We start from the raw sequence: 63,027 nt of genomic DNA, 5'->3' as shown, positions 1-63,027 counted from the left end.
CGCTATATAAAATCCACAAAATGTGCTGCTACACTCCTGTAAATTTCCAAAACAGACTTTCCATTCTGCCAGTGAATTCTCCATAAACTATACACTTGACTTTATTTGCCTGTTTAACTGTAAATTGTTCACATTGTTGGTCAATGCAAAATCTTGCTCTAAATTGGTCATTTAAATTGAATGAGAATAATGTGAGAAAGTATTTTTCAACTTCAAAATTTCTTCTTGTCTGACACACTTAAATGTGTTCCCAGAAACACATTTCAATAATCAGACAAATACAACCTGAGTAAAAACACAAAAAAACAGTTGTCAAACCAAGTTTCAATCAACCTGTATTCCAGTGCCACCACGTGGTCACAGTCTGAATAACAATTTAGTTTGTGATCTTGCCAAGACTGAAGGCAGAATTTCTATCCATCCATTTTCGTGAGCCCTTTGGGGTAAGGAGGGATGCTGGTGCCTATCTCCAGCTGTCAACGGGCAGGAGCAGGGTACACCCTGGACAGGTCGCCAGTCCATCGCAGGGCAGAATTCCCCAATTATAGAAATTATTATTATAATATTAGTCCTGGTGAGTATTTTTGATTTCAATTTACAAATAATATAACCACCAGTTTTATTACTGGTGGGTGATACCAATAACCACCAATAACTGGTTTATATGTGCAACAGAAACGTATGATGTGTCTGGCTGTGACACATATAATGGAATTATTATTTGCAGAAACATTTACGGTACGAAACAGCAGTGCTTTGGTGCTATCTTAATATAAAAGTGGCCAAAAGTGGTTGTTTTTTGTGCTTTAGGATTTTGATCTTACAAACATTTTAAACCTTAATTTGTTTTCTTTTTGTGTAATTTTCACTGAAACAGTCATGGTAAACTTGAAACTACCCCCTGTTCCAGATCAAGTGATTTTATGTAGAATAATCTCATCTACAACAGGTTTCCACATCTATTTAAATACAGTCTCAAGTAATCAAAATTACATAATTTCTTCCACACTATTAATTTTTGATAAAATAAGATTAGCTCAAAATGGAAAAAATCTGAACAACAACCCAAACCCTTATACATTCAAAATACATCCAACTCTAGAATTTAAAAGTCATAATATACGATTGTTTGAACTTTCTGGAGTTTCTGTTTATTTTGTTTATTAGATCTTGTCATTTTATTTTATTCCTTTGCAATAGTTTATTTATTAATCTGTCTTTCCCCTTTGTACTCCATCCTGTGTTCTCTTAGTTTAGTATTTATTATTTTTCCAGTTACTTTTGTTTCCTGTCTCTCTCTCCTATGTTAATCTTTCATCATCATCATTGTTTATTTATTAAGCTCTTAAAAAAACATAGTGCTGGACAGGTACATCAAAACTAAAAGTATAAAAGAATAATGGAAATAATAATATAACAATGTGCAAAATACAAGGTTAAGAGAATAAGCAATGAAGTCAGAAAACAAAGGTTGGCCTAATAATTGCGTTCCCTGGAATAATAGATCTGTTTAAAACAATGAGTTTTTTAAAAAAGCTTAAAATCATATAGGGATTCAGCAGACTTCACATACAATAAGGATTGTTCCAGAGCCTAACTGCAATTGAAAAAGTCACAACCCGAATCCTGAGAACAAGTAAAAGCTTTTGATATTGTGTAGATCTACTCCGGATATGTGACTATATAAGCTCAGTAAGGTGAGGAAATGCCAGAAAATTTAGACATTTAAAAACAAAATCTTTCAATTCTAAAAAAAAAACAAGAAAAAACAAAATCAGGATGATGTATTCATATTGTCTGGTCCCAGCAGACAGGCAGATGAATTCTGAACCAACTGCAGACAACAAACCAAAGACTGGTCTTTCACCTAGATGAACTGGTTATTTGATTTTTGATAAACCTGTTGGTGATTATCAATTTTACATTTACAGAACAGCTTCTTAATCAGGTTATTGAGACTTTTTTGTCCCTGGTCCTGATGCTGCTGCCCCAAGAGAAGAGAAGAGATGACAGTCTCAACAATACACTTCTTGAAGATATGCAGCATCTTACTGCAAACCTTGAAACAGCTATGCTTCCTCAATAAGCTCTAGCTTATTGAGGAAGCTTATCTTGGTGGTATATGACCACCAAGATATTTATTCCACAACTATCTCTGACTGTTAAGTGTCATATTGGATTTCAATGATCATAGCAAAATTAAAAACAACACAAAAAAAAACCCTTTCCAGTGTATCATAAATGGAGCATCCCATCATTAACCTGTTTATATAAGGCTTTAAAAGTGGTTTCAGATACTGCCTTGAAAAAAAAGGCCTGAAGGTTATAAGGTAAACCTTCAAATTAACATCAAGTAACTTCTGTATCAAACAATTCGAATAATTGACATGACTCCACCTGTCAATCATTCTAGGAACTTTGTCAGCAACTCGCCGATCGGCGGTCGCTATTTGTCCCGAAGTACACGCCCCTTTTCTGAAAGAACTAAACCTCACACCACGTTGTTCTTTCTGCTGAGGAAGTAGTTTGTGAGGTAACATCGGTATGCATGTGCGCAGCGGTAATGCGGATTGTCGGGTAGCACAGGTTGCTAACGTGCTGCAGTCAAAGATTTCGAAATTATGGTCCAACTTTGTCAGTGGGGAACATGCAATCCCGACACTCATTACCCAGAGCGTGTAGAGGGCGGAATACAATTTTCTACACTTCCAAACCCAAACGGAGTCTAGAATAACGCAAGAAATGGATCAAGGCCTGCAGCCGACCTCATGTCCTGATGAATGAAATTGTGATCAACGGCAACTACTACATGTACAAAGGTAACTGGTTGTAAACATCCCATGTTTTGTCATGATGACACAATATAATAGTCAAATCAAAGATTAATACGATAAGGTAGTTATGCTTTACTTTATGTGTAAATTCAGGTAGCTCTGCTAACATCTGCTGCAATAACATTTAAGTACTTTTTATGCTAAAGTATTTTTATGAACGCATAATTTTACAAGCTTGCATTATTTAAGGTATTACTCACCTGCTTTTGCACTGCAAAGTACATCCGACACATCTTTCACACAAGCATCCAATGAGACTTTGTGCCCAAAGTTTTTCCTGTGGGGGAGAAAGACTTGGGCTTTAATGGTGATTTCTCCATTGTTTTCCGCAAATAACCTTACAGACCTGATGTATGACTTGGAGAATTTTCTTGCGTGTTGTCTTTGCCAGAAAGGACAAAAATGTCATGGGTAATGCATTGAGTTTGACTTCCTTTGCCATTATTACTCTCCTTGTCAGAGGTTTGTTCCACTTCTGCATGGGGCGGAGCTGGTGTCATATCAGATGCATTCATAGTGGAATAAATCACAAAAGAAGCAACACATATTTGTAAGATGGGTAGATATAAAAAACTTAAAAGGAACTGGTTGTTTATGTGCAACACAGTTATCGCTTCTGGCTAACATCTGTTTTGACAATGAAATATGTACTTTAGCACCACTTTATCTTGATTTTTATTGCGTTGAACAACAATCATCACCAAATTCAACGGCAATGACAGTTTGAATGCATGGCACTTTAATAATGCCACATAAATAATGTTTTGCTTAATCAGTGATGATTTCCTCTGCTGATGAGCTTTATTGAAATGATTTTGATGCAGCAGTATTTAGTACCTACCCACAATCCCAAAAACATCAGTACTTGATGTAATAGGTATTGTCTAGAGCAGGGGTCTCATAATAATAAATAATAATAATAAATAAGTATAGCCATATATTGTGCATATTGCTTTGTCTGTCAGCATAATTTGACCAGACCCATTCTGCTAATTAGAAGTATGGATACTAATTTGACTTTGCAGATACAGAAGGAAAGTAAACTCCTACTACAGACAAAAAAATCTAGACTTTGTCCACTAGATGTCAGGAAGCTCTCACATTTCTACAACGATCCTACTAACATCATGACCCTCAATAAAACTATACAGTAGAATACAAACAGGATAAATATGAAGAAATCCTAAAGTATTTCAGTATTAAAATTCTCCTGTGATGAAAGTTACTTTGAAATATTTAAACTTACTCTTTTCACTAGACATTATTTAAGTCTTTGTTACAAAATAGTTTTATAACTTTTGTTAAAAATATGGACATTTATACCAGTCATGTTAATTTTTGCATTTAAAATGGATTTTGAACATGTCTTTCAGATTACCATGGCACCCACCGTAAGAGGGAGACATCCCATTAAGGTAAAACAAGTGGAGGCATCCTCATGAATAAAATCCTTAGTACTTCTGTTTTTTAAAACTTCAAATGCCATTTAGTTGAACAATCGGAATAATCTCTTCATGTTTTTATAATTCTTTTGTAAGTTGCAGTTAATTTTTGTCTCCCATAGTATTTAGTATTCTCATTTTCTCATCTCGGCATTAAATGCACACTACAGAGTTGTGTGTGAATGCAGTCAGAAGATGGCAATGGTGTCAGGTTATTGCGTGGCTGTCAGCGTTGGTGGGCTTGGACAGGCATCGGCTCCACACCAAGCAGGGTTCCTTTCTGCCTGCTGGAGATCTTGTACTTGCTTCTTTAGTCAGCCCTAAGCCGCTGTCCCCACGCAGGGCTGCCTTCACCAGCGTTCACCTAAATCTGTCACACAGATTTGACACTGTGTCACTTGGAGTGCACTCTGAAATGACATGTATATAATGTGGAATATTGTGCACATTTACAGCCCGGACTTCCCTTAGAGCATGACCGGTTTTCTTGTGTGCATGTGGGTGTGTGAAAAAAAAAAAAACATAATAAATGAATGTCTGCGCTTGATATTAAAAATAAAGAAATAAATAACAACACAATATTACTTTATAAACATAAATGATGCTTTCATATTCAGACAAAATAATTTTTATCAGTCCTACAATCAAACAGAGTTTTTGGGCACATTAGAAATCTAAGACTATAGAAAATGTGTTTGCAAAAACATTTAAATGAAAAAAGAAACAGATGTGGGCTTATTGTTCTGAAGCAGATATAGTGGGCAGTTAAGTGACTTTTAACGATAGCGTTGTCCTTACATGTCACTACCCTGTCAAAAATGTTACTGTCAAACGTTTGCCGTGTTTAGGCCACAAACAACACAAATCAGCTCAGATTAGGCTCACAGCTATTTAGGCATGAGAAATTACACTAAATGCTCTTTTGTATCCTTCCTCCTGTGCGAAAACAATTTATACCATGATGCTTATTTTTAGACCAAAATGCATTCAGGCTCCTATTTTTCAGAATAACACTGCTGAAAGGAATAATAATATAAAGAATTTAAATGAAAAAATTTTGGATTTTGTGCATCTCAGGTAAGCACGGTGCTTAACATGTATGTAGTGTGTTTAATGTATGTGTATTTTCTTTTAATTGTATTTGTTAATTTTCACAGTTTTAATATAATCATTTGTGCACTGTTTTTTTTGTTGTTTTTTTTACTTTTTTCCCCTAGCTTCACTTCATTTAGTATATTTACATTATTTAACCCAATAATTGTTTAGTATTTACAGCAGCAGTTGGCAAGGCAAATATCCCATTATTAGGAGTAAAGTGAACAGTGCACAGAAAATTGGAATCTTTCTATTTAATTGTATTGATTTGATTTTGATCGTGCTTCTTTTTATTCTTAGATATGAACTGGTCTTGTTTTTCTTTTAAATTGCATTGGAGGGACATTTGTTGTGAATTGGTGCTATATAAATAATCTGAAGTGAACTCAATTATTCTTGTTCTAGCTTTTACAACCAACTCAAGAGGAAGCATCTTCCTGCACAGAAAGTTCTCAATTTGGAACAAAGAGAAGGCAGTGGGACTGAGTGCCCATTTCTTCCTCTCACATGGCTTTCACTCTGTCGCTTTCTTCTGCAGTATTTACTGAACAAAATTGTCACAACTCGGCCTTGTTGGCCAGTAAGAAGGATTTCTCACTCCCCAGTCACTGTGGCTTTGCCAGATGTATTGCACAAAAAGGCTTGAAACTGGGTTGCGGTTTTTAGGGTTCTTGTGGCATAAAGTTTTAGAACAATTTAAATTATTCTCAAAGCAGATGTGTGTGGTATCATGCAGATTCATTAAAAAGAAATTTGGGAGGGTAGTGAGATACAAAAATTCTAATCTGGCATAAGGCAGTCTTCAATTTTTACTAAATTCTAATAACATTAGCTGCTATTTTTGAGGCAAATCTATATTTGATTAGTATTTAACAAGATGTTGGCTCAGTCAATCATTACTCATACTTAAAATGATAGTAAATTAAGGATTATTATAACATTTCTGGCTTTGAGTGTTGGAGCAAAAATGTAAGTTTATAACCAGCTTAACTAATTTAGCAACAGCATTAATGCTAAAGTCAAACTTGCTAGCAAGCTGGGCTTTTTAACCCTTTGAAAGCTGACCCCAATGAAGTGCAAATTTGAACTTGTTAGAACAAATTCTAAAGTCTAGCATTATTTCAGTAACATTCTGTGCCTTGAATTGTTTAGCAACAACACTAATGCCAAAGTACAACTTGCAAGCAGCTGAGTTGCCTTTGGATTGTCATTGTCAACATTGTGAAATATTAGCTGAAATTGCAAGGGAGAAAGTTTACACACCACCTTGTTTGAATGGATTTAAAAAGTTGAGAATACCATTTTATTCTTTTACTTAGTTTTCTGACAGCCCTGATGCTATATTTCAACATTCTAGCCTTTCATTAGTATTGAAAGTTGATGTCAGTGAATACCACCGATTACTGGTTAAGTAAGTAGTTTAAATGCATATTTTAGAATCAATTTTTATCCAAGTCTATTTCAGTAATATTTTTGTCATAACCAGCTTAGCAGCAGCACTAATGCTCAAATCAAACTTGATATCAAGAAGCAATCATTAATAAATGATTATTTATTGTTCCTTTACAAGATGGAAGAGAAAAACATTGAGCAAAAATAATGTTTGCTTAGAAATATTGATTCAAATCTTTCAAAATAAACTGGATATATATTGTGACACCAACTTTATTGGCCTACTCTAAAACTTTGTTCTGTCTGTGTAAATGTATCAATTTGATTCCTATATTTTTTAAACAGTGACCTGTTGTATTTCCACCAACAGGTCTAGAAGTATGATTAAGCAAATAATCTTCAGCAAAACATAAGTTTTCATTTGAAATGTAGTAAATTTGATAAGCCATTTTCACAAGTTATTCATCTGAATTTTCCCTCTGAATGTCAGGGTTTTTTTTATTGATTGATTTATCATTTGCTGAAAAAAATTGAAATGGGTACAATTTTTACATCTGTCAAACAGGAAATCAAAAGGAAAAGTTATCCACACAGACATTAAATCACAACATGTTGTAGACCGCTCATTTTTTAAATACTAGGCTTTACTTTTAGTCAGATGAGACTAAAAAAAACTTTTTTGCCTATACATTATAATGCAGGGGATACTTCTTTTCTCACACAGGTGTTTAAGAGATCCCCTCTCTGATAAATCATGATTTGTAAACTTTCTCATAGACAGCACTGACAGGTTTCCCTTTGATAATGTAGAAAAATGGAGAAAGCGAGAGCTGGGCTTAAGTAGAGCTGTGATTTAGAGCGCAGAGATGCAGCATCTCTCCCTTCCAGTGGAGGCCCTCCTGGGTTTGATTTAATTCTCTCCCCGCACTATTAAAAAGGCCTTCCACTACCTTCAGCGCGTGCACCTTGCTGTCATAACTGGCACAAAATCATTAATCAATGCCGCTTGTAGCCAGTGCGACTAAGGCCCTTCGCAGTGTATATTTTTCCATTATTGATTGTGTGTGTAATGCATGAAGAAGTACAAAGATAGGTGTCCTCCTGTGTTGGAATGACCATATTAGGCCATGAGATGAGGGAACTATCTGGGCTTCATGTAGCACTTATCATTCCTGTCAAGAGGAAAACTTTCTTCTCAAAGTGTTTCTTAATTTAACTGTTGCGTCCTTTTCCCCCCCTTTTGCTTTTTGCTTCCTGAACTCAACAATGATCCTGTGCTGGATGTATGATGAGCAGTTATTTGGTGCGATAAACTGAAAGGCGCTGAATGTCAGTGTGTCCCCCCTTTGTTGTTTAATTTATTTTCTTTTCAAAGTGAAGGGAGGTGTCCTTGCTGTGAGTGTTAGTCATTGATGTGGCTATAGTTAGTCTGTCCCCTGCTGCGTCTGTCTGTTGGAGACGCTACTTCCTCTTTCCTGCTCGTTTGCCCAGAGACGCTCACCTCAGTTTGTTTGACTGCGGTTAGAACGATGTAGGGTGGGCTTCATGAAGAACAAAAGATTATAGACTGTGGACAAATCTCTGCAAAACAAAGCACACTTGACAGACACTGTTAGAAGGTAAATGCAGTTTGACCTGTCCTTTTTGAAGGTATTACCTGGATCGTTTTTTGTAGTGTTGAAAGTTCTTTAGTTCTTTCACTTTTAAAACATTAGAGATGAACAACACTAAAAGGACACTGGCAATTTTTATGTTCTATTTAGTTATTTCAGTAATCTTCTGTTTCGCCGTGTCTAAACTCTAGTGTTGGCACTGCAATATTACAGAGTGAAATGAACCGCATGCGGTGTTATCCAATTCTGTGTACGCTTTAAACGTTCTGATTGTCTTTAAAATATCTTCCACATTCATTGTGGTAAAATGTTGGCAAAAGCCTTAAAGAAAACTTATATATATATATATATATATATATATATATATATATAGCTGTAATTTTACTGTCAAATCTGGTGATGGTTTTACTTCTCTAATATTTCTCCTATGTTCCTTTAGGTTTAAAATAAAGTTGGACCATTTATGTCTTGGCTTCAGGTATTTAACTCTTTTAATCATGCCTCTGTCTCCTTTTTTTGTTCAACAAATAAATAACAGCATCAGAAGGAACATTCCTAATAATGGTCATATTTGAAGTTGAACATATCAACACATTTTAGTTTTAAAATCCCAGGAACCAGTCTTTTTATTGAGTTAAAAACAGTGCTTATTTGTGTACAAACTCGAATGTCAAATGTGAAACCAGTGAAATAAATAAATAACTAAATAATTTAAACAAGAGGTTATTTTTGCCCCTCTAAAACAGACAGAATTAAAAGGTCAGTTTTTTTTGTGTTTTTCATTGTGAGATTATGCAACTACAATAAAGATGAATTTATGTTAAGCCATTTTACTCATGATGCTAATACTTGTGGAGGTTGCTGTATATGACATAGGAGGGAATTCAGCAAAAATAAATAAGCAGTAGCGATGCTTTATGTTAATATTATCTTTTAATAACGTTCATTTGTTACATTTAGACAAATAATGACTCTAAATTGTTTTATCAACAACTAACTAATGGGTTTATTTGCAATAGATAAGCCCTCTGGTCAATAAGCGTAAAATAAATGGAAATAACATATTATGGGATGAAAGCCCTTTACCACGCCCATCTTAAATATCGATGCTTACAGTAATTTGTCCCCATTTCTATTGACTTTGTGCTTAGCTGTCAGTAAATGTCGCTATGAGAGCAAACGCTGACAGATTTTAGGGGGGCTTTCTGCAGAGATGATCCAGATCAAGTCAGCGCACCCATCAGCTTAAGTTTTTTGGGGAGTGGCCGCAGCTTTCAGTTCAGCTTGCAGACGAGGGTCAGGTCACAGATCAAACGTGTTGTTGATCCTATGGGAAGTCCAGCAGAACCTGAAGATGCTGATCAGAGCTGGCATGGGGTGTTTTGGCATGCTAATTGTGATTCATAAGTCAGATAAAAAGAGGAGTGGCTTTTCACAGCAGTTTGAGTGGAGAGTAACCAACCTTGACCTGGTAGAATTTTGCAAAAGCAGTATGTGAACCTGGAACTAAGGTTACTAGATAATAACACAATTGAATATGCTTCTTTAAAAAAAAGTTCTTCTTATATCTCATCATCTACAGAACAATTCAAACTTCTTGATTATTTTTTAAATGTTTTGTCATCTTACAATCTCACACTTTAATGTATTTTATTGAGATTGCATGTGGTGGCCCAATACAAATGGGGCATAATTGTGATGTTAAAGAAAACAATACATGCATCTTTTCAAACTTTATATGATTTTAAAATCTACAGTGCATGATACTTGCACCAAAATGTTTCTCAGTGGGGATGATGTGTTTAGGGTGATGAAAAGTGTTTATTAGATAAAGCTTTACAGGGAGAATACAAAGGTAGTTATTTAAAAAAGTCTCTTTCTGTTTTCAACAGAAAAACCTTCTTTCTTTAGGAGTATGAGGGCTTAATGTAAATGCATAACACACTTATAAGGTTGTTTGTAAAAAAACCCAAAACATCTATTAAACAACATGTCAAATGAAATAACAATTATACTCTTTTTTGTTATATGCCAATCTGGCAAAAATACGTTGAAGTTTGTGGTTGTAACATAAGAAAATGTCTAAAGTCTAGGACATTTAGTACCTTTCCAAGGCACTAAAGAGCTTAAATGCATGCATATCTCATACCCTGAAAGAATTACCTTGCTGTGAAATAGCAAAGACTTCTACTTCCCTATTTATTTGTGAAGATCTATGTGAAAATGGTGTGATGTCTTTCCTGGATTTTATCACCTCTAAATCGCTGGCTGGAATGCATTGCTAAGCCCGGCCTCCGAGGGCTAGCATATAGCTCTCTCTGCAGGCTTTGTACAGGATGAAGAAGTCATAATCCTCAAACAGACTTAAATTCCTCCAGAAAGGCTCTTGATCCTGGATCCACTCATTTTCTTCAAACAACTTAGCCCAAAAGAGAAGGGATATTTGAGCACGGCTGAAATCCTTGATTGAAATCTGCGACAAGTGGTCACAGACAAGCTCGCATCAATACACACGCACGCACAGACACAAATAAACCCCAGCACACACAAATACATGGGCGCCTCCCTGACGGTCGCCAGCTGCCGGTGGAGAGCCTGCACCAGGTTGTCGAGTGGGCCTCTCTGAGCTCTCATTAAAAGGTAAACTTCTCCAAGGCCAGGGAATCATGTCAATCACAGGCTGCGTTCCTACACCAGGCCCGAAGCCTGTGCTCTCCACCCTGTCAGATGCTGTTATCACCTTCAAAGCCACATCAGAATGCTGTTTGTTCTGCGCTTTAGTTTCACCCACACAGCAGATTTAAAAAGGTACAGGTCTATTTGATAGTGTATATTTCATTGCCGGAGAGAGAGACTGTGTTTGTCTTGCTGTGTTTGTCAGCTCATATTTGAGCTGAGGGCTCCTATTAAAACTAAACACCCAACCAAAAGAATATTGCCACCACTGGGTTCTTTTAAATCGAATATTGAGCCCACGGAGAGTGAAAGCAATTTAGTGGTAGTTTTTATGAAAAGAAAAAAGAGAAAATCTCTGCTGTTTCTATTTACCCTCGATTCTCACTTATTTACGCAAAGCACACTCCCTTAACATATTTCATATATTATAATAATTACATTACTTACCCTTTTCACTTTTTTCCAAAATATTGCCTTTTAAGTGAATTCACTTATTAAATAAATAAATGTTTTTGAAAGTAGGAGTAGTGTTATGGAGTGGAAATAATAAAGCGCAGTCAGTGCAGACTTAAAAGTATAAGGTTGTGTATACTGTTTCAAATGAATGAAAAGTTACTGCAAAGGAAAAGCATCAGCTAGTTGTTTTTTTGTGTGGTTAACTGTGAAAGTCATAAAAAATGTATTCAAAGCAAGTTATAGCACTTCACCAGGGGTGTCAGTATTTTTTTTCTCAGTCTTGTTTTGCCTTTAAAAAATGGCAGTATATTTTCAGTACTTTTATCTTAGTCTTTAATAACCTTCATTTGTTACCTTTAGACTAACAATGGAATTAAATTGTTTTATCTAACAACTAACTAATGGGCTTATCAGTAACCAATGAGCTTCTGGTCATTAAAGTTAAAATAAATGGAAAGAAACAGTTACATGTTGAAAGCCCTTTATAACACCCATTGTAAACATTGATGCTATTGATTTTGTGTTTTTCTGTCAGTAAAAGCCGTAATGAGAGCAAACTATGACCGATTTTAGAAGAGCTATGTTTCCATTTTTGTCACAACTCCAGTTTTCATGTTTTTAATTATTACTCTAGTATAAGACATAGGTAAGTAGCAATTTCCTGGCTAATAGGGATAAACAGACATTTCCATTATTTAAATTGTGTGTTCTCTTTTCTGTGATAAAATAATTGACCTCTGTGTCACATCATGTTAACAACGCAGGGGAAGAGAAAATCATGGATTATTTATGTTTTAAAATTCTTACATCTGAAGTGTATTTTATAAGTATTACACAGCCCCTTAAAGTAGGTTTGTGTAGATCTTTATTAGTAACAGTTACCCCCTTTTCTTACTTCTAATTGTTCCTGTTTGGGTTTGTTTGATAATGTTTCTGTAACTCTTCTGATACATTTGTGCGACTGGTGTTTGTTACTTGCATATATATTTGTCCTTTAATCACAGAAATAATAATCCAATTTTATAAGTGCCTTAGTGTTTTAATATATTTCATAGGAATTACATTATCCATATAAGATCACAAATCATTTATGTCATCAATGACAAATGCTCACTAAAGCATATTGGTCTGACCTATTTGTCCACCTATGGAAAAAAAAAAATGAAACGGAGAGACTACATCAGCCATTAGTTAGTTTGCTGGACAAACTGCAGAATCTAACTCTATAGAAGGCTGGGGAAATAAAGAGGTACTTATGTTCTTATTGACCTTGTAGCTGAAACCATTGCTGTTTTGCTCTTTGGCCAACCTTAAACAACAGATGCACACTCACCCACCCACGCATAGATACATCTGAAGATTTTGCTTGCATGTCGGACAGAAATACATCAAGTGATTGAGTGACTAATATTTTTTGTACTATCAGGAAGTTTTGGCAGGAGATGTCCTTTTTTAGCAACAGTATTATTAAGAACCTGTCAGACTTAACAAACTAATTATAACTGCTTGAACAAACTCTGTTATTTATTTATTTTTTATAACTGGTTTCTCAATTTGCATCATAAATGTGTTTTTAGTTGTTTCTTTGATGCTAAAAAACAAACCTTAGAAAACAAAGCCCCAAAGTGTGTTAATTAGTATTCGAAACGGCAGCGAGTCGCTTTCTGTTCCCCAATCTATATCTATATAACAGTCTGAGAGGATTTGTGATAGAACACCATGTAAACAGCCCATTACTGCAACTTGGACTGATTAACATATGATTGTAATTCATCATATCGTGTGCAGCTGGTGACATCTTGCAGCAGCATTTATTCTGTGTTGATACATGACTTTGGTTTCTTTTTGACAACTCAAAAACAAACAGATTGCAAGCTGTCGCTACATTTGTTCACCATGAATGGAGAAAATGAATCGGGAAATCAGGTGCGCCAGGTGATTAGCACCATCATGCCTGAGATCCTCATGGAATCAGCTGAACACCGTGTGTTTTTTCATAAACAGAGCAACTCTGTGGCAACTGCCGGAGCGATTTTATTCAAACACATCTAACAACTGCTCTGGTTATGTTCAGTTTCTTGTGCATGTCCATGTATTTTGCTTAAGCTATTCACACAACATATGGATATTAAATTTACTGTGTGTGACTAATAGTAAATAAAACAGTTGCCTGGTCAGCCTGCTATAACTTTTAAACCAGTTAATTTAATCATCTTTTGGAGTAAAAGTCAAACATCTGGGGTATTTGCTGATTTTACATGTCTGCCCACCTAACAAATACTGTATAAGACTTTGTACAGCCTTTTGCAATTAAAACTAATTACACAAATTTGTTCATTACACAAAATCTTCTACAAAAAATCTGTTTTATTCCAGATTGTGATCTTGGTGTTATTTTTTGCATAGGTGGAGCTTAGGATGAGATTGGGCTTCAGATAAGGTGTGATTTAATCAAGGGGTATTGGGTAGGTTTGTATAATGTTTAGTAACAGGTTGATTTGAATAAATTGTCATGAAAACAGCAGTACTTTTTTTTTTAGATAATATTTAGCTGTTATCTGTAGGTCTGTCAAAAGGTTTTGACACAGTCGACCACTCTGTTTTGCCTCAAAAGTTGGTGGATATTAGAAGTTTTGGAAACTGTTTGATTGACAGAGCACAAAATGTCCTAGTCAGTGGCTTTTTTTTGTAACTCATAAATGTTGAATAGTGCATTTATGTGTCAGAATTTAATTGATGCCACTTTATGCACTATTATAATAGTGCACTATTATAAAGGACTATATGGAACCTTTTCTCCTAGAAGAAAAGAATCCATATAGTGCCTCATTTTTGTTACAATTTATGTAGATAACCATGTGTCAGAATTTAATTGATGCCACTTAATTTTATGCTGATGTCACATCTTCAGTAAGATACAACCCATCAGAACTACAAATGGTATGGACTGATTTATTCTGCACTAATTACATATTCTTTAAAATTGAGTTTGTGACTTAAGAAATTTTAAGTTCTTAGTTTTTCCAAAGGTCTTGTCTCATCATGTCCTTATGCATGCAAAATTTTATACCTTATGCTGTAAGATGGATGTATTGTCACAGCTCTGCGACTTCTATCAAAACAACAGCAGAAAGATTAAATTGAGGCTGCACTGGCTAAAGTAAAAGTGTTTCTATAGTTCTTTCTGCTGTTGTAAATCTAAATCACATTTCTCCCTCGACGGCTACAGTAGATCTAACCCTCTAAGTGGAGCTGTTTATGGTGTTGTGCGGTGTAGAGTTAAAGAATAAGGGTGTCCAAAGGTTTGTTGTTTAGAGATTAGATTGAACCAAGTGGCTCTTGCTCCTGCTCATGCTTGAGGAAAGCCAGTGCTCCCTCTTATAGACCACAACCTCTGAGCTCCGATTTGCAGCAGTGCGTTCACCTTCATTTCCTTCTGTAGAATAACATTGTTGCTGTTATTTTCTTGATGTTTTCTGGGAGTTTTCTTGCTCATACGTATATTTATTTATTACTTCAGCACTCCTAGAAGGAAATGGGTTATCTGACACAGAAGGAAAAAATAGCTCATATTTATGTTTTCACTTGTTTGATAATTTGCACTAATATCCTACTTCACTAATCCTTTCTCATAATCCTAAAAGTGGCATGCTTCATATTATAAGTTTCTTGCCTTTAGATTGTACTTAACTAAACCGCACTTTTAGAAATCTTTTTTGGCTGTAATTATTAGTTTGATAGATGCTTGTCAGTTCTGTGAGGGAAGAGGTTAGCTGTCCCCGTTAGTTTTGAGCAGAAGGTTTAGGAGGGAATCCACTGAAGGCATCTGTCAGTGAGGTAAAGAGCACTGACAACCATACATCATCTCTGCCTGGTGCAAGGCCCCTGTATTTAAAAGAGTACTGCAGTCAAAAGCCCATAAAGTGAGTGACTCCTCTGGAGCATCTGCCACTGCATGCAGAGAGAAGATTCAATGTGAAAAAGGGGAGATAATGTGCTCACTCACTAATGGGCACCCAACTAGACACAGGCTCATTTTTCACATCATGTCATCTGTAGGGTTTGAATAAAAGTAATGGTCACAATGAGCCTGGATCTCTCCCAGTCATTATGGCTTTTGCTTCCTCATTTTTATTTGTGTTGACTTGTACAGTCAGAGAGGATGACAGTCTCTGGGCCTGTGGATCAGTCAGATTGATGATTCTTGCTGCTCCCCGCCGCTGCTGACAGGTCCCTTCTTTCTGCCAGGCATGTGAGGCCAGAATGCCGCACTACGTCATATCAAATGCTGTAATCTGACAGAATAAAAGGATTTGCACACTAGGGACATCCCAATCTCTGTCTTTTATAATTTTTTGACAAAGACAGAAGGGGGGTGAAAGGGCTCCTACAGTTTCATGTAGCAAGAATTAGTGTCAGTCAAAGTTAAGTGGTTATTTTAAGATAAATAGGAGAAGGGTTTTGTGGCATGTTTTAGCGCTGGGCTTTATGATGCTATGCTAATGAGAATAGATACTGATTGGTCATTGGATGTATTCATTTCCTAAACATTCAGAGTCTAAGGACACGGCACATCTAAATCTGATTATTCTGAAAAGGTTAGTATGTAATTAACACAAAGATTCACTGCTGCTGTCAACTGTGCCCAGTTTAAGATGGCAATAAATGCCCAAATGATGTTTTCATCTTTAAGACACATTCACTTATCTACTCGTCATGATTTAATAAAAATGTGCTTAACTGATTTATTATTATACACTGCCTTATAAAAATATTCATACTTCTGGAACTTCTACAGATTTTTTCACATCATACTAACTTTGGTTTATTTAATTAGTTTTTATCTGTAACTTAAAATCCTATTTAGTGTACAATTGTGAAGCAGGAGGGAAAAAGGAATGGTATTCAAATGAAATATGACTTGCAATTATATTTAGCACCTTTACATTGTTACCTCAATATAGAGTCAAGTGGAAAAAAATATGACTTCAGAAGTCACTCAATTATTAAAGAGTCTGACTTTGAATAACATCATCAAAATTGTTAATAAATCTAGCTGTTCTGTGAAGACTTCAGAGGATTGACAGAGAACATTAGTAAACAAACAACATCAGACCGAGAAACACAGCAGACAGTTCAAAATTAAAGTTATGGAGCACTTCAAAGCAGGGGTGGGTTGTGAAACAATATCCCAAACATTATTCGATAATTCTACAGAGCACTCTTGATGCCGTCATTTGAAAGTATAAAGAATATGGCACAACTGCAGCCTACCAAGACATGGGCATCCAGTAACAGCCTAAGAAGGAGAACATTAATCAGAAAAACAGCCAGGAGGTAACAGCAGCCTGCTGTGGTAACTTTGGGGCAGCTATAGATATACACAGCTCTGGTGGGAGAATCTTTTATGGAAGAGTGGTAAGAAGAAAGCCTTAAGAAGTTCCATTTGCCACAAGACATGTTGGAGATGAAATATTGCTGAACATTGGATTTTACTATATGGTGGAAAAAACCCCCACTGCACCTCACCTTGAACACACAGTTTCAATGTTAAAGGTGGGGTGTGTTTCCTCAGCAGAAAATCTGACCAGAGTTAAAGAGATGGCAAATAGAGCTTAATACAGGACAATCCTGGGAGAAAATGTTTGAGGCTATAGTAGACTTGAGACCGGACAATGTCCCAGAAGGAAAATGATCATAAACAAACAGCCATTGCTACATTGGAATGGTTTAAATCAAAGCATGTCCACGTGTTCAAATGGCCCAGTCAAAGTCGAGAACCAAATCCAGTTTAGAATCTTTGGCAACTAAAATTTTAAACTTTAGATTTTTCATTAATGTTTTTCTTTCCACAATTATATATTACTTTGTTTTGGTCTGTCACCTAAAAGTTCAGCAAATAAACAAAGTTTGAAGTTTTAAGGAGATAAAAAGTGACAAAAGGTAAAATGTTTAAATATTTCTGCATGGGACTGTTTATAAAGTCTTTTTTTCCTGCAGTGTTACGCATTATCTTCGAGGCTTTCAAAACCCTCAGTGTTATATAATCTATATTTTCTGATTCATCAAATACTCTTAGGAGAAAAGAACTGTTTTGTGTCAACCCTGATAAGAGTACGGATGTGAAAACAAGTGATTTCCTTATTAGGTTCAGGAGTCAAAGGCCTTCTTCCAGGGATGTGGGCTTCAAGAGCCCAGAAGATTAAGACATATATTGGATTCATGATGGAGGCCACAAAGTTCATTTTGAAAATAAAACAGAATATTATTCACAGTCCTTTTAAAATTCAGATTGCCAGCTGACCCATGACTTGGAAGTAGTGCATTACATTTTCAATGAGCTGATGCTCTGTCACTAGCAGGAAGAATCCCATTTCCTGCCCGTTTGCCAGGGGAATTATGGGATTAAATCAGGAGTAGTTTAAGGAACTATGAGAGGAACAGAGATACTGTAGGATAAAAATTTTGACATTTCAGAATGTGCATTTCTTTTCTTTTATGTCTTGCAGTTTTAGTGCAGTGTGCTAATTTTTTGAAGTGATTTTCTTCTATTTTCCTTTTTTGCCTTTTTTCAGTGTCAACAACATGGAAGGAGGTGAAAATCATGCTGCTTTGTAGGGAGCAGAAAAAAATCCCACCGGTAATATTATAAAAGACACATGCACACAGTTCTGCCTGATTTTCATATATATTAAAATCACTACCTTCAGTGGCATATGAAATTCTACAAACCACTAACGCCTAAGCTTACTGTTGAAATGTCTGTTTCCCTTTGATTCAGGTTTTCCTCTCTGTTTTCTGACCCTGAAAAGAGGTGACCAGTAATCTTATTCACATACTGCTTCCATCACAGACCTCTCCATATGCCTTACATAAGCCAGTAGAGGTAATATTGACATTGCTCAGCTGCATAAAAAGTTGCATGTCATACACAAATATTATGAAAAGTTAACACTTTCTTCCAAGCTGCACCCTCTAAGCTGCCTGCATAATAAAAAGCTTCATTTAAACCCTCCTCCAAAACAATGAGAGTCTGTGTTTATATAGACTACTTGCAGAAATCTCAATATATCTATCCGAATTTTAATTTTACTCATACAATATTGAGAGCTTAAATAGATATTGAGTAGCTACTATACATCACAATATCAGAGTTAATTTATTTCAGTAATTCAATTAAAAAAGGCAGACTTATTATTTACTATATAGATTCTTATTTACTTAAAGCTTCTAATTTTGATGACTATGGCTAACAGATAATAAAACTCACCATTTAGTTTCTCACCAAATTAAAATACTACTTAAGACAAAAAAATATATATATTTTTAAGACAGAAATATTAGTCTTATATAACAATACTGAAAGACAGGAAGGGCTACTGGTTGACCTATGATGACCTCACACACCAGCACTAGTAGCACAACAATTTTAGATATATCTTTTGTTCAATTTGGTAAACATGGCTGTTGGCTGGATAGGACTGCACAGCACACAATGAATTTAATGTCATTGCATGATCAATGACAGAAGACTGTTTAGAATCTCAGTATTGTTCTCTAGTATTTCCCAAGAATCATAAATTCGCACTTTGCATGCCAATGAGATATCCAGCCTGATGGATGGAGTCTCACCGTAGTTGATGCCCAAAGATTAAAGTGGCCAGTAAAAGGCTGAAAAAAAGAGAAGATTGAGGAAAGTGTGGATTCGTCTCAATAATTTCCATCACCCTACTGCTTTAAAACTGTCAGGTCAGCATTCTTCTCCATAATGGTGTGCAACAAAACATATTTATACAACTGCATTTTTTTCATGTAAAAGCCCTCTTTTTATTTGTCCTATGCTGTATTCTAATATAAAAATATATTTTGTTTTTCATGAGTTGTAAACCATATTTGAAAAATTAATAACAATAAATAGTTTATTTTGCAATAAAATGAGTTTTTGATACTATTCTAATTTACTGAGATGCACCTGTACACCAAGTATAACTGGTCTGTAGACATGGAGGAGGGCTGCATTTACACTGCATTAAAGTCACAACTTAAGCATGGTGCTGAGCTCATTCTCATAGCACTGCCATCCAACCCCCATCTCTTTGCACCGATGCCTGCCTCATCACTCCACACAAAATATCCCACCCTTAATTGGTCTGTGCTCCTCCAACATGTTTGTAATGAAAAAAAGCAGCACATAATTCTTAGTTTGTTGGCTGGCAGAGCCCAATTTACAAAAGTGGAGGTTGGTGATAAGCAGAGACAGTATGGCTGTGGAGTGCTCAGAACAATGAATCACCCTGCTGCCAGGGTTGAGCAGAATATAATTGAGTCCAACATCTCTGAGCACTTTCACCATAATTAATGATAATCTGTAACAGAGGAATCTGAGATTCCAGTTCACAGAACTGTTTAATTAGGCCCAGTAATGAAAGCACAGGCACTACAAGAATATGGCCGGCCTCATGATTAATGATTTGTGCTACTGAACACAAAAGTGCTGCACCGTTAACTCCAATGGATGCTGCTATGTCTCCCTGGCATTTACAGAACACCAAAATACATACGGAGCTGTTTGCCTCCCCTATATGAAACACTATATAAATACTTTGGGGGGGGTTCTGTGCAGATATACTTGTTTGATAATTAACATGTTCTGGATATCAAAAATACTTCTTCAGATAAAATTTATCCTAAATACTATAGATGAAGCATATCTTTTTTTCTACATATTTATTTTTTTTGGATCTGATTTTCTTTATTTTTTATGTTTTTTGTTTTTATGTCTGCTACTAATGTTGATTTTGGAAGTCAACTTATCTTTCAAGATTTCTCCTATTTAGATGATTAGGCAACAATTACTTTGATTAATCTATGCTCCTCTCTTCTCACAACCAGTACATGTTTTACTCTGCTTTTTGAAAGTCAGAATTTTACTGTGATGTCTTTATATTATGTTAAAATGACAAAGGTGGAATGACTCTGTAAATATTTTTCTCCCTCCTTCTCATATTAACTCTAATTCAAAATCTAAAACTCATCTATTAAACCTGAAGCGGTCTGTTCTTCACTAAAATCAAATTTTTAAAGGGGTACTATTGTGTGTTTTCCAGCCACTGTGTTGATTGTGCCATTTTACTGCACAATCAAGTAATTGTCACATTAAGATGTTATAAATATTCTGTGTACTTAAAATATGCCTTAAAATAATTTGACTTCATAATTTAACAACTTGAAATTTGGACCTCTGTCTCTTTAAGAAACGTTTGCTTCTTTTGTCGCTCCATTTCAGGAAGTCATCACAGCACCGCTCCTCTATTAGCCCTGTAATTATGTTTTTACCAGAAATATTTATTGATTTTGAAGAAAATACGGAACAATTTAAGCTAAAGTTTTTAGGACCACCTCAGATTGGGTCAAGTATGAAAGCTGCAAAGACTAAAGCTCAGCTGAATTATTTAAAATTGAACAAGGACTTGTCACAAATTTTAAAAAAGAGAGAAAAGCCTTATGAAAGGTTTGTTGACAGCTTTGACAACACCCTGAATTAATACAGTAACTTTTACTAAACTTCTTTGCCCAACAACTTTGATTGCTGTTCAGCTTTCATTCAGACAGCTGAACAGCAGGGTGCAGCATCAGCTAGATAGTGTTACTATACACTCTATCTAGCTGGAGAAAATGTCAGCTGTTGTAAGACTTTCTCTGGCATTTTCCATAAAAAAACCCCCAAAAAACTATAGGACATCATAATGGACATTTTACTTTTAGGTTTTAAAACCACAAGTTTAAAACCTTGGTACAGGACCTGTAACTTGGACAGGTCTTATGCTCCCAGTTTTGTTTAGACATAATTAGCATTCTGATATATGTCCAAATTTCAACCACACTAGTGTTGATTAATTACCTTTAATTATTAGTTCCCCATAACTAAAAGTGTTCTGAATTACATTACATGAGAATAAAAATAAATCTATAAAAGTTTGTAGTTGCTGCACTGAAATGAATATGTTTTCCTGAAGAGAAAAGATGTTTTGTGTGTTTTTGAAGCTATATTTCCAAGTACATATATATATTTGTTTCCTGAAGACTAGTGGTAAGAAAAGATTGGCATGTAACAGGAAAAAAATGTAGTGTAAAGCAATAAAAGAGCCACATACGAATTGAGGTCTTTTACCTAAAAGTATGGATTGCATTATTGAATGAAATGCTCCAGCTCCTTCTTATGCCTTGCAGGCATCCTTGTCGCTATTTTCCTGGTAGTATAGCCTATATTGTGCAACTCCACAACACATCAGCATGTAGGGCCTAGCCGAACAGTGAGTGCTGGAGTGGTTCCACATTTTTAAATGAATCTCATGAAATGCACAGTAATACAGTCACACTATTACAGAAACAAAATAAGATTTTGTTTGGCGTGAATTGGATTTATACCTAAAAAAGCTATTAGTCACTCCCTGTCAGTTTACTGACTGCTGTGAGTTGAACGTTTCTGTGCTAGACCTCTGAAGTTAAATTTCACAGTTAGTTACATATTGTAAATGTATCGCTTCCTTTGCTGAAAAAAATGGTTTGGTAAATCAAGACATGGTAATAGATCTAACAGAAAGATCAGATCATTATAAAATAGTAAGAAAAATAGGCTGTAGATCAAAAGGCTATGTGTTTTATTCATCAAACCTCTCAACAAAATGCTAAGGTTTCCATCGCGCAGACATACAGTGTGCCTTAGGAAACAGCATTGTGAAAAGCAGTGGGTGTGGAAAACCTGACACAGGAGCTCAGCCCTCATAAATCTATGACAAAACTTTGAAAATAAGAAAGAAGACATAAAGGTAAAAAGGAAAAATAGATGTATTTCAGTGAAAGAAATGACTGTAGTCACCCATCCCCTTGCTCTCCCATTTCCCATGTCTAAATCTTGTTTAGTTCTTTAATTCTGCAGTTTCTGACCTGGATCTGGCCATCGCTGCACATGAAAGAAATTACAAAAGCCTCTCAGTCACAGCAGCCCAGCTTCCTCCTGCACCACAGCATTTGTCATTGCCAAAACAGCAGAGTTTAATTAAGTGTTGTGAGCAGCCTAGTGAGAAACACACTTTAATTTAAACCTCTGAACATGCTCCTATTGGTTCTTTACCTTCTCAACAATCAGCAGGGTATACGGCATAAATTTCTATCTCTCGAGGGGGAAAGCAGCTGCTGCACCTCTAGCGATTCATAAACGGCTTGCCTCCCCAAGAGCAATCTCTATTACAGCACATTTCATCATAACTCTGTTTGGAACTGTGAGCAGATGAAAGTAATAATTAATGTCCCTTCCCAACTAAGCATTTTATTTATTCTTGACAAATGAATGTCTGTTGTCATGTTTAAAAATACATGTTGTGTGACAGTGCTTCACACAACATGTATTGTGTGAAGGACAACATGTTGGTGAAAATAATTAAATGGAAAATTATCTCTTGACCCATCAGGCAATGCTTGGTAAAGAAGATAAATTTATTCAATCCTAGAGCAATGGATTTGTTTCAAGTTGGTAAGCTTTTTGAGTCAACAATGATTTTTTAAGTACACCTTTTATAATAACATAAGCTTTACCAGTTAAATCGATGTGGATACCAATAAAAAGGGACACAAGAGACCACAGAGTGTTAGATCTGCAGCAAGGGCAGTCATTTTTATCAAGCTGCTGTTGAACTGCCTTTGGGAATTTCAAAAGCACAAAGAGATTATTGAACTGCAAAAACTGTTAAAGAGAAAAACAAAACATTTTGACAGACAGTTACAATGATTCACAGTGAACCTAAGAAGCAAATTATTGAATACATTTCTTCTTAGTAAAAATCTATTACAATTCTTGCTGCAACGAAAATTGTCTTGAAACATTCCCATTCTTATAAATAATTTGAATCGTGAAACTTAGTTTTTTTTAGCTGCTGTCACACTGGTGTCATTGTGTGTTGGTCCATGTCCATGTATGTTGGTGAATCTAAAACCAGGTTTTGTGACGGTATAAGTTAAAAGGACATTGTTATGTATTTTTCCTGACATATCCTCATATTTTTAAACATAATTTGCTCTATAACTAGCCTTGTAACATTTCACTTCCTTACCCAATGTTGCTTTTTTCTGTTCTATTAAATGTATGGTCATTCATGATACTAACCTATTGAATCTAGTCCTGTTCTCATGTTTTTGTTTTGCTAATTTTGGTCTCTGTATACATAGAGAAGAGGCTGATTCGACCTCTTATACTGCCAATTTTCTGAGCAGAACCAGTGTTAAAAAGTGCTCTGGTTCCCATATACGATCTTACAAATCAGACACTGGCACAAACACAGAAACCAATCAAACCCAGGCCCCATGAGCCTTAAACATAAGTGGAAGTACATTTCCTATCCATGTTGGATGACATCCTCTTGTCCTCCTGTTGGCGCTGCTCCTGCATTTGACTGATCAGACAGCCAATACATGGTCCAGGTTTATTAGCAAGACCTTACAAAGCCCAAAGCTCTGTGCAGTAGTGTAATTCTCAAAATGTGACACGTTAACTGTGTTGACTGATCCACACAACAGCTGGTTCATAGGGGACCTCTCACACTTGAGCGCAGCAGCCGTGTAAGGAAACAGCAGTGTCTTCAGCTCTATGTGGTTCTTACCAGAAATAAGTCTTGACACTCTGTTCATAGCTAGCTTGTTCAGTCACTTATACAAGGCAGTTTTCACATTCTAAATTGAACAAGAAGCATCTTGTCTGAAGTGTCTTCAATGCACTTACAGAATATAGAATAAATTGCATATATAATTGTATCCTTCTTTTATTGCAGTAGTATGGTTTTACACACAAGAAAATTAGAAAAAAAATAAATAGCCTTTAATTTACGTACATTTATTCAGTATGGGGGGAAAAAGAAATTCCACATTATGAATTAAAATTATTCAAATAAATTCATATGCACATGAAGCCATTTTTAAAATCAAACATCTTAAGTTGAGAGACTAGTTTAAAAAAAAAAGGGACTGAGATCAATCTGAAAATTGACACAAGAAAATCTAAGGAAGCAGTAAAGCAACTGGAACACCATGGCTCTGGCATCCAGGAAGACAGACTACAGAAAACATGAGATTCTGGCAAAGAATTAAAGTAACTAACAGGTCTCTAACTACCGGGAGGGCGACATAAGAAACAGTTGTGACATATTCTGGGCGCATAGAGCAAAGGAACCTGAGCACGGGAAAGAAGGAGGCCAAGTAATAAACACACAAATACACACAGAGGTTATTATCACTACACAAAAGCAAGTTAATTAACCAAAATGTAAAGATGTACTTCAACCTGCATCCAAGCCAAGTACACAAGAAACTCAACACAAAGAAGTTAAAAGTATGGAACACCCTTGATGATGATAATATAGAACTCAACATAATCCATTATTATAAATTTGGAACCAAAAAGACCATGGATCATTGACTCACTAGTTTAATAATTATTATTCCCCTAATAATTCTTCTCAAAACTAAATAAAAATGCATAGATTAAATGTCCCATTCAAGGTGGAAAAAAATTTTTATTACAATCTTTTTAATTTCACTGAAATCTTGCTATTTTAACTCGTATGTGTGTACGCTTATGAGGTCCACTGTATTTGATCAAATTTATTTGCAACTGCTTGTGGTTTACATCATTTCCATATTTCAGCAACCTAAATTAAGTTAATTATAAAACACTCTGCTGTAATAAGCATGTTTAATATTATCTCTAGATAATGTAGTTCTCAGGTCAGTATAACAACTTGTAAATATACTGGGACATAATAGAGCCAGAGTTGGGTCGCCTTGATCGTTGATCATTTAAAGGATGCTCTCCTGGTCTTCCTCTTTAGAATGCCAAATGATATATGATCACTTCTACACCGCTAGTTAATGTACACTATTAGCTCTGTATTTAAACATGATAATGTAATTGATTTACAAATTGATTTATTGATGTTAATTCAAGTGTTTCATGTATTAATCAAAGTAAAGAAATTAATTCCGTATATTTTATGAGCTGTTGTGTGATCAACTAATGATATGAATTAATCAACTTTAATAAGAATTCAAAGACTATTGTTTGCCCAATTTGTCACTTTGTTGGAGGGGGAAATGAAGAACGGCTTCTTGATTTACAACATGTAGCTACGGGGGAGAATTTTAGAAAATTACTTTGCTTTTTGGGGGGTCTTGGATGGTGCAGGGAGTTATCAGTTTATTAGCTGAATCAGGACAGGTGTAATCTGTTTGAGTAGAGATGTGTATATTTTTTTTCTTCTTATGTTTCTGTACTATGGGTGCAAAAAGAACTCAGCACAGTTTCTTATTTCAAGGTTTCTATGCATTCTTGAGAAGTATGAATGGAATTAGGTTTTTTTTTATCACTTTCTAAATCTAAAAATAGAAACAACAATGTGTTGGACAAATATTTTAATTTCCAGTCTCTACTTGTGATTTTATTTACATTTAGTTGCTTTATTTACTATCTAAATATTATGTTGCATTTAGACAGTCTGCAATATCTTTAATTATCTAAGGTATTGCTCTCAGTCAACATCTGTCTTTACCAAATCAAAATTAGGAAGGACAACTTCCCTGTGCTTTTGGCCTCTAAATAAGTTTCCTGTTTTTAACTGGACCTGTTTCCCAAACTGGATCTAGTTAGGATACATGTTCTTATCTAATCTTCCATATTTCAGTCAGGATCAAACAAGTCTGAGTATTACCCATTTTGAAATGGGTTTGAGTAAAGTTATTCCAGATGCCAAAGCAACTATTTACAGAAGATAAAGTTTATTAGATGGATATTTTGTATTTAATGAAGAAAAAGTTACAACAACTAATGTAAAATTCTAGAAATATGGGTCTGGAAAAGTATGGAATATTAAAATGGACAATTTGTTAGAAATGTTTTATTTGGACTGACTTACAGAAAAGGAAATTAACCGAGAAAGTATGGCGGGACTTTGTCATAAAGTAATGGAATGGTTAAAGGGCAAATCTAATCATATTCCAGTATTTCAAAACCTTTAAATCTTAAATATGTTAAAAAAATAAATAAAAATGGCAATTGTGCCCATATTAGTGAACACAATTGGGGGTAATGGTGATTATGTCAAATTGAATTAAAATGGAGTTGAATGGCTCCCAGTGGGAGTGTCTAAATGCCTTCCCCACACACCTTTCCTACACAGCTTCTTCAATCTAGCGGCAGCAGGAATTATCAAACACTTGGTGGAACTGCAAGTCTGCTAAGCATATTATACAAACTACTTCAGAATGAAGTAGTTTGTATAATATTTCAAGGCGCCAGATTGCAAAGTCAAATTTCTTATATATGATCACCAAGCTGTTACTTTTAGACAACATCTTTGTTCACTTCATTCTCTCATCACTGGACAAATTACCATAAACAATGTTTAAGTTTAACAATAATACTTTGCTATCTATACTTTAGTTTTTAGTGGATATAGTGTTCTGCATTAATTTCCAAAGTTTTGTGCTTTTGGTTGCATTCGAAGTTGATTTATTTATTTAGATTTTTTGAAAGATAAATATTTTAACTATCCTGATAAAGAAGCCTGAAAACGATTCTTTTTTTAACCGTTTTAAAAATGAAACATACCCTTTAAATCATTCTTTAGAGGTTGGGGAGGTGGCTGGAAAGAACCTGCTTTGGGTTGCTTTCTCTCTTTGCTCCTTCCTTACACTAAACTAAAACTTTAAAATGCAATAAAACAGTTTTCTTCCTCTGCTTCAAGTGAATTGTTTGCACTCCAGAGAGCCATTTAAGTAGTTCATTAGTGGCTATGTCATGTCTTTAAAGTATTGATCTGTCCAGTCAATGGAAAAAATAACAACCCCTCTATAAGCTTCTTGTCCACAGCGATGGGCAACATAAATTATTTAAAAAGGCCAGATTCACTGCGACCATGGAACCATCAATCATAAGGTATGGCAGTGACAAAAAAGCTTCATACGTCCCTCCTATCTTCCCCAGAACAATTCTATCAGCCAGGTGACTGTGAGGAGCCCGAATGACCCGGTGTCACTCGCATTGTTCCCTCAGCCTTTGAACGACCCAGCTCTCCACCCTGCCCTGGAATGGGATGGCTAAATAGATTCTCTGTGTTTACCGCTGGGCTCCCTCCCAGAGTACACTTCAATTTGTCTAACAATAAGAGGTGGACAGAGGAGTTGGAGATTCCCAAACAATGGATGAATATTTTATCAAGTTGTTGAATTGAGTTGCAAGTGGCAGAATATTTATTCATGGATGTCCATTCGGGGTTATTCCACAGAAAAGGGAACTACGCAACAACTGGAGAGTTATTATTCTTGTCGGAATCTCTCCATTTTGTGTTTGCTTAAGAAAACAAAATTAATGAATCATGGTATTTACCGCGAAGATTCATTGCTTATTGTAGATATGGCTGAAAGGTATCTTTACATGAATCGCTACAAGGACCAACTATTTTGAGATGAATTGTCTTTGTAAGGACGCAATGGTGGGAAGACAAAGTGGGCATGATATTAAGACGTTCCTTTTTTATTGCAGTCGTATTGATTAATCAATAACTCCATTGTTGTGGAGTTTTTTATTCTCTGCCTTGTGGCTGTTTTTTGTGTTGTGTGGCTAAACAACATTCTCTCATAGATGAGTTTTTTGACACAAGAAGCAGTGCTGTGAAAGTTTATCCTTAAACAAAAAAAACTTGTAAATTCAGTTCAGATTTTTAAAGAAAAATTATTCCGGCAATTCTCAATTTAAAAATCTGTTTTAAAATCACAGCTTCTAAGGTGAAGTAGTTCATGTTAATTTATCAATTTTTATAAATTGATCAATTTAGTTTTATTAGTTTTATTAACTATGGTGTGATCATTGGCATAAATGGTAAGACTATTGTGGAGATATTTAGCGCATTGTGAGGATTCATGTTGCAGAGAATAATGCACAGCTGGATAAAGTTAAAGGGGAAACAAAACAGCAAATTTTAAAATGTCTTGATATGTTATAGCACAGATGAAATAGAATATACTTTATTGCTCCCCAAGAGGAAATTACTTATTTGTTGAAAAGCTGCAATGTAAATACAAATATAAGTGATATAAAATGTATGATATGGCTACATGCATTAAACAGTGCAATTTATTTTGTCTAATGGAAACAAAGCCTCCATGATCCACCAAACACCTCTAAAGATATTACTCACAAGACGGTTCAATTTAAGAAATGCATCAAGCATTACAAGCAAAGGCTTGAAAAGGCAACTAAGCAAATAAAACACACAGGGAGGCACTTAAATGTGAAAGTCTTGTCTTTTGAATTTCGATTTCAAAATGCAACTTTGATTAATAATTGATTATACAAAGCTACATGAAAGGCAGGAAGGGGCACCATTCTCTTGAACGGCCATCCAGTCAAACGACACTTTGTTGTTTTCAAATGCTCCCCTGCATCTTGGTTTCTGTGGTCAGTCCTCCAACCAACCCAGTGCAGCACAGCAAAGCCAGCACGACAAAGCTACCCTGATGTAACCAGACATACAGGGATATGAATGACTACATCTAGGGGGTAATTGCTGCTGAGCGGGGGCCTCCTACCTCGTTCCATTTAGTCTATTAGCAATTTATGGCTGGTCTCGCTCAGCTCTACACAGGAGGGGTTTGATCTAAATTCTCATGAGCTTTTAGGTGAGGCTGGGACCCAGTGGAGAGCCTTAGGGGGAAGAGATGAGTTTTACTTACCACAGTTTTAATTCTCTTTGACTTATCATTAATTTGTTGTCACAGAAGAAAGGTGAGCGTCACATAGATCTAATTAAAGTTAATAGGATTATGACTATTCTGTAAGTCTCTGAAGTCCTGTTTTGTTTTTTAAGGAAGAAAAGAAGTAATCTTTTCTAATGCCTCATCACATCAATTTGGATAAGTGTACAACTTGAAATACTTCATTTACACAAAGGTATTAGATAATCTTTTTGAATATGAGATGATTGAAGAAAAGAGGTTTTGCAGAGGAGGAAATTGAGCAGTCATTCATTTATCTATTCGGGATCACAGCAGGCTTAGAGCCTATTGTAGCAGTTGAGAAGCAGGGTACACCCTGCAGAGGCCAACTTTCTGGACTGTGATTTTAAAAGAAACATTCTGGATGTACATGTGCAATTTAGATCTACCCTGTTTGTAGAATAACACTGTTCAGAGAGTTTGGGTGCCTGGATATTTTGAACAGTCTTAATGCTTCAATGCCTCATTTTGCAGGTTCGTAGCAGGGGTTCAAGCCCAAGACGAGGGTGTTGGTACTATCAGCGGTCCCACTGGCTAATGCCCAGTGTCAGCTCCCCACTGCTAGGGATGCAGATCTGGATGTACTGGGGCAGGGGTTCTGACTGGCCCAACAACAACATGTAGGAAGAAAAGCTAGCCTAACGCTGTCTGATGGCATCCTGCCGTTCAGGGCTGGTGGCCACCTAACGAAGATGTTGTGTTTGGGTTACTTACTCTAGAATATAGATTGGAGTCAGCAGTTGTAGAAATTTTGTATGAGAGTTATACAGCAATGACTGTCTCTCCAAAGTACACACTGTTTCACACTTTCTAAATTTTGTCATGTTAACACCACAATCCCTAACGTCCTATTAGGAGTTTATGAGACAGAGCTTCACAAAATAATGAGTAATTGGTATGTGAAAGGGAAATGATACATGACTACATTTTTTAAACTATAGAAATCGGAAAAGTGAACTACACATTTTTATTTAGTCCCCTTGAGTCAATAACTGCAATCGCTGTACAGCTTTACATGTACTCACCAGCTCTGCCTACTTAGAATCAATTTGTATAATTATTCTTTGCAGAATAGTTAAATGTATGTATGCTGAAAGACCCATTAGATTTAATTAGAATCACTAACCTGAAACATCAGCCCAACCATCATAACTTTTATCATTTTGGACAGTCAATTGTATTTGTGCAAAGTACTTCTTATACACAAATTGGTATGTATGTATTTTACCAACTTCAATTATAATAGTCTGAAAGATAAAATGAAGTGGGGAAAAAAGAATTGTACAATAATCAAGGCATATACTGTAATTACAGCATAGACATACAGCACACTTGCTAAACAAACTGCATGAATGCTATGCCCTGCCCCTTGCTCTCCCCCTTTTGCAGGCTAGTTCGCATGGTCACTGATGATTGTAGACAGTTTTCTTGTTATGGTAAATTATTTCTTTGTCATTAGCACAAATAAGACAGATTATCACCACTATGATATACTCTCACGACATAATGACATTTTACAAAATATATGTAAAAAACTTTTTTTTATTTAAAAGTTACCTACTGCAGCTTTAAAGCCTACTACTGCAAATGAGCCTACAAGTACAATTTCATAGCTAATCATTTGTGCACACAGAGTAGGATTATGTTTGCTGACATCTCTACTGTGTCCTCCTTGGTGAGAGATGCACAAACAACAAGCACTCTAATTCTTCTCTCATAAATTCATCTGGTTTCTCCATGAAAAACAGGCTGGATAGGATAAAAACTGGTGTGTTTGTTCATAGCATAAATGGTTGCTTGAATATTAAATAATGTTCTAAACCTATTCTAGAAAGGTAGGATGCGAACCATTTTCTCACTTACTAGGAATCTTTGCTTGTAAACAAGTTTGATTTTTTTCACTTTCAGTAGAGCTAAACCAATCAAAGGTGGATAGAGAATTGAATTCCCCCCAACACTGAAACTTTCTCCTTTTACTAAGTTGGAGTAATTTTCTTTAATAAAACCAATATAGGGTTCCATGGTGGCAAAGTGGCAACACTGTGGCCTTACAGCAGAAACGTTCAGTGATTCTGGCTCAAACACCCATATAAATATACCGCCTCTATAGGACATAACAAATGAATATAACTTTATGTAAGATTTGTCTTAAACAAATATATTTAAATTGTATATGACTTTAATTATATATATTTAATATCCCAGAATAAAGTGTTACTGCTACCCCCCCCACACACACACCATGCTCTATCATGTGACTTCTATGAGTGACAGCCCTGATGCTTGCTCTGAAACTCTCTCTGGCAACTCCCTCCACAGGGGAGTCTGAGCTACCAGCCCACAGGAGAGACTCCCACTGGGACGACTGTGGCCCTGTGCTTCCTCCCCTGGATGACCTCTGACACACCCAGTTTGTGCTTGGCGGCCTTGAAGAGGCAGTCGTGGGGATTTCTCCCCAGCCAAGCAGCAGGTTGTAATTGATGTGGCAGAGACGTCAGCACTAATCTTTTGCTCTCTGTCTAGCCTCTCTGTAAGCTCCTCGTCCACTCGATTCCCGAGACCTGCCGCAATAACCTTGGCCAACTGCTACCTAGTCAATTAGCTCTGCCCCTCTCTGTGCGCTGTTTTGTGAACATGTATCTCCGGTGGACACCCAACATGTTCAGTTATCTACACAAACATATTCAGGTTGATTTCCTAATGCCACCGCATGACACTATCAGTAAATGGAAAGCTCGGCTGATATCTTTTCCTGCAGTGGGATGACTGATTATATGTGGAATAGGAGACCATGTTGATTTTCATACTGGTATGGAGGGTGCTATCTCTTTTTACATGCCTCACAGTGCATATGGATATTCTAATAATACAGTTTCAAATTTGGTAATACACCTGGTGAAAGCATTACTAATTTGGTTAAAGTGTAGTGAATACAGTCCAGTGTGAAGCATATCACAAGTACAGCTCAATCAACATTGTTGTCAACTCTGAGTTAGAGGGCAAAACATGTCATAAAAAGAGGTAGCACTCATGACTGTCAGAGGAACAGTGGAAATCAGATATTCACATACACTGCATGAAAGATGCATACAATGTTTTTCACTGAGATAAATGCAAAATAAAAATGTTAGTCTTTTAGGGGAGTTAGAAATATCAAAATTATTTATATTCACCAAACTTTCAAATGTTCAACTTCTGAAGGTGACATATATTATCCCGTTATTTTGGTGTTAAATTGTCTACTCTGCTGAAACATCTTGTATGTGACAAATCAGAGGTTTATGGCAGTGACTAAAAAACATTGACCAGTGTCCTTAAGTCACTTTGTAACAAATTTGGTCGTATGCTCATTGTCGTTATCCTTGTGTGAAGACGTCTTTTGTCCTAAGATTTAATTTCCTGGCTGTCCTACAATGTCACTTCCACATTTCCATGCAACTGTGTTTTCTTAAAATCTGCACTCTTCCCCCATTCACACAAACATGCACACATCTTTATGCTGCCACTCCTGCACTTTACATTTGGGATTATGTTCACTCTTAAACGTCCCTCATTTTTTGACATGGAGACACATTTCCTACAGTAAGTCATCTGTCACAAAGTGTATTTTAAAAGTATGATGTGGATTTTTCATAGTGCTTTTTTAGTACATGACTTATTTCTTTCAGAGTGACAATTTACGTCAGATAGAATCTTGAAAAAGGTATTTTTCTTTTGTTGTTGTATTGTCTCACATATTTTACACCAATACATCCATCTCTGGCAAACAGAACCTCGTTCCTGAATGGTGTGAGGGATAGACATTCCTATGATGTCATGTTGTTTATACTAATAATTGTTTGAGCAGATAATTATGCACCTTTAGGTGTTTGGAGACAGATGGGTAATTTATCATTATCTCATTGTGTGTACGACCACAAACTGTTTGTTTGTGGTCGTACCCCTTAATATTCTGCAGGTTTTCTTGTATTTCACTTAATCTGAGAGCTAACCCCAGAATCAGCATGAGAAACTTACAAAGCCATGAGACTTTTTTGGCTTTTTCAAGTTGTTTCAAAGTACAGTGTACTAGCATAAGTAAAGTTCTGACTTTGAAGAAAGTAATAAAACATTATCTGACAGGTTATCTTGCTTGTCATTCTGGCATTTATCGAATATAAGTATTTGTGGCAATTCTAATTGAAAACAGGAGACATTTAGTGTGATTTAATGTTGGACAGGAGCAAAAAAAGTTGTGCCTTTTCTGACTACGTATGTAAATGTTTCAAGGGTATAAGCTATGGTTTCCAATAGTTCAAAGCCTGATAACAAATGAACTTGTTCACTTCATACACATAGGCACAAACATTTGGTACATTTTCAAAAAGTAGTGCTGAGGTTTGGATGTTTTATTTATTTATTTTTTCTGAAACAAGGCAAAGCTATAAGTGAGTTGACTTATTTAGAAAAATATTGGGTATTTTATTTAGAATAATTGTTGCAATTGTGTTTTATATACTAAATATTGTATCAATTCAGTCACTTTAATCATGTCGTCTCCATCCCTGTAATTATCACTTTGCTGTTTTAAGTCTAACGTACCTAAAAACCCCTTTTTCCTGTGAAAGCTGAGTATTTTCTGAATTTTCCAAAGCACAGCCATTTGTAAGGCTTATGTCACAGGTTAAAAAGCAGACATGGTCTTCGCACATGATCCTAAAGTAATATCATCTTACTGTATTCATTATTTATATGATTACTATGACTACATTTTCCACCATAAGAGTTTTGATTATTTGGAGGAGGAAGGTCAAGTCTGTAAGAATAAAATGGAAAAGCAATAATTTCCCAAACACGGCTTCGATCAGTATGCATGTAAATGTATCAAAGATGGAAAGCACACAGAAGGTTAATCTGCTATGACTGTTAAAATTTCCATTATATGGAGGTTTGATGAAAAATGACGATGGAATGAACCATGCTGTTTATCCAAACTCTTCTTTTGTCAGAAAAGCAGCAGGAATTACAGAATCTCCTCTCCAACCTCACCCCCCCACCCCTACCCGTCATGTACACATGCAAAATCTTAAAGCTGTGATGAACACACATGCATATTTTGCAGATATTCAGATTCGTTCTAGTAACTATTTATATAGCACCAAATCAAAACAATTATCTTTAGTCACTTTACAAACAAAATGCACATATTAAATAATTGTTATCAAATCAGACAGATTTCAAGTCGGGTACATCCATTCCAATTGATCCTATCTATAAAACAATGCAGCATTTATTGTTCAAACAAATGTTTTCTATTTAAAGAAACCCAGCAGTCACTGACTTGTAGCATTCACTTCTCTTGAATGTGCTTGTAGTGAGGGTGAACTGTGGCGTGCATTGAGTCATTAACTTTGGTGCAATCCAAGCTTCTATAAAAATAAACAAATTGAGAGGGATAATAAATTTAAAAGCTGAAAAACAGTAGTAAGTGTTAAAGAAAATGTAGAGCAGCAGAAAACATAGCGTAGTGAGGAAAGGTGGGCAGTAAGTCCTCCACCAGTCTAAACCTATAGCAGGTACATGGATACCTCAGGATAACCTAGGCCACTCTCTAAGTTTTATATATAATAAAGGTTTATATATATATAATAACCTATATATATAAAGGTTTTAAGTAGGGCATTAAACCTGCAGTCTGAGAGCAAAGTGCTCTGTTAGAAACATATGAAATAATTCAATCTCTATCTATGATGGAGTTTGATTATAAGGAGCTTTCTATGTGAAAAGGAGACTTAACACAGAGCCAGTAAAAGATAGCAAACATAGTAAATAGGATCACTCCTCTTAATTTTAATCAGGACTCTTGCTGCAGGGTTTTGGATCAGATGAAGGGTTTTAACTGGACTTCCTACCTGTAAAAGATTGCAGTAGTCCAGGCTTTAAATTGCATATCTCTGGGCTAGTTTTTCAGCATCACTCTTGAACAGAACATTTCTAATTTTGGCAAAATTGTGGAAGTGAAAGCAGGAGATCCTAGAAACCTGGGGTTTAAAGTGCATGTCCTGATCAAAGATTGTTTTAACTTTATTCTTCAAGGTCAATTTAATGGCATACAGACTAAGTGACTAAGTAATTCTTTTGTCAGACTTTGAAAGATGACAATTTCTGTCTTGAAGAAACAATAAGAGTTGAAAACTCAAGGTCATGTTTGGAACCTGAATAATGGTTCCAAGTTGAGTTAATATTAGCTAGGAAGAGTAAAAAAAAAAGTGGAATTTGCTATATGCAGAATATAGAAATGTTTGTTACAGCTATATACTTAAGCAAACACTTTGGGAAAGACTGGCAGATTCTTCTCATGGCCTCACTTGTATTAACTGTCAGAAGGTTGTCACATTTAACATGCAAACATACCATGCATCAAAACAGATATAACTTAAAAATGGAAGATAGTGAAGGACTGAGTACCACTGCTAACCACAGATTTACTTTAGAAAAAAATATATATTTTGTTTAGAAATTTTAGGAAAAGAACAAATTAATTTTATTTTTGCTGTACAAGTTTTTCAAATTTTCCTGTCACTTTAAAAATACAGTTATATAAAAACAGTTTTAATACTGAACACAGCTTTGTAAAGTTCAAAATTGAATATTTTGAACTTTAGAAAAGTTCATTATATATTTTTTTATTGAAATAATGATTTCAATAATAATGAAATAATTATTTGAATTATTTCATTACTATCCAATAATTTTGTTTATTAATGACATTTCTCTGAGCTGTAATTTAACTAACTTTCAATTAAAGCTGGCAACGGGGCAGAAACATAACAGTTAAGAAACAAAGGAAACCTCTGTTACCTCCCTACAGTGGCTTCCTTGTCAGTGTTTATCAAAGTGTCCACAAGCCAGGAACATCATCAAAAATGTCTGAAAATATAAAGGTTCAAAATGTCAGGGGAAATGGCTCAGTGTTGCAGGAAGCAATGCCATTTCCATAAATGTTTAATTGATTGTAATCCTTTGTTGAGGAGGCATTTGCACAATGCCTGGAGTTCACACAGAGCAGGGAACAGAAATATTGAAGTAAAATAATTGCTTTGATCCATCTGTGGCTTAATTGTCAGAAAACGCCTGATAATAGCCTTTTATTTAGGATGATTATCTGCCATATGTGGAAAGTTCTGGAAAAAGAGTTGTAATTAGAAGCTTTGCTGACTAATGTGAACTATGATGCATCTTCCTTCTCATATATAGTTATAAATCTGAGGCAAAACTTTGTAGCATCATTTCTGCCATGGTCACTTTGTTGACTTTCATTTTTGTTTTTCATCAGCTATTTATTAGTTCACAAGAATTATGTCTTTGTTTTCTCATTCCAATTCAAATAACTCCGGTTCAATGAGTCTGCCTTTAGATGTGTCCCCTTGCTTGATTATTGTTAACGCTTTCTCATAGAAAGTGCTCTTGGGTCAATCCTTCAGAGATTAGCTGGGCAGCATTATTAACAATGTGTGGTCATTGCTTTATATTGCTTCATTTCATTACTCAATAAGCTGATCGCTCCAGTGCAATTTTTGGATTGTATTTCTATTATTTGAGTATAATTTGATTATACTCGAATAGATTAGACTGAGTTAAAAAAACAAAAACTGGAATTTGAGCCAGATATCAAATTGGACCGGATTGCCTTGTAAAATGCCTTGGAGCAATATGGTGGTGAATTGGTACTTAGCTAAATTGAATTGTGTGACATATTCTTAGTTCTCAAGCCCCATGGAATCTAAAAGTCGAGGTTGTCATTCTCTTTCACAGCCAACAACCGAGCCACCACACAGAGCTACAAATCCCCTCGTAGTCAGGTTTGCAGGCAACCATCTCTGCTTGATCCTCTCTGCTTGCTGCAGCCATGACAAGATTCTCAATTCTCTCCCTTTATTTACACGCCATCGCCCCAGCCCCGCGTCATGTCAGAGTGGTGTGGTCTCGCGGTCATGGCTGACCCCAGGGTAGGAGCTGTCTCCACTGATCCAAGCTTACTCTGCTGGGGACCAGACCGCGGTCATGTAATAGCCACCATACAATGTTCACAGAGAAAATGCTCAAAAAGGACATTTCTCAAAGAAAATATGAAATTATTTTTTTGTCACCCTGTGGATCTCTGAATATTTAGCACTTTCATTATCTTATCCTTTTATTCAGAGCCAAGATCATTCCCATCAAGCAAATGAAGATGCATTTTGCTTCTGTATAACGATTGCTTGGATGTTGACTACTTTTGTCACAGCAAACGGCAGATGAACATCCTGTACCCTCAAGCGAAGGTATTACTAAACCAAAAAGCTGCTGGAGGTGTCATGTAAATACCTAACCACAGCTAAAGTAATAGGCTATAAAGTGATCTTTAAGTGGAGTTTTAAGCACCCCCATAATGGCTTTGGCTGCCTTTTAGCAGACCATGTGACTCTCCCAGAGTAGTGATTATGAGTCACGGATGAAGAGGTCTTGTGTGTAGGTCAGCCTGTAAGCCTCACTTTCACCTGCCAATCTTTACTTTCCTCCGATACGCTAAGAGCAGTGTTCTTTATACTGTTAACTGTCTTACAGCGGGAGGTATCTGGTAAATTATGTCTACAAAACACCAAGACAAAACTTAGGTGTAGCCTCATCAAAATCCTGCAATGCAGAAAATCCTCCACAATTGAGAAAGAGCAGGGGAAAAATTAAGCAGTCATCTCATTTAGCATACTCTGGGTGAAGAAGCATACACTCTTGCAAAGGTATTTACACTACTTTAACTTTTTTTTGGTCACATTACTACTACAAATTTTAATATTTCATTGGGATAATATTTTATAGATCAGCACAATGTGTGTATAGTTAGGTGGAAGGAAAAGGATACGTGTTTGCTTTGCATTCACTCCCTTGCCTGAAAAATCTGCCATTAATTCGTTTTAAACCCCATTTGACTCAAAACTTCGTGGAAATGCCTTGCGATGCAATTTCAACTGCCAGTCTTTCAGAGTTATGTCTAACAATTGCTAAGGATGATTAAACCATAACCATGCTTTCCCACCCGGATGGTGTTCAGAATAATGTGCATACCTTGTATTTTGGCCAAAAAGTTAAGTTCTTCTCACACTTTTTCCACATTTTTGCTGTGTCCCTTTCATAGCTTATTGTAAATTGTAAACTACATCCCGTGTGACTTTCCTTCAGGTATTGCAATCATTCTTGCTACTCCTAAAAGGCCAGACTATTGTCGAGACATTCTTCCGCCTGAGCTGTGGATCTTTGTAACTCCTAGAGGTGTTAGTACAGACCTCACAATTTGTATAGACAACTAGGTCTTAAGTTGTGCCACATGTATTTTTAGAAGGATGGATTGAAATTTTCAATGCTTGGGATGCTATTTTATAACTTAGCCTGCTCTAAACATCTCCACAGTGTAATTTGTGATGTCCTTGTTTCTTTAATGGTCTATTTTGTTCACTGCTGATCTAGAAATGAATCTCTTAAGCCTTCACATAACAGTTGTGTTAATATGGAGATTAGATTGGATACAGGGGGAATCTCTCTGATTGTATTACTTTTAAGGTATGAGAGTAAAGGCAGCTGAGTTCAAATGAAAGCCACTCCTTAGATTTACAGTTGTAATAAATATTGAAAACTGAACCTAATTTTTCTCCAAAATTAGGTAGTGTTTTTTCTTTCTTCTTCTTTTTTTTTTTTTTACATAAAACCCATTCACATTTAGCTGTAACATTAAGTGTTGAATGTCCAAATAGTATGGCTACAGTTGCAAGGCACCGTTAAGTAAAAGAGGTTTAGGAAATACAATTCTTGGCTTTACCTTGGCCTGTTTTCCTTTTACATTACATGAAGACACTGATGCATGATGGCTTTTGAATTTTGTATTATGTTGGAGGTCGGGGGGTAGTTTCAGGAAGTGGTCTTAATTTCACAGGGTTAAGGAACAGCAGATTCACAGGGAATACAGATCACTTAGCACAAGCCTGTAGCCGCCTCGAAGTTGGCCAGTTTCTCTCCCATTTGTTAACCACGTCCTCACGGGCACTGAACCGTTGAGACCGCCAAGGTGAACGTGCAGTCCCTGAAGGAGGCTTTGCTGTCATAGATCAGTAAAACAGTGATTCAGCTTCACTCGTGTGTGTTTCTATGTGAGCTCACTTGTGCATGCTGCATTACTTTATTAGCACTCAGTGTGAGCGTGTGCACATCCGTCCGTGAAACGTGCCCATACTTTTCAAAAAGCAAGGATTGTGTCTAAAGCGAATAACACCAGTACAAAAAAAGGAGATCATTTTTTGCATTTGGGCCATAATTTGCGCACAATCTGATAAAATATGTCAAAATTTCTTTTTAAAATGTTGAGTTAAAAAATGTAAATCTCCTCTATTCAAGACTCCATAGACTTCCAAAGTACAGTGCAATAAAATCAAGCTGCTGAATAGCTCGTGCCAGAATCTACCCATTATTTGCCCAAACTAAAAGAAATTGTACATGTGTCAGTGATAATCCAATAATCATGCCTCTACTAAGCTTTTAATTTGATTAAGCGTGTGAAAATGGAGAGCAGAAAGTCTCTTGGAGGATAACATCATAGACAACTTCTTCTAATCGGCGCTTTAGATTTACACATGAATTTCTTTTTAATGTTTAACCAGTCTTTAATCCGGTCCTCTCTGATGTCTGCACTCGGAAGTATATCTGCGTCTGTCAGAAGATGCGTGATTACTGCGATTGCATTCTGGGCTAGTTTTGATGAAATGCCAACCATTACCAGACGCTTACAAAAAACCAGCAGATTTGGGAAGTGATTTAATTTTGGTGAACAAAAACATCTTAATTTGTCCTTCAGGAATTGAAGATTGCACAGCATTCAGCTGGAATATGCTCTAGGTTCTCTTATTGTAAATAATTAGAAGCTTTGTTCTAATTATGTTGTATGCTATAACATCATTCCTCTCTCCAATAGTACTACTGTACATATACAGCATACTTACTTGTCTTTAAAAATTGATCATCTACCCATTGTGTTTTGTTTTTTTTGTTTGTTTTTTTTAAATTACAAATTAAACTGATCAGGTGTCCTCTCTTGAAAGAAAGTTAATTTAGATACTGGACATCCTGTCTGATCAGGGGGGCTATGGATCATTGAAAAGTGCACAACAGTATTTATTGAAAAACAACCAACATATCACAATACAGGCTTCATTTTACAGACTTTCCTAGAGCTTACACATCAATCAATAGTTTTGGATTAAGTGTTACTGGTGAGGTATATGAAGTAATATAGTGGGGAGAGATTTTTCATTATTTGGTCAATAAAGTATTTTTCTTATTATTTCCTCTAAAACCCAACTCACTCAATGTTTGTTTTTCCAAAGCTTTTTTTTCTCTCCATTTTTAATAAGCTGAACAAACCCATTTTCACTTTTTAAGGGCGGTTTCCCTCTCCCACCTCTGAGTAAATGGCGACTCTATTTCCATGAAATTCTCAAATGACATAGATTTTGCTTTTGCATAAAAGCATGAAGAATGGGCCTAATATTGCCAGCATTCATCTGCTAAGTGGACATTTGCATGGGTGCATCGAAGAAAAAGGGGAGTAGGAGAGACCCGCTAGCCTCCTGGGGTGACAGCGGCACAGAGGGATGACATGTGACAGCTGTGACAGTACTGAAGGGGGGCGGGCAGGCAACTTGCTGGGCCCCTGATCCAATTACGCCACACGGCCCCCTGTCAGACCCAGCAGCTTGACTCCAGCCACTTGGAGGACAGTATTGATCTCTTGTCAGGAGGACCAGTTGCCCTCCCTCACAATTCACCGGCCCTGAACTTTCCGACCACCCCACCACCCCACCGCTACTTACACCCACCTTTGAGGATGGCTGCCAGCCACCGTCTTTAAGTGACTAGGAAAATAGGGTTATCTTATTCAGGTAAAAGGGGAAAGAAAAGAGAGGTCAGCGAGGTTGTGTGCCAAATATCCACAGCTTGTGAGAGAGAGTGCATAAAACACAGGGAAGGTGATGGTGGTAATGTGCCTGTCCAGCTCTAAGCTTAGAGCTATACTTGTAGTACTCCACTAAAGGTCTGCAAGGATGCTGCCTCCACTGGCTTGTATGAAAGTGTTTGATTTGAGATGATGAAAAGGCCATTGCAATTAGCTGGCCAGGCTTCATTTTTCCACATCCAGAAAGAAATGCTTGAGACAGTGGCAGCTGCCAATAACTTCAAGTTAGAAAGAACAGACAATTAGGCTGGGAGTCTGTTACCCCTGGTAGTCCCACATTTCCAGACCTTTGCGCTGGCTCTACTCCTTTAGCAACGTCAGGTCAATAGGCAATGATACTGCATTGGCCGGTGGTTTGGAACAGAGGTTAATCAAACCCAACCACACCCATCAGCTGCATTTAACTTATTCTCTTTGCAAAGATCCAAAGAGAGAGAGAAGAGCAATGCGACTGAATACATACTTTTTATCCCTTACAAATGATAAGTTATCTTCTTTACAACATTTCAGATTTGTAAATTTTTTGTCCAATTAGCAGCCCCAGCTAAGAAAAATAAAAGATGCATTTGACAAATGGGAAGAGATGGAGCAGATCCGATCCAATATTGGTATTGATCTTGATAACCGACATTGTTCTTGGATTAGATATTGAACTTATGCAACCATTCTGTTCTCAGTCCAGTAGGTGATTTCCAGGCCTGTGTTGCCAAGTCTTAATTTATCTGACCTTATTCTTTTAAGCAATAAGTATAGTTTATTACGTAATAAACTAGGCTTAGTTCATTGTGTAATAAACTATATTTAGTAATCTCAATTTTTATATATGAATATTTAAATTTCCTTGATATCAAAAGACTTTTTTTTTTGACTGATAGATTACTTGAACTTTAAGGTACATGTGGAGCTGGTTGCCGAAACCTGCTGTGAGTAGTATGTTGGGTACAGGTTAGTATTGCCAACTTAGTATCTTTATGACATTTATCAAGTACTCAGATCCTTCTAGAAATCATTTTCAGAAGAAAAGATGACTAACAACAAATCTAGCACTTTTTGTATGCTATAACATCATTCCTCTCTCCAATAGTACCCATTGCTGATTCTGTACTCAAATAATTATTAACATTTTAGGAAAGCTAATTGATACTATTCTTACTGAGGAGTTGGCACAGTGGTTTATGCTTCTGAGAGTTGCTGTTTTATTCTTGTGGTTTCAATCTGCCATGGACTATGTGGGATCTGAATAATACACAGAGAGACCTATGTAACAGTTAACAAAGCTAACACTAATGTCACTGATTGGTAATGGAAGTTGTTAAACATGGAGTGAAACTGTGAAAATGTCTTTTTGCTGTTTTGTGCTTTTGAAATTACCAATGCTTTGAATCAAATTTTTGGGGTTTATAAAATGGTGCCTGATGCTTACTGTACATGCATTAACAATGATATTCTGTACCACTAGATTACGTGGTTGTCTAAATTTAAAATTTGAAAATGTTTGTTTTTTGTAATGTTTCTGCAGTTATCTAAAATGTATACTTCTTCAGTCTTCTCAAGACATTGGGTTATAGAAGAAACATTATTTTTAGGAGGGGGGAAAATAGCTTGTTTATGGACATGAAATGGCAGCATGTGTGCAAAGTGGTTATCTTGTATAAGCAGCCACAATGAAGCAGCAAAAAAAGCTGTCAGCATTTTCTTGAAGGAAAGTTCAGCTTGGTCCACATAACCATCTTCCAAAACTGTTTCAGGTTCACCACTGTTTGTTAAAAAGTTCAGCTGCACTTCTCTACTCTTTTGATTCACTTTTGGGATTTTGTTTTTGTCACAACACTCTCCTAAAAGTCAGTACCTTTTCTTTTTTATGTTTTTCTGTCCATCTCAAATAATAGTCAGCCACTTCTTTAAAGATTACAGTCCACATTTGTGAGCAAGAGGTGAGTCATGGTGAAAAGAAAGTACAAAACTTCAAGTTTGTGTATTTTACATGTTCTGAGATTTGGATTTTTACAAAAGTCATTATTTTGTATAATAAAGAACATTACAGTAGAATATCTACTGTATGGTGACATGCACTTGAGGTTAAAATAATTTTACAAACTTCAAAAAATCTAGTGTACAAGAAAACTCAAGGGATTGCGAGAGGGTGTAATTTTTAATTACTATGACTGTATTTGGCAGTTTGTACTTTCTTGCAGCCTTTATTCTTTTACAAACAGGAATTATTTACCCCTCCCAAAGTGGATATGTGGCAAAGAAGGTGTTTCAGGGAAAAGAAAAAAATAATATGCAATGGAAAAGTCTTTAAGAAGGGACAGTTTATGCAAGGCATCAAGATGCAAGTTCTTTAGATCACTCTTACAAAGTTGAATGCAGTTAATAGACATAGGTCTTATGTCTATTCCTTGCATCTCTGTCTTATCCTTGCAAGGCAAAACCGAGGTGATGAAGTCCGAGAGGAGGAAAGTCTAATTAAAGGTAGCCAAGTCCCTCCTTGATACAGCTTGCATTTGGTAACACTTCAAAGACTTATGCATTTCATTCAATTGTAACCTTTTCCCCTGGAATTTGTTTTAAGTTATCCATAAATTGCTCTTGGATCTAACCTTAGAGCAGATCTACTTCTGGAAATTATGTTTTTGTCTCGAGCTGAGGAGTTGAGCGTGATTGATGCTTGGTTTTCTGTCAAAAGGAACTTACAGATGTTCCCTGAATGCCTCACACTCAGACACTCCAGTGTTTTTATGATCCCTAAATGGCTCACATATTTGTTGTTAATGAGCCTGTTTACAAAAGAGGACAGCCATGAGGATACACTTAAAGAGGCATGTATATGCATAAATACAAAATACATAAAGGGATCAAGAGAGCAAGAACATTATGAATATAACATAATTTAATTGGACACTTGCTTTGGGTTTAACACTGGGAACCAGTATAAATGGTAAGATTGTAAGATTATCTTCTGAGAACTGTTTATATATCAAAACAAACCAGTCATAATAATGAGGTTGTTGAATAGAAAACACACAACTGTTTGTCTTGTGTTTTTACTTTGTTGAAACAAAGTAAAAAGTTGAAAGCTACAGATATCTACTTCAACAAACATTTGAACATTTGTTTTATCATACGAAGCACATATTTGCAAAAATAAGCTAAAATGTGAGGCTGCAGATCATAAATCCAGAGTCGTTTAGCAACCTGTCCAGAGGGTACCCTGTCTCTTCTCCAATAACCATTGGCAGTAAAACCCTTGACCTCAACTGGATAAGCGTGTAAAAATGATGACTATATGGATGGAAGTCAAAGGTTAGGTTATTTATAAGGGTTGATTTATTTAATTTTAGACTTTTTACATTATTTTACAAAGAGTGTCAAAGAATCTCGACAGCACCAGACGACACAACCTGCTGAACAACTCAAAAAGGTTGTGAATAAGGCTTGCTTAAGTAACTTTCTGAGTACAGTTTTACACTGGATTGCTTGCATTAGTATACATGGCAAAGCATTCTACTGATATATAAAAAAATACATAAATATATAACAAATCAGTGTGATGAACTGTTGTCGTGTGTGCATAGCACCATGAAATTGGGCACAATCTGGAAAGAAGCTCATAGTTACTTTCATGGTACATGCAGTGTGTGTCCAATGCAGAGTGTGAAGATTATCCTGGCCACTCATCCATTCAGTTGTGACACCAAGGAGGATTGGTCAGAGGTTATGTAGGGATAGCCTAATACTATTTATTATTGATGAATGATACAAAAATATCTGAATCCTTCATGTTGTCTGCCTGCCATTTGTCCATATTTTGTATTACTAAAATTTCTTGTAGACCTTAAGATATACCCCGAACACAAAAAACTCAAACTAATTTGTTGGTTGTGTCTTACTGAAATGAATAAAACCAAAATATTAACTTGCTTTAGAGACTAGATTAACACCACTAACCGAAGAGACAAATTATTGGTCTCTTTAGATGACTTTTCAATTTCAACATCTAATTCACATGTGTCCCTCTAATGAAGTACTTGGAGAGAGTAAAAACAATCTGTGCACACACCAGTGAGCCGAGATATGCTGTTGTGTTACTGCTGCAGTCATGTTCCATAAGATTGTTGCTTTTTTTTTTAAGCAAAGTATTTATTAATGTAATTAAGTTGGAGGAAATGCACAAGAAAAATAACCAAAATCTATTTTAGAAACACCAAATCAATCTGCTGCAATGTTCTATTTAATATGTTTGATTGAAAAGAGAATAATCTAAACCACTGCTGTGTGCTGTAATAAAAAATGAGCATATGTTGCTAGAAGAACAAACTAAAAATAACTGAGTTAATCATACAATTTATATTTCAACTTCAAGTGCAACAGTCTGAATTATTTGGTGAATCTTTGAATTTACATTATTTCTTTATTGCTATAGACCCATACATTTTACATAGCTTGACGTTTTGAGTGATTGCAGTTCCTGTTTTCATCAGAAGGGACTACTCCTTTCTTTTGTTGCCCGTCCAGTTCACCAAATAAACACATTTACACAATATTTGTACAATATTGAAATTGGCTGGTGATTAACTGAAGAGCTTTTTCATTTTCATATCTGAAGCAAAATACTTTATCAATATCCTTTCAACATTAGAAAAGTAAATTAGTTTAATCTGATTTTACATAGTAAAATATGAGGAATATGTATTTAAGTCTGCCCTGGCAAAAAAGTAAATTAGAAGAAATCATGCTACCTTTTTATAAAATATATGGACTTTACTACTTTAAAGTCCATACTATTGTCTATGTAATTGCATTTTAAGAGAAAATTCTACTTTATTATATGTACTCCCAGCAGATTCAACAATATTAGACAGGAAATCATTCCTGCCAGGGGAAAGAAAGAGGACATTTCACTTTGGAACAAACTGGGACATTGTTTCTGTTTTGGAAAGTGCAATTATGAGTGTTTTCAGACATCCAGTGACATGTCATTTGTAAACCAACTAGCACTTCCAAGAGCAACGATATTTGTCACACCTACTGTAATGCACCATCGAGTTGCTGAAGCACTGGGTCTTCCCAAAGGGGCCCAGGAGGGAAATCAAGGAATCTGTCGAATTAATGCATGCAGCGAAGATTCCTCCTGTCATCTCTGCTCTCTTTTACCGCTGCCTTTTAAAAGCCATTTAAAGGCTCCAAAATGAACAGTACAGACAAGCTTGACAGTGACTCTTAAAATACCATCTGTCTCCTTTAACACTTAAATAAACTATGATACTGCCTTTTACACGAGCTTAATTTTAATTAATGAATTGATTTATTTTGTCAGTGACAAAGCAACATAGTTTAAGATATGCCAGAAGCAGTCTATATATTTCTTCCTACAAGGAAAATCCCTTTAAAGGATCCTTTTTCTAATTGGACAAGTGCTCAAAATTACAAAGCATCGTTAGAGCTTTTGATGTATATTGCAGTGAAAATGATTTTTCAAGCTGTTAGGATCAGTTTGACAACGGGACATGTTCACTCCAGGGTGGCTTCATGGTTGCATTCCTTGGAAGTAGTGACAGAGATTTCAAAGTTGGACTCATCTTACTCCGGGTGCAGAAAAAGAACAAAAGTTTCACTTTGATAAGCTTGTGTTTCTGAGTGTCACTGCAGATAAGGAACTGTAATGTTCCACCACAGCAGGGGGGATCCAGATTAACAAGCTAAAAGCTGCTTCTCGTTATCTACCTCAAATTTATATTTTTACCTCCCACCAAACAGGGATATAATTGAGCCATTACTTGTACTAAATATATTTGCTGTTAAATTAGAGCTCACTGCATTCCCAAAGATAATGCAACATAAAAAAGTGAGCTTAAGAAATTGTTTTTAGTCATTTATCTTAGATAAAGGCAGAGATCTACATTTATTCTGTCTCTTCTGCTTGCTGTAAACTACCTGACAATTGTTCATTAATGATTCCCAGTAAATTTCTTAAAATGGTAATTTGTCATCCTGTCACTTCATTTGTGACCTAAAATTCCTCACTAGGGGCATCATCAAATAAATTAATCACTACCCAGGATCCATTTCTCCCTTGTGCGTGCTGTTATACCCGGCTCTCTTGTGTTTCTCTTCATTTACATATATTTAATGGCCCAGTTGTGGTTGGTTGTGCCACACGACTTGCACGGTGCGTGTCAGGTGAAATATTCCAACTGCCACAGTCTTTAACAGTGCGAGCCATGTCTTGTTCATTTTCTCAGTGAATTCCCCAAAACACAGGAGAATAAAGGGAATTAAAGTAATTTTGTGGCACTGTAAAACCAAAAGTGCACAATTTGCAGGTTTCTGGATGGGAGATTACGCTAATAGGACGGCACACTTTTATGAAATACATAAAAAGATGTTTTTCATCATTCTTTTTCTGCCTTCTGGTATTGCGTTTTATTTTGTTTGCAAAAGAATGCATTAAAGCCACTTTAAATCGTAAGAAAGATGTTAAAATTAAACACAGGAGTTGTCAACACAATTTGGCTTTATTTAATTGTATCTCATTACAGCACATGTGTACAGTACATTACCCACCAGATAGATTGCTTGTTGTGTTCCTCAGGGGAATTGTGCTATTAAGTGTGAAGCTCAGGGCTTGCACAGGCATGAACTCAAAGCATGGAGATTTTACACCCAAAGTGGTGAGAGACAGTTTTTTGTTGTTGATTTTTTTTTCATACAATTAACTCGTATATCAAAATATATTAGTCACAACCTGAATTTTATTTGGTTTTTAAAGGGGATAAGCAATTTTAAATTGCCATTTTTAAAGCAAAAAGAGTCTTCTGATTCATGTTGAGTAAGACAGGAAGATGCTACTACATATGAATGTTGATGTAGCATCTCTAGCATCTATCTTGCTTAAAGCATGTCAGTCTCTAAGGCTGAGGACATAAAATAGATTACTTTCTCACCAAAATTATTATAACTGGGTTTGGGTAAATAGATCTACGACTGCCTTTTGGTGACAGAATAAGAATATTTGGAAGACTTTTACTGCACAGATTGTCCAAGCAGGACAATCTTACTTCCCTGGAAGTAAGCACAGGTAAGGAGGAAATATTTCTCCTCACCCATCAAAAACAGTCAGGTTTATAATGAAGAGGAGCAAAAATGACCTTTAATCAGAATGTTTTCAGAATTTTTGTGGTTAGAGTAATGGTTCATCCCCAGTGGTCACTTATTATTGTGGTGGATTATAAGCAGACTGTCCTCACCATAGTCTACTTTTAAATCCTTCCATAGTGTTCTAGTTTGCTAAATCTCCTACCTGACATTTTCAGTGAGCTTTCTTCCTCCTTACAGGATTAATATCCAAATCTTCACTTAATGGATTCCCTTTCCAACTGGATACTTTGTTATAGCTACTTTTGTTTTGGATTGTCAAAAATCATTATTCCTAATATAATCATTGCTCTTTGGAAACCTTGGCATAATTTTTTGGGTGGTTCTTATCTCTTTCATTGTTTTTTATATATTATTTAAGTTTGAACATGGGAACGTGGTCTAAGCTTAAGTACAGCTTAAAAGGAAGAGTTGTTAAAACGAGGCCTGGCCTTTAAAGTTAATTTGAAACATATTTTCCCACATGCATTGTTTGTTATACTACTGCCCATCAAAGCATTACATTAGAGTTTAGATCAGAAATCAATATATAATATTATGTTTCCATTCTATCAGGACAACAACATTTAGTTCCTAGCTGGTTATTGTTTGTTTATTTCAACATGAAGAAGTGTTAAAAGATGGTCTAAGCAGGCTGATTACACAAGTTTTAGTGTAAAAACTGTTTAGTTTTTTTTTTTTTTCCCTTTACATTTTGACTCAAATGCAGTTAAATAATCTCTTTCTTGTGTGTGTGTGTTTTTTTTTTCTTTTGACAGTTAAAGAAAACAGCCCAATTATTTTTAGGAGCTCATAGCATGTCATGTTTTGATTTTACATCCTCATTAGGGCTTCCTAACACCAGAGGACATGTGAACGTGTGAGGAGGACTACCAGAGACAACAGAGGCAGCATGAATGTCGCCAGAGGATCCCTTCTCTCACCCAACCACCCTGTTAGAACCTCATAACCTGTTTCAAATGAAATTAGCATAATTAAGTATTAACATGCATTAATTGTTGTGTTTAATGCAAACTGAGGACAAATGTGTAATTTCCTGCGGAAGAACCGCTAAATGCTTTGTCACCTCCCCAGAGGCGTTTTAGGTGAAAATATAATAAACGGATAAATAAAATGGAGAACAAGCAACTGTTTTGTCTAGATGCAATGAGGATTGGAGTTATTTACAGTGTAGGTAGTTCAATGCAGGTAATTAATGGACTGGGTGCTACACTCGCTGTCATGCTTGCTTAGAGGCATGCATTTGTTTGTGGTGTCAATTAGAACTGTGAAAAAAACTGATGCTTCCATGCATGTTATTCCAAGACATTATATTAACTAACCACCATTTCTTTCACGTGTGGCATACTGATGAAATAAAAATACTGTGTTGAGGCCTTGATTATAATACTAAAAATAATTTCTCAGATTTTTTGTCTTTAAACTGACCTGCAGACCTTGACTTCGACATGTCTTTTAGTCTGAATACTGTACCTTTTTTTTTCTTTTGCTGCAAATGGTTTTGTGCACTCAGTTTTTTTTTTTTTTTTTCACATTTAAATTACTGTTTATCTTTTGCTCATAGGCACCAACAACTATCAAATCTCTCTGGATTATTCATAACTGGGCAGTTAAAATCTTGGGTAGGATGTTCTCTAGATCACAATGTCATGTTCTTAAGAAGCCGAATTTGCAGAACTTTGCTAATTTTATAAAGTATTGTGAAAGTAACATTTATTTTTAAATGCATTCCTTTTAAAGCTTTTGGGATGTACTACACCCATTCAGTTCCTCTTAAAAATACAGGTTCCCTAACTCATGGAACACAGAGTGGGATTGGTAAGGTTCATTGATGAGGAGATAGCATGTGGAATTCCCTTCAAGCAGAACTAAAACTGAACTCTGACTTGTATCAGTTAAAGCTGTTGAAGTTTCTCAAGAAGGACTATTTCCATCAGGGGTTTATCTACGGCTGGTTTGTTGCAGTCGAGCACAGATATACCATAAACATTAAAGCAGGTCTTTGCACTTTAGGCAAAGTGGAAGATGTAAGCATGAAATGCTCTAATGTTTTCTAGTAGACGGCTACGGTGACTCTGGATTTGATCAAACAGACTTTACCAACAACACCAGATGACAGTTCCACAAATAATCATGGAATGTTCATGCTGGATGTCAAGCAGCATGGGTTATGTGTCTCTGCACTCTTTCTCCATTCGTTGATAGGATGATTTCTAATTGGAATGTAAAATTTACTAAATTTAAAGAGGACTTGAAACTCTGAGCAACAGTGTGGTCTTTTTTTGTCCTAAACTCTGCCAAGGGGCTTCTGACCTCTGCTTCAACACAAGTAACACAGCTGTAGCCCATTTCCTGCGCTATACAATATCTGTAGATGACATGTTGTGAATCTTCCCCAAATTTTGGGGATGTAAGCATGAAATGCTCTAATGTTTTCTAGTAGATGGCTACATTGGTCTCATTAATGAGACCTATGTGAAAACCAACTTTTTTTTCTTAATTTCTGTTATATTTTAATCATTTGTGACTCACCAAGAAAATTTTCTCAGACTTTTACCGATTGCTCAGGTGTCTAAGCCAAGAGAAGACGTATTAACGCAACAAATAAACATCCCTCAGCTCTGCAGCTCTATTTTTTTAAAGAAAATATATCAAACAGTGCATTGATCAAGGAAGTCTGTGATGTTGCAAAGATGAGTTTATAACAAAGGAAGTCGGCACATATGAAGTGCTAACCAGGGCTCAACCTTGCAATAAAGTCTGGCATTTGGAGAGTGCAGCTCAGAAAGAAGGTTATGCAGTACTGCAGTGCTTTGGGTGATAGAGGAACTAGGCTTTTTTCTGTCATTCTGTGAGCCATCAGATGGGAGGATGATGGAAAGATGATCAAACAGATGTTGGTCTCAGAAGACAGCAGGCATAGTCCCAGTTGGAGATTAGAATGGAAATTCTATGTATCAATCCACTTTTAATTTTATGCATTTTTTCAGACCTTTAGAGAAAAGATTACAAATTTAATTTTATTTATGTGAAAACAAAGTAAAAGCAGGCAAAGCATGGGTTGGCTTTTAAGAATAATCTTTAAAATGTACAGTATATATATATATTTTTTTGTTTTAACCAATTTTTATTGAAACTGCAAATTTAGTCAAAATTTTTATGTGCATTCATTTAAATGCGATGGGTACCAATAAGGTTTACCCAAACATGTTCTAATTAGTTTTGCTTCTTGTCTTTTTGCCCCAACACATAATGTCCAGTACATTTTTCTTTTTTTTCAGGGTATGTCCTTTGCGTTCTTCTCTGTTCCATAGCATTTTTTTGCCAAAACAATACATTTCCCTTTTCTATGAAACAAATTTTAGTCCTTTTAGTCTTTTAGTTCCTGCTGGTGAAAATGTGTTTCCACTATACACACTTGAAAGGAAAACATCCACTTTCATTATGCAATGTTGCATTACTTTTAAAACCTTTGTAAATGAATTGGCTTAATACCTGCTAGAGTTCATCTGAAACTTCTTTATACCAAATTCTTTCACATCACAATATCTAGAGACTTCTTGCAGATCCCAAGGATTCTTTTTTTCCCACTACTCTACACTACATAATCTGTCTTGCCATTAGGTGGCATAAAACCGCTGGAAGACCATTCTATGTATCTGATACTGTAGCATGCATACTTTGATCTCCAGCTAAATCTGGCTGCTGGAGACTATTGTAATTGTCAACAAAGGGCATGGCAGATATATGCAGATATCACAGTAACAAAATTGCTAAATGCTTTATCTGCACAGATGGAGATCCGTTCACACCAACATGTCAAATTTTTAAAGTGTCAGACCTTCAAGCCATTCCTCCAACACATACAATATATGAATACATTCGTCATCACTAATTTGCACAGTTTTTTTAATTTTTGTTTATATTTTTGAGCTTATATTATCCACCTAAAAACAGTATTTGTTTTAAATTATATTTTTTTTCTATATGTTCTTGTCTCATTACAAAGAAGCAGAACCATACATTTATAAAGAGGTGGGGAATTTTCCACATTAATCTAGATTTAATATTCAATTCAAAATACATTTTTCCTATTAATTAAAAGTAAACCATGTATTGTATGGTACATTATCCCTCTAACGGCCCCATGTGGAGATTATGAAGTGGAAAACTAATGGTCTGGGCTTTAGCATTTGGATTTTGCCTGAGTCATTTACATATCTTTAAGGGGATGTCGACGTATGTGCAAATAAGCAGAACTTTACGTGTCCCATGCTTTCTCTGCCACCACCTCTGTCCACCCCTCCCCTTTTTTTAACAGAGGAATCAAAGCAGAAGTGTTGCTTCTCTCCCCTCAGCTAGAGAAGGTAATGAGATTCTGTGCTCCCTCTATTACAAGGAGGATGAGAAATCTGATTATTAAGGAGAGGCATGTGGCAGTAAGAAAAATCTGTTTGTTTTTTTCTTATTGTATCACCCCAAGAAACAAAGGTGACCCCTGTGTTCTGTTCATTAAATCTTGCCTCCTCTAATTTATCAAGGTAAACTATCAGAGTTTCTGCTGAGCTAATCAGAATGTGGAAACTTGTTAGGTATGCCTCAAAAGGACACATCACAGAATTTGGATATTACTTCACATACTGAGTAGGGCCTAATTCATGCTTCTCCAGCAGCACAGCAAATGTATTAAGGGCATTAGCATGTTGATTTTTTTTTTTCCATACAGGAAACTTCAGGACGATGAGGATGAATTATGACCTCCAAAGCAGTACAAGTGTAATTATGTCAAGGACACAGAGTTGCTGCAGGTGCATGCTTTGATGCAAATATCACAGAAAATATAGTTTTTGCTGTATATTATGATTACTTCTAGTGAAATTTCTTTGGCGAAGCATTTTGAATTTGAAGTTAGCCATACGAGATGAATACCACTTTTTTCTGGTGATCGAGTTATAAAGGCACATTAAGGTTTTCCTCCCTAAAATGTGTAATCAATAAAGACATGCACAAAAGCACAAAATTGGTTTCTAAAAGCTTCAATTATATCTGGATAGCAAAATGTTTGGAAAATCCTATTTTACTGTAGAGTTTGCAAGTTGCACTGAAAAAAAAATCTGTGGTAAATTCCTGGTCCATGCACCACAATATCACAACTCATCTAAATTCCTCAACAAACTGCTGAACATATTTGTATGTCAATGGGATGTTTCTACACCCTCAACATATGGCTTTGTCTTGTTCTGGAAGAATAAAATAAACATTTTCATCTAGTTGTCTTCAACTAATTTTCATCTAGATTTCTTTGCGGGTACTGTATACTGCTAAGCATGGCATCCTGTACAATAAAGGAAAATTGTTTCTATTCAAATACACCTCTAAGTCAACATTGCTGAATGTGTGCAGTCGGAAGAACACTAAACACTCAAAGTCAAAGATCTGTGTCCTTGTTCTCCTTCCTCTCTTTCTCTTAACTGTTAAGAGTTTAATTTTCAAGTTTGGAAAAACCTAACTTCATTCTTCTCTCAACAACCAGCCTATACTGTATGTCCAATTTGGAGACGCTTTCCACTTTTGAGGCCAGCATGGCCAATGCTCTGTTGACCAATTATTAACTAAATCCACCAGTTCAGAACAAAACACAGTGCATTTGGACATTATAAAATGCAAGCTGAAACATTTCTGAAAAGATACCAACTTTTGCTTGACTATTAGTCTAATAACTGAATTTTTTGTATAAGTCTTTGGTCCTTGTGGTAATAGTAGCTAACTGTTTTAAAATAAGTGGACAAATGATGGTTATGGGCCACCCATGTTAACTTCATAATTGGCTTCTGCTAGTTTCTAATATGTCATAAACACAATTTAAGAGCTGTGGTTTAATCTTAATATGAACTGATTGGAGAATTCGGAAGTAGCCAGTGAGAAATTGGCATTTATTATCGAACCTATAATCACATCAGCATCCCATCACTGCAACCCGTTGCCTTCTGACTACAGCTGAGGTGAACACAGCAGGCTCACAAAGCTTCACTCCTCAGCTCAAATGACCCGTCTTAGCAAGCGTGGCTGCTGCAACCTTGCAACCCAATAGCACCATGAATTCCCTTTGTAATTAATATGCGCAGTGAAATGCTTCCTGCACAGCCACTAAAGCGATTGGAATCATGCACGGGGAAAGATGTAATTGTGAATTCTGCACGGTGAACAATTTAGTCAAGTGGCATCTGATGGAGAACTAGTTCTCTCTCTTTTTTTCTTCTTTTAATGTCCTTTAAGATTTAGATTAAGACTTTCTCCTCAAATATGCAAATTAATCCTTAAAACTGGACATTTCCCAACATGGGGAGCACAGTGGGGTGATACTGGAGCCCACTGAGTTCATTTTAATCCCTATGGGCAATTATACTTTCAAATGATATCCTGAAGTTAAATCATGTTCACACTTAATTGATTTGAACGGCACAGTTTAGGCATGAAAGTCTGCCAGGGCTCCACCAGACAAAACTGTTGTTTAATATGATACAGTAGCCTCTGTGATAAGGGAGGTTTTGCTTTGTCCAGTTTATTAATTATAAGTGCTTGTCACTTTGCTGTTTATGTTCATGTCTGTGCCTGCATGTGTGTGGTGAGGGATGCAGATAAGACCAATGATCAGACAGCAATGGAGTCTGATGACATTTCTTTGTCTTGTTTGAGTGATCTAACTCATGAGTTATATTCAGAATATAATATTTTATATATATATGTGTGTGTGTGTGTGTGTGTTTGCGTGTAAATAAAGGTAGAAATGACACTTAAGCTAATTATTTTACTTTCTCCATCATCAGGGGAAAACAAACAAAAACTGCAAAAAGTCATCAGTGTCCAAAGAATTGAAGCTTATTTCATCTTAATGTTTCAGTGTTACAAAGACAAAAGTAGAACCAGTATCTGCTTTTTTTCTAATTTGGGTGGGTTCACATAAACATTCTTTTGCCAAATGATTCTCAATCTTATCTCAAACCTTTCTCCTTACGTGAAGAGATGAAACATCTTTTTAGCATATATTCTGTATGTTGTTTCACTCTGTTGGTCATTGCAGTGCAAAGCACACTGCTGTCGCCTAGTTGTCATTTCTCAGACCTGACTTAATTAATGATATGTGTGGACTATTGTTTCTCATTTTTATAATGAATGCATTATTGTACTGTCACTGGGTCCATTGTGACAAATAGGTGGGTGGATGGATATAAAAACATACATTGGTAGCAGCCAGGGGGTTAGATTTTGAATTAATTGAGGAAAATGAATTCAGCAGTAATAGGCCCTGACAGCAGACTGTGGCAATTCTGATGGCAATGATTGATGGTTGATGTGCACACAGGCTTACAGCAAATAATGCTTATTTTTCTTTCGTGAATTTCAAATATTACTTGTACATTCATTAAAAATAATTGTGTCATGTTAGGATCAAATAAACATCTTAAACAAAGAGCTTAAATAGATTCTTTGATAGATTGTTGTGCTTCCATGGAGTTATAGTCACCACCTTCTTGTGTGATCTATATGGGAGAGAGGGAGCCCTATCACAGTTCCCATCACGCGCTTGTAGTCAGAGCCTTTTGACAGTGGCGTAATGCTGATCAGATAGCTGTGTGGAGTCATTGCTTACATGTGTCACAACCGCCGTCCATGATCATGTCAGAGTCATGCTGGGCGACAGAGCCAGGTTCAGGGCTCAGCGGACCTGGCTGGTTTTTGTGGCTGACATTTCCCCAGCATGACCAGGGCTACCGGAGCTCCAGTCACGGCCTCTACTAGTGCGCTTTTCGACTGGCCCCACAGCCCAGCGCTGGCAGCTGGGATGTGGGGGTACAGGTGATGCCAGTCCCTGTTAGCCTTATAGAACCTCCTGGCGAGTCATAAACAATCCCAGCGTGAGCCGGCTTTGATACCTCAGCTTGTTAAAAGTCTAACGAGTAAACAAGTCTTTGGAGAGTGCAGTTATCAGGTAGAGTTAATGGAATAAACTAGTAATCTCTTAGCTTTCTTAGAGCACACCTAACTACCATAATCAACATCAATTATCTTATTTCCATTAAGGTTAAGTTTGAGTTTGTTTCCTCAGGAACATTTTACAGGGACATTAAACCCACAAGACAAGTGGGGTACTGCACTTAAACTGAGCCACTGGCTCATTTCCATCTGCAAGTCCTTAAGGCAGGCAAAACAAAACATATATAAAATGCAGTCAGGGTCAATTCATTACAATATTATTTATACGTTAATTTATTCTATTAACTCTGTGTAAAGCACATATAGTATATACAGTAGGTTCCCCATAAAAAAGATATACTTGTCAAGAATATATTGATTTAATATTCATGATAATGGATTAGCGCTAACAAAAACCAAAAATAAGTTTCAGAAAATAGTAAAAATACATGAGACCAATTAAAAGAGGGTTTAAAAAAAAGTTGTATCATGGCCTACATAATGATGGAGGAAACTGCTGACTTTGCAATAGTTCAGCAAGCAGTCACTGATACTCTCAATGAGGAGCATAATCCACAAAAGGTCATTGCTTAAAATCTGGCCTGTTCACAAAGTGCTGAAGGAAAGTTAAGTGGAGGAAAAAACAACTGGGATAAGTGCAGCTTGTCCCAGTTGAAGATTGTGAAATAATCGTCAACTAATAAGGTTTTAATGCTTAACTAAATTTTACAGATTTTAAAAAAGAACTACATAATAAGAAAATCAGAAAGCCAAAACTGTACAAAAATATACACATTATGCTTTTAAGATGAAGAACCTTCTTTGTATGTAAATTTGTTCTACATAATTACCTCTTAACATTGCATAAAGCAAGCTTAAGTGGTTAAATAAAAAATCTACAGAATGCCAATTTCTTTATTTGATTGTCAGAATAATTGATAGAATAGTTAATTTCTAAAATAATCGTTTGCTATTTTATAGAATGAGCAATCATTGTAATAATTATTGAAGTTTTTAAGTTTGTCTTTGCTAAAGGCGGTCCTAATGGGAATAAAGTCTTTGAAAATGCTGTTTTTGTGGTTTCTCAAATAGAATGGAAGATTTATAAATGTCAAGATTTGTTCTAAAGTGTATTTGTTTTGAATTACCTCTTTGGTTGGGTTAGGCTGCAATTTTGCAGTAGTGGTTATGTTCTCTACCAAAAATGACATCTTGCACAATACGTTGAGACCCCTGATCCCTTTTGAATGGCCATGCAAGTAAGCAATACAAAACTGAATGGCAACCAGGAGGGCCATGCAATCATAGCATAGCATAGACAGTACCATTATATTCTGGGACACCAAAGATGCTTCTGCCATATACGATAATTTCTTTTCAAAAATAAATTCAAATATGTGTGCTTCTTCTGTATTGTTAATTGGGCCATTTTTATGTACGTGATTATTTATAGTATTGTTTGATAGTTAAACAGATACTTATAAAACAAGGCTGGTAAACCAGATTGATTTATTGGTTTTTTGTGCCGGACATGATTATCTCCAGACTCTGGGGATCTTCCTGCTTCCCAAACAAGATGGTTTCCTGCCACACACTCATGACAGCTAAATTGTTTCACTGAAGAGGTTGTCCCCTTGTCCCTCTTACCTAAGCCACTTGTTATCAGAGAGATGTGGTATAATTGCACCCAGAGGAACTAGTAAGCTTGTGTTATGGAATCTGGTTCTCTTCAAAAGTACGGTCCTCTGTGGCTTCTAAAACTGGAGAAGGAGCTCTTTATTCCCTCTTTGTTCGAGGTGATATTGAATCATACTTTCATAAAGTGGAGCACCATTTAGAATCACTTATTTTCTCCTGAGGTTTGAGCCTCTCTCATGACAAATCTACTGCTCTTCTCCTGCAGCGTTGATTGTATTAACAGGAAACATGATAAATGTTGGTGGGAAATAAAGTCTACATTCTGTTCTAATTACATATAAAGACTAGTAGCAGTTTAACCCTTAATTGCTAAATTCCATGCTTCTTTATAAGAAAATATTACCAGTTGAAGAGATGCTTTTGCAAAGAGAGCTGCACACACCCACACACACTCACACTGAAGGATTATGAGCACAGGTGGACATGTTGGAAGAAAGGAGCTATAAACGGCTTCTTCTTCTGTGTCTCCGGTGGTGATGTTCTGGAGGGAAGAGGTTACTCACTGACCATTAGTGTGCTCAAGTGCAGTACATTCTTTGGCCTGTCAACTCATCTGCTAATGTGTGAGGAAATAACTCTATTTTCTCCCCTAGTGAAAATTACCAGCTCCAACATGACTCAAGGTACTGAGTGTTCTGAGAACCTTTGTGAATTTGCTATAAAAAACGAATCTTTTTAAAAATAATCTCGGCTTTTAATAAAATTTAAGAGAAATGCAATTCATATCAAGCCAAACTAAGGATGATTTAGCCCATAATAAAACATTTAAGTTTTATTAACACTTGATGTCTTCAAACTAAAGTGAACAAGATGAGTACATGGTTGAATATGGCATAATAGGAAAAAAAAACTACTTCCTATCTGGTTATTTTAGAATCATGTGCATGCAGATATTTCCATTTAAAGAGGGTTAAAAGTCCTACAAGAGGTCTTAGATTAGACTTTATAGAGAGAGAACTTGCAGTATAAAATTTACTTTATTAGAGCAAGAAGAAACTAGACTCTATAGAGAATCTACACTCTACAGAGTAGATAGTTTTTCTAGGTAAAGTATCCCATCTCTATAATGAGAAATACATATTTTCCTCATTATAGATTAACAGTTTAGTGCTATATATAAACTAGAAATGTTAAGACACAATGAGTTTTTACTTGTATATTCAAGAAAATTAGGAACCTTTATTTTATGATTTCCAATGAAAGGTTTTTCCAGATTTGAAGAATATGTTTTCAAAATTGCCAAGTTACACTTTTCTTTGGTAACATGGCTGGGACAATGCCAGCAGCCCCACCAGTGGATGGGAGCGTTCCACCACTATCATCCCAGCCCGGAGTGCCTTTTGTTGGCCACTCCAGGCTGACGATCCTCTCATCTATGCTGTTAAGGCATAGAACCACCAGTGGATAAGAGTGTTTTTGAAACGTCACCAACAGAACATTTACTTATTGGGCACCAACAATTTTATTTTGTTAGCCTTAGAAGGATAAACCACACTTAAACAGTATTCACAGTATTTTTGGTGGAAAAGATTTTTTGTAAAAATGAAACAAAAGTGTTCATAAGACAATATCTACATTCCATGGCTTCAACTTACTTCACAAGATAAAATCACATACAGACATTTTGCAAGATGAACATGAATTTGATGAGAAATATTTTAACACTTACAATTCTTGTTATGTTAGAAATTTTTACTAACTTTGTAATATTTTGTCATAGACTAATAAGTTACCCAGGTAAAAAGAAGTATGTGCCAATTCTCCTGGTTCTTCTCCTGAACAATAATGTTCTGAATGATGCAGAACTAATAAACAAGCCTCTCTGTGCTTGTGGTGAACTGAGGTGCGTTCAGGGGTTAACCCCTGCTGTTCCTGTCCAACATCCCGCCGCCAACCCACCTCACCTCCACCTTCCCCCTCTCTTCTCTCAGCGCCCCACTCCTCTATAGAGCCAATACAAACAGCATTATTTATGCTCAGCAAAACACCCCTTAATTACTCATGAACCAGCACTCGCTCCAGAGTCTGCCGCTCCCCTACCTCCCACCATCAGCCATTAAACACTCCCTAAAAGCTTGCTATTTGATATTAGCACACTTGAGCCTTTGAGAAGAAATTAAAAAATAAATAAACCCAGGAGTGATTTGCATATGCACAGCAGCTGATATTTATACTCTGCGTTGTGTCCCTCAAGGGCTTGTCTTATTACCTCCATCCGTGGGTCCTAGCACAGAGACCGGCGAGGCAGGCAGGTGATTAATTCTGTCCTCATGAGAAGCCAGCAGTATAGTTTTTTTCCTCTTTCTCTTATTTTTGTGAGAATCATTTGTTCACTTTGCTTTATGTTCTTTTATTTATTTTTTTTATTTTCTTTAGCATTTCACCTTGTAAAATAATTACATCTAATTAAGTTATAAATACAAACAAACCAGCATGTGGGGATGCTGTGAATTGTATATTTTATCCAACGGTGGATACAGTCATCACTTTATACAAAGTTATTACTAAAATGTAAAATACTTTATTTATGAAAAAATTACTGTCATACATCATCTGTTATTTGAGTGTTTTGGAAAAATAAGGAAACCTGATTGTAAAGATAGTTCTTGTCAAATGTTTGAATTTTTATGTACATGGATTTGATCTGGTCTGAAATGTATTCATGTGTGAGGTGAACAGGAAAATTAACAATAAGCAGGCATTTAAATCAGTATCCACCTTTGGACATATTCTAATGAATTTATGAAGTGGTAGAGCTGGGCTAGGAATCTGAACAAGAGAAGAGTTGTCAATTTTTATATCTGTACTGCTTAGATGGGGTTCCTCTCTGCATATGGAAAAAAAACAAAAACAGACAGAAGAAACCTGAGCATTGTGCGGCATACTGATATAACTCCAAACATTTAAAATCACAACCATTTAATCAATTCGCCTAAAGTTTAGAAAGGAGCAGAATATCTCCTTCTGTACTTTTATTATAACAAAAGGAGATACACTAGAAAAATAATGAATTAGTCATGTCAAAAATATTAATCTCTGTCGGAAAATAAATAAATAAATCCTTATCATAGTAGGCTAATTCATCATATTGATGACATTTCTGGTTTTTGTTAATTTCATATCATGGTACTGGGTTATCATTTGATTGTTTTAAATACTTGCTGATGACTTACCTACAAAACAATTAAATTATTACATTTGTTCATACATTTTGGGTAATTTTACTTTTATTAGGACTTTATGACTTTTTGAAGAAAGTAGCCATTAGGGTCTTAAACTGACGCTTTGTGTATACCTGCAACAGCAAACTGAGCTGCAGTGCTAGTGCTAGAAATGAGGAGAACACCTCGAGATTTAGTTTCATTTGTGTTATTTCTATTTGTTCCTTGAAAACAGTGCTCTAATAGATGGAATGGAAGTGACAGTTGTTTATGAGTGGTGCTGTGAAGATAAATCAAATCAAAGTATAATTAATTTAACATTAAATTCTGTTTTGTCTTAGTGTTACAAATTGAATCACCAAGATCTGCCCAAGAAACAAGTAATGTATTTTTTTAAGCATAAATAAATATGTATTTTTTTGTTTGAAGTTTTGCTTTAATAAAACAGGTAAACTATTCTTATTTAGAAACATTAACATAATTATTGCTGTTAAGAAACCTCGCTGAAATAGGGAGGTATATACATTGATATAAGCACTAAAATACTTACTGCCTGGTCAACGTTCATTCTACAAACATTTCTCTACCTTTAAAAAAATACTCGCCTCTACATTTTGCCTGTAAAATGCTGGCCCGCCCTCTATCTAGACCTTTTTTAGTTTAACCAGCAAAAACACTGGGTTCAACTTTGTCTTTAATTACATCATCAAATTTAAACAGAAGAGCCATCAGCTGCTTGCGCAGTGTGTACTGTGTAAAATCCCTCTGTCTAATTACTGCCTTAGTCCCACATCCCTATGACACGGCAGTGATAGATCATTATTTTCCCCTGCAATTTGTTATATTCTTTGCAATATAATTGGATCAGATTAATTATTATGATTAATGGATTCTTAGGTATCTGTGGGTAGCCATTTATACCAGGGCTTTAACAGAGGCAGCACACATGTTTTAAGTGCATGTAGTCATGCAATCTTTATGGTTTGATGTTCTTGAATCAGTCACTTAAGCCCTTTTTTATGTGAAGCTGTTTATCCTAAATGTGTTGAAATAAAACTTCTGATTTTTTTTTTACTAACACTGAACCTTTTGTAGCGCAATATAAACAGAGAAAAAAAATCACTGAGAACAAATACATGATATATTACTGTTAAATTCGGTGTTAAAATTAGAAGGAAACTGAAACGTGTTTTCTGTTTTTTAAATGTGGACAGCATGTTTTAAGCCCCATTACTCAATAATTTGTAGAATCACCTTTTGCTGGAGTCATTGGAGAAAAATCTCTACCAATTTTGCACATGTAGGCACTAGCATTTTTAGCCTATAATTTTAGCTCAAGCTCAGTAAGATTGAACAGAGTGATGCATGAATAAGCTTTGATCAAAATAATTTTGTTGTAGCTCTAAATCCATGAGTTGTTATCCTCTTGTAAAGTGCCCCAGTCTTTAGGCTTTTGTAGCTCTAACAAGTTTTTGTTTTTTTAAATTCCATTCATTTTCCCATCAACTCTTACCTTCCTTTCTGTCTAAGCATCCCCACAGCATGATGCTGCAACCACCATATTTCATAATGGGGATGGTGAGTTCAGTGGCTTGTGCAGTATTAGTTTCTCTCACATATATTTTGTGTAGGCTGAAAGGTTTTAAAAATGGATTCATCTGGCCAGAGCACCTTGGTTCACATACATTT

At 36.0% G+C, this 63,027-nt stretch overlaps 1 long non-coding RNA gene across 2 annotated transcripts; it reads left to right on the top strand.

Annotated features, from left to right (window-relative positions):
- The first annotated feature begins 2,514 nt into the window (after positions 1 to 2,514).
- On the top strand, positions 2,515 to 49,884 carry LOC114147708 (uncharacterized). 2 transcript variants are annotated; one of them, XR_003596107.1, is made up of 4 exons: positions 2,515 to 2,819; positions 4,208 to 4,249; positions 18,084 to 18,148; positions 49,334 to 49,884. It is a non-coding gene; the product is annotated as an uncharacterized LOC114147708 (long non-coding RNA). The 2 variants fall into 2 exon arrangements; XR_003596106.1 differs by lacking the exon at positions 18,084 to 18,148.
- Positions 49,885 to 63,027: the final 13,143 nt, after the last annotated feature.

Source organism: Xiphophorus couchianus, chromosome 7, assembly GCF_001444195.1.
Source record: "Xiphophorus couchianus chromosome 7, X_couchianus-1.0, whole genome shotgun sequence".
In the NCBI taxonomy this organism is placed as follows: domain Eukaryota; kingdom Metazoa; phylum Chordata; class Actinopteri; order Cyprinodontiformes; family Poeciliidae; genus Xiphophorus; species Xiphophorus couchianus.
This window is presented reverse-complemented; position numbering and strand designations above follow the sequence as displayed.